The sequence below is a fragment of the Populus alba genome, chromosome 1 (assembly GCF_005239225.2).
Source record: "Populus alba chromosome 1, ASM523922v2, whole genome shotgun sequence".
Lineage (NCBI taxonomy): Eukaryota > Viridiplantae > Streptophyta > Magnoliopsida > Malpighiales > Salicaceae > Populus > Populus alba.
Window position 1 is genome coordinate 32,069,827 of NC_133284.1, and position 60,948 is coordinate 32,130,774.

The 60,948-nt window shown below is 34.6% G+C and overlaps 6 protein-coding genes across 32 annotated transcripts; 5 read left to right on the forward strand and 1 right to left on the reverse strand.

The window, feature by feature from the left end:
• Positions 1 to 2,229: 2,229 nt before the first annotated feature.
• LOC118055549 (uncharacterized) lies at positions 2,230 to 8,597 on the reverse strand. 20 transcript variants are annotated; one of them, XM_073406399.1, is made up of 5 exons: positions 6,106 to 8,597; positions 5,910 to 5,997; positions 3,987 to 5,779; positions 2,949 to 3,177; positions 2,230 to 2,491 (listed from the first exon to the last, which is right to left on the reverse strand). In XM_073406399.1, exon 1 carries the CDS (start codon positions 8,497 to 8,499, stop codon positions 6,280 to 6,282), a length of 2,220 nt encoding a protein of 739 aa, XP_073262500.1. In that variant the 5' UTR covers positions 8,500 to 8,597; the 3' UTR covers positions 2,230 to 2,491; positions 2,949 to 3,177; positions 3,987 to 5,779; positions 5,910 to 5,997; positions 6,106 to 6,279. The 20 variants fall into 20 exon arrangements, with proteins under 20 accessions (XP_073262500.1, XP_073262521.1, XP_034923384.1 ...); XM_073406420.1 differs by lacking the exon at positions 2,230 to 2,491 and having other exon boundaries at positions 2,881 to 3,177; positions 3,987 to 4,152; positions 5,748 to 5,779; positions 5,910 to 5,987; XM_035067493.2 differs by lacking the exon at positions 2,230 to 2,491 and having other exon boundaries at positions 2,881 to 3,177; positions 3,987 to 4,152; positions 5,738 to 5,779; positions 5,910 to 5,987.
• Positions 8,598 to 16,094: 7,497 nt separating this feature from the next.
• On the forward strand, positions 16,095 to 21,176 carry LOC118055593 (uncharacterized). Its single transcript, XM_035067552.1, has 7 exons — positions 16,095 to 16,197; positions 16,436 to 16,916; positions 17,034 to 18,252; positions 18,327 to 18,843; positions 18,922 to 19,742; positions 19,836 to 20,512; positions 20,627 to 21,176. Exons 1-7 carry the CDS (start codon positions 16,095 to 16,097, stop codon positions 21,174 to 21,176), a joined length of 4,368 nt encoding a protein of 1,455 aa, XP_034923443.1.
• Positions 21,177 to 29,049: 7,873 nt separating this feature from the next.
• Positions 29,050 to 31,018, forward strand: LOC140955209 (uncharacterized). The gene is made up of 3 exons (XM_073407182.1): positions 29,050 to 29,535; positions 29,831 to 30,039; positions 30,763 to 31,018. The coding sequence occupies exons 1-3, from the start codon at positions 29,050 to 29,052 to the stop codon at positions 31,016 to 31,018; spliced, it is 951 nt and encodes a 316-aa protein (XP_073263283.1).
• A 1,901-nt stretch (positions 31,019 to 32,919) lies between these two features.
• On the forward strand, positions 32,920 to 37,022 carry LOC118055550 (cold-responsive protein kinase 1). 4 transcript variants are annotated; one of them, XM_035067501.2, is made up of 8 exons: positions 32,920 to 33,722; positions 34,017 to 34,408; positions 34,714 to 34,839; positions 35,003 to 35,130; positions 35,434 to 35,647; positions 35,832 to 36,063; positions 36,189 to 36,339; positions 36,431 to 37,022. In XM_035067501.2, exons 1-8 carry the CDS (start codon positions 33,370 to 33,372, stop codon positions 36,746 to 36,748), a joined length of 1,914 nt encoding a protein of 637 aa, XP_034923392.1. In that variant the 5' UTR covers positions 32,920 to 33,369; the 3' UTR covers positions 36,749 to 37,022. The 4 variants fall into 4 exon arrangements, with proteins under 4 accessions (XP_034923392.1, XP_034923391.1, XP_034923393.1 ...); XM_035067500.2 differs by having other exon boundaries at positions 32,922 to 33,722; positions 35,000 to 35,130; XM_035067502.2 differs by lacking the exon at positions 34,714 to 34,839 and having other exon boundaries at positions 32,922 to 33,722; positions 35,000 to 35,130.
• Positions 37,023 to 38,595: 1,573 nt separating this feature from the next.
• LOC118055551 (signal peptide peptidase) lies at positions 38,596 to 44,382 on the forward strand. Its single transcript, XM_073406570.1, has 12 exons — positions 38,596 to 38,748; positions 39,136 to 39,265; positions 39,683 to 39,798; positions 39,902 to 40,053; positions 40,165 to 40,250; positions 40,951 to 41,078; positions 41,658 to 41,708; positions 42,837 to 42,923; positions 43,055 to 43,124; positions 43,645 to 43,781; positions 43,884 to 43,961; positions 44,109 to 44,382. Exons 2-12 carry the CDS (start codon positions 39,226 to 39,228, stop codon positions 44,187 to 44,189), a joined length of 1,026 nt encoding a protein of 341 aa, XP_073262671.1. The 5' UTR covers positions 38,596 to 38,748; positions 39,136 to 39,225; the 3' UTR covers positions 44,190 to 44,382.
• Positions 44,383 to 46,029: 1,647 nt separating this feature from the next.
• Positions 46,030 to 52,710, forward strand: LOC118055552 (uncharacterized). Of its 5 annotated transcripts, XR_004688670.2 has the most exons (9): positions 46,032 to 46,556; positions 47,851 to 47,958; positions 48,048 to 48,704; positions 49,289 to 49,368; positions 50,082 to 50,540; positions 50,638 to 50,724; positions 50,880 to 50,974; positions 51,414 to 51,512; positions 52,141 to 52,710. XR_004688670.2 is itself a non-coding variant. In XM_035067507.2 (8 exons), exons 1-7 carry the CDS (start codon positions 46,550 to 46,552, stop codon positions 50,976 to 50,978), a joined length of 1,497 nt encoding a protein of 498 aa, XP_034923398.1. In that variant the 5' UTR covers positions 46,035 to 46,549; the 3' UTR covers positions 52,141 to 52,710. The 5 variants fall into 5 exon arrangements, 3 of the variants coding, with proteins under 3 accessions (XP_073262604.1, XP_034923398.1, XP_034923397.1); XR_004688671.2 differs by lacking the exon at positions 51,414 to 51,512 and having other exon boundaries at positions 46,030 to 46,556; positions 50,638 to 50,783; positions 52,141 to 52,157; XM_035067507.2 differs by lacking the exon at positions 51,414 to 51,512 and having other exon boundaries at positions 46,035 to 46,556; positions 50,880 to 50,978.
• The last annotated feature ends 8,238 nt before the right edge of the window (positions 52,711 to 60,948 follow it).

A 60,948-nucleotide genomic window follows, 5' to 3' on the forward strand; every position in this document is an offset into this window, starting at 1 on the left:
CAATGGCACTACATAATTATATTAGAAGGAGATCGCAAGATGATGCAGTTTTTTCTGAGTATGATCGCAACCCCAATTTGATTCCAGATGACTTTTTGCCTGATACTGTTCAGGTTTCGGCCGTTCAAGGCTCACAGAGGCCTTCACGTATGGATTTTGTACGCGATGGAATTGCAAATAGTTTGATGGAACAATAAAAGAGTACATTAATGTATAACGATTTTTCATTTTGTTATGTAATCATAATTACAAAACACCTATGTTTTGGAATTATATACATGTGTCTATATATGTCCTTTTAATTAATTCCAATCAAATATTTAATTCCAATCAAATATAAAACACAAACCATAATAAGAAAATTAAGAATTTTTTTTTTTGAACCACAGTTTTTACCAAACACAAAAATGCTTTTTTTCCACCACAATTGTTGAACCACAGTTTTGTAACCAAACACCAAAAAGTGCTTTTTTTAAAACCACAACTTCAACCACAGTTTTAACCAAACACCAATTTTTTTTAAAATCAACCTCACAAAAAGTACTTTTTTTGAAACTGCTTTTTATTAACCGCAACCACAAAAGCTACCACAATACCAAACACGCCCTCAAACTTGATCAAAATTTCAGCTAATTAGCACGTGTTAAAGTGTCTTTCTAGGTTAATACTTGTGACTTCAGCAAAGATTTCAGTGAAATTGGAGGGAAACTGTCTCAAATTCTAAATGTGAAGGATCCAATTTTTTTATTTTTGTTTTGTTTTCTCTAAAAAACCACAGATTTCAATACAATTGAATCACGTAGTATGCAGCCACAAGTCAATAAGAATAAGAAAGGCAAAACTATACGTACCGCCTCACGTCTTGATAAATCATCTTTGGCCACGATCAAACTTGACCAAAACCTTAACCACTAATTAGCATTTACAACCTCTCTTATACTAATAATTTTGACTTTAGCAATATTTTTTTTTTAAAAAAATAGAAAACTAGTTAACTTTGTCTCAAGGCAAAAGGGCATGCACTCAATTGCATTTTTTAAAATCATACAACATAAAAACATGCTAACAAAACATAATAACCACTGAAACTTATATGGTCATTAAATTTATAAATCATAAAATTAGTTGAGGTGCACACAAACTGATATAAATATTCATATTAATAATAATAAATAAATAAATAAATAAAACAAAACATAACAAACAAGTCCATAACAATGATATAAGCAAAGTTGCACCTTCTCACGTTATCATCATCAGACAGTGTTTATCCTTGAAATATTTAGACGAGCTGGAATAGGATCAAGTGTGATTTTTATAATTGAAGGAAGAAATGGCCATCTCTATCGAACTTATTCTCAATTTGTATTTATTGTATCCAGCGGAAATATATAATAGAGACGTGGCTGATGTATCCCTCATGCTTCAATTCAAGGGGTTATTTATTTATTTTACACTAATCTAGTTTAAAAAAAATTAAAAGATGGTCCAATTCAATTCTTAAGAACTTTATCAGGTCTCTTTTTTCAATTTAATCGGGCCAATATCTATACGTTGAACAATTACAAGACAAAAACGAAAGTGATATCTTGGGTAGTGGTTTCTGACCCTCCTAATGATAGTATGATTTTCTTTGTAATATTTTTTAATGGTTTTGATATTTTAATGCTAAAATTTACAAAAAAAAACAGAAAATAAAATTATTTTAATATATTATCAATAAAAAAATTATTTTTAAAAAAGCATCATGATCATATATATATATATATATATATATATATAGGCCGTAAAGGCATGGCAGTATCATGAAGCAATGCCTTTACCTAAGCAATTTATTATTCGTCAGTAAATCATAATTTCCATTCATAGCAGTTCGTTTTTCCACGATGAAATTCAATATATGTAGGATAGGCATGGTAATTATGGAAATATCCCCCCTTTTTTTTACCTTTTAAATTCAGGATTTAATGCTAACATTAATTATAATTTATTAAATTTTATAAATTCACTAAGTCCATGTAATAAGTGGGTTCTTAAAATTATTTGGAAAAAACAATTAATATCAATTAACACACAAACTATCAAATGAAAACCTATATCTGAAAATACCCATGATGATCAGAAAGAATACAGAGGTTTTTTCTTTATTAAGGTCGCAAAGGAGCTCCGAGCAGCCCAGAAAAAAAATATGACACCGGTGGGACAGAAACTACAAGCATCAAACATCGATTTGTCCGAAGCAAATTGGATTCATTGATCTTAGACTTTTAGAGCACTACTGCGAGAACGGATTACGGCTAAAAACATGCTATAAAATGCACATCGAGAGATTCGTTGATCTTACATCTTAGACTTTTAGAGTATATATTGCGGCTAAAAAAACATGCTATAAGATGTACAATGAGTCTGGCTAATGATGATTTTGACATTTCTATGATACAATCCGACCATATCCACCCTTCATGATGCGAGGAGTCGTCTGTCGATAAAACTTCACGAAAAACAAAAGTGTTATTTCCACTTTATCATACTTTATAACATGCTTTTATTAATTAGATAGCCAAAAATACTCGTAATTATAAGTTTTATAAGTGATGATAATTATATTTTTTTTAAAAAAAAATAATGATATTTTAATGTGAGCATTACATTTATAATTAGAAATTTGGTATAGAGCCTTGTTTTGTAACTAGGGTATTTAGATTTCATCATTTTTTAATCGTTGTCTATCACCAAATTATTTTTTTTACAATAAAAAAATTGGTCATGCTAAATTTCTTTTCTTGTTAAAGGTTTTTTTTTTTTTTTTTTTGAGCTTCCTAATACCATCTACCAATAAATAAGATAATTCATAATAATATTAAAGATTAGAAGGCAATATAGTCTATGAATAAAAATAAATATGAAGTGAGAGTAACATCCAATAAAAAAAGGAAATGAGCTTTTACTCTTTTAGTCACCAAACTCCAAATGGCAGAGCACACGGGATTGAGCTCATTGGAATTCCTTTATTCCAAACGTGTGGAAAATGTAACCAGCGATTTACAAACGCTACTAGGCCTGCCTAATGGGTCACCCGCACTTGCCTCTTTTCCTCTGGCTTCAACCCTGTTGCGAGGCCTCGGATTCTGACCCTTTTCTCTTGGGCCTCTGAGCTTTCTGGGCTGCCCATGGAGACTGCATATCAATTCGAAATTCATATCTGGCAGAGCCCAAAAAAACAGAACTTCTGGCTAACAGGGAATCAGAAAATCTTCCACGAGCTCAAAAAGAGAGTATTTAGGAGTGTGGTAGTGATTGCTTTCCACGAGAGGATAAAGAAAAAGTGGAAAACAACAGTTTCATGAGACTCAAGTCATGGCGCATGAACACGAGACACCTCTTCAAGATGCAAACCTAATACAGGTCTATGAACAAAAGTGAATGTGGAGTGAGATTACTTCACATTTAGAAAAAGAAAAGGGAGGATTTGGCCAGATTTTGATTGGTTACAGCATATAAAGGGGAGGATGAGGCCAGATAGGCAGATCCCTGAGTAATTGAATCACGAATCCCATCTCTTTCGAGGAACTCGTCATGAAAGAGAAGATAAGCAAATGTAGACAAATGGTTCAACCACCTTTGCTAAACCCTTCATATCTCCTGGAGTGTAAGTAAAAGCAGACTCTTCCACTTCAGGCACACTTATTATTAGCATTACCTAGATCCTAGAACACAGACAGGGTTTTTGAGTATTTGCTACAGTACTGTGTGCTTTTTTTCATGGTCTCACAGCAAATCACTATACTGGAACGTGCACTTCGCCATGGGCCAATAGTGTTTTGAAAAAAGCAAGAACTCATACTCATGTCATTAACTTAACTTGACTATATTCAATATCAATTAATTTAATAATCTGATTTAAATTAAAGGCAACAATAAAAAAACAAACAGTAAGAAAACACTTGGCAATAATAAATATAAAAAATGAATCATCAATATCTTACTTATAAGGAGTAGAAGGAAAAGTCTATTAGAAACGCACCACCATCGTGGACATCGGCCACAACCCAAAGAGCTTGTTGAGTTGGTTCAAACTCTACTGCAAAAGAATACAAGACGACATCGAAAAAAGCTGCATAGTTCGCTAAAGCAATGTCCTGTAAAAGCAAACTTAACAAAACACAATAAAGTGAGTTATCTGTCTATATTCAATCATTCAAGAAAAAAAATTATTTTGAGAAAATATATAAAACAAAGCACAAAACAAAAAAAGAACCCAAATAACCTAACCAAATAAATAATAATAATAATAATAATAAAAGATGTAGAAAGCATATAAAATAAAACATAGAGTTTTAATCTCTAATAAACTAAATATCGAATGATAAAATTTGAAGAAAAAAAAAACATTAGGTGAAAAGAATGATTAAAAGAAAAAGCAACTCCTAGCAAACATCATGCAAGGTTAATTCTCCAAGCTAGAATCCAGGAAATCCCAAAATAAGATTAATCAAAAAGCTTAAATCCAAATCAACTTAATATTGAAAAATAAAATTAAATGTAAAAAATCACAAAGCAAAAAAAATTAGCAAGGCAAAAAAACATCAAAAGAATAATAAGAAAATTTGATAAGAAAAAAATGATTGACGATGAAATCATCAAAAAAATTACACTATAAAAATTATCTTAGATGATATAAATAGCAATTAAAAAAAAATAAGGTTGAAATTGAAAAAATTTCAATTTTCATGAGTTATTTCAAATAAAAAAATATGAACCAAAAGATAAGGGACTAAACCAAAAACAAAGCAAAGTAAAAAAATAAAAATTAAATGTGAATTAAATTGAAATTGAAACAAATTTTGATTTTCATAAGTTATTTGAAATAAAATAAATATCAACCAAAAAATCATGGATAAAATCAAAAACAAAGAAAAACTACAAGGCTGATTTGAAAAATTATACAGTAGAGCGCAAGAATCAAGAGAGAGAGAAGGAAAAAAGAAATGGTCCTTGAAGCTAAACCTGAGCTCCGTTTTCTACACGCGCCACTTCTACATAAAAGAGAAATTAAAATGAATCTAATGACACCACGAAATGGCATTTTTGCTTGCCTAAATCAGCTACACGTGATGTGTGATGTATGAAGACGAGGGAGCGGGCGACGCGATGACACGTGCCCAACACACAACAACGATTTTTTTAAATCCTTTTAATTTATTAAAAGACAAAACTAACCCTCACTTTACTCAATAACAACATAAAAATTAATAGTACAATAACCAAAATACCCTCGGATCCAAGGCAACAAAAAATTAAAACCCAAGGGCAGGGAGGTATTTTTATTGTGCAAATAAAAAAGATAGACGAAAACACCACTCCTAGCCAGCCAAAGTATTTTTGTATATAAGGTTAAATTGGTTATTTTACTGCACACTTTAGAAGTAAAAATACAAATCTACCCCTCAACAACATTAAAGCATTAATCTTAAGAATATTTAAGATAATTTACTATGCAATTTTAAAATAAATACCTATTGTGCCCTCGGTCAATTTAAAAATAATGCCAAAATGCCCCTATTGACAAGACAACCATGTCCTCAATCTCTAGCCAAAAGGGTTTTTTTAAGGGTAAAGTGGTGAGTTAATTGTTCTCATCATCAATTAAACGTGTCTAGATTCACCGCCCATTTTAGTTTTTTTAATGGAATTTATCAGCTATGCTCACACTTGATACCCAGAGTTAAGATAATACCATTGCTCACATTTGATAGACAAGGCTATGCGCTCTTTAAACCTGAAATAGAAAAATTGGCATACAAAGTATGGTAAGAAGTTAGCGACACAGTGGAGGGCAAGGAAGAAAACTACAGAACCATTCAAAATCAACTCAACATATTTTTCCATTCAAATCCACTCAACCTCACCTTCGTCAAGAACATCTATGATTGAACAAAAAAGGAGCACCTCACAAAAATGAAATCAACCTCTGCTTTTTAAACTCTCTGAGCACATCTACCAAGAACATGCAAATGAATAGATGGACTTCAGTGGCATAGGTTGTGATATAATATTGCAGAAAATAGAATGAAGAACATAAAGTTAGGAGTTAAGATATCCCACCTGGCAAAGAGACAGTTGAGTCCAGCAAGTACAAAGGCTGTAAGAACTGAATAACAAGGATTTATCTGCTGGAATGGATCTGCTTAGCAGCATTTTACCATGAAACTGAACTCTCAAGTTGTCCAGGGTTCATGGCCTTTATCAACAATAAGAGGCAGCAGTATGGTGATCAAATTAAAAAACATCATCAGGGACAAATCCTCTTTGAAGCATTTCATCATGGAATCGAAATGCCTCATTCAAGTTGTCCTGGGTGACGTGTCCATTTATCAAAGCTGTGTATGTGGACCTATCAGGATTTATCCCTTTCTCAATCATTTTCCGTAAGACCAGCTCAGCCTCTTGCATCCTACCATGCCTACAGAAGCCATTCATAACTACATTATACGTGATAATATCAGGTAACAGACCTTCTTTTTCCATCTTATTAATCCAAAGAAAAGCTTTGTTCATATTATCTTCTCTCACAAAACCATTAATAAGGGTGTTATACGAAATATGATCAGGAGCAACTCCTTTAGCAATCATCCTGCCCAAGAACTCATCAGCCTTCGATGAATCACCTGACCGGCAGTAGCCTTTTATAACAGTGTTACAAGTGACAAGGGTGGGTTTAATACCCTTTTCAATCATCACATCCCACAATCTAAAGGCCTCAGATACATGGCCTGCACTACAATACGCGTTTATTAATATGCCGTATGTAATGTGGTTGGGGAAAATCTTCCTAGAGATCATACCATCCCATAACTCACTGGCTTTCTCCATTTCACCCACCTTGCAAAACCCATCAATCAATGTATTGTATGCCACGATATCTGGTTTGATATTCCTTTGAGTCATCGTCCCAAACAAGCTTAGTGCTTTAATCATATTCCCATCCTGACAATGGCCATGAATAAGTGTAGTGAAAGTGTAAAAATCAGGGAGTACACCCCTTTCCACCATCTCATCGAACAGCTTATCTGCATCTGTGAGCATCTTTTCTTTGCACAACCCATTTAATATAGTATTGTATGCAACCACATCCAGGACACAACCCTGCTCCAGCATTTCATCCCGTGTCTTCAATGCCTCCAACATATTGCCATTTCTACAATAACCATGCATAAGAACAGTGTAAATCACATTATCTGGAACCAAACCAAATTTCTTCATATCTCTAAAGTACACCAATGCCTGATCAAGGTGTCTGTTCCTTGAAAAAACTGCAATAAGGGAACTAAAGCTAACTAAATCAGGAACAACACCCTGACGTAACATTTCACCAAAAATCTCTTCAGCTTCAGAAAAATTGTCTCTTCTGCAGCTCTCAACAAGCAATGTGTTATACGTAGTAGTATCAGGACTCAACCCAATGTTCAGCATCTCAATCAAAATTCCCTTTGCTCTTGCATATCTTCCCTTTTTACACAGACCATTTATAATAGCATTATATGTAAAAAGACTCGGTTTCAAACCTTTATCTGCCATAGAGCTCATTATCTCAAAAGCTTCTTCTAAAAGTCCTTCACGACAATATGCACCAATTAAAGTATTATAAGTCACGATATCTGCATAAACCCCGCTTCCCTCCATCTCACTTAAAAATGACTTGACATCATCAAATTTACCATCTTTACACAACGCATTGACCATAATGTTTAATGTATAAGCATTCAATTCAATCCCACTTCTAACAACTTCCCTATGCACTTCCCATGCCAATTCAACCCAGTCTATCTTCACTAACCCTCCAAGAAGACTATTACAAGCATTTATAGACACCAAATACCCTTTACTCCTCAAAATTCTAAACGCCTCAGTCCCTTCCCTTAACTTCCTAGCTTGCACATAAGTTCTTATCAACAAATCAAAAACCAAATTATTAGTCCCACAATTGCCACACATCGATGATACCAAAGCCTCAACAACCTCGACCCTCGAAACCCCACTTCTCCTAATCATTCTAAGAATCAAAGCTTGTGCATCTGATAATCTTCTACTACGAACAAAAACATGAACCATTGCACTCAATGAAATGGATGAATGCTTAAAGTTTGAACCATTTAACACTAACGAATCAATAAACTTTTGACCAAGTTGCAAATTACCATTACAACGACATAAAACATCAACAATGACTGATGGGTTCAAGCGAAGTTGATAGGAAAGCAGAGAATTTACATTACCATGCTTTAAATTGAAGATGATCTTCTCCACCAATAAAGAATGAGGCAGGGTTGTTGCTGAAGAAAATGGTTCTTTATATGGATTTTGAGAGGTTTCTATTGTTTGGAGACATCTAAAGCTAGATTTAGAGGCAGGGTTTAGAAGATAAGTGGTAAAGTTATATGTTTTGTGGGTTTTGAGGATTGTTAGAGTGTGTTTTTGATTAAGTAGGAAAAGATCCATTTTTGTGAAAGTACAGCTAGCTGTTTGCTCGAGGGTTATCGTCTCAGTCCGTCAGTTTGAAGATTCTGAAAGAAGAGGAAACTGTCGAGGTCGAGGAAATAAAGTTGCAAGAAAGTCGATTTTGAACCTCTCTTGTTGTCTATTTGTAGATGAACCCTCCACGCGTCGTACTTGTCTATTCTTGACCTTTTTTATTCTTTTATTGATTAATTTTGAGTTAATGGCAGCTTAATCATCATAGTTTGTTAAAATTACAAAATCTCAAAAAAACATGGCAAAAACATTATACATCCAGGACAAAAAAAAAAAAAGTATTCATTGCTATAATGATATTACTTTTTTGCTCTTTAAAAAAAAATATCTTAGTGTTGAGTTATTTTTTTTTTTCATGATTTATTAGTCATTAAAAATTAAATATTTTTGTTTTTTTTTTAATTTTTAAAGCAATAAAATAATTAAATTATTCTCTAATTCAATAAAATATTAACGATATTGATCAGATTATTTTAATTTTTTTCCTTTTAAAATATAATAAAAACTTTCTTATCTTTAAATTTGAAAAAAAAAAATAAGTTATGCGTTCAGGGCCATTATTTTCCTTTTACATTGATTTTCTTATTAAATTTATAATCATTTAAATTTTTTTTGAATTTTTACTTGATTAGTTAATATTTAATTTTAAAATATTATTGGCATGTGCATTACATGTAGCAACGGTACGGCATTCTTAATGGCTAAATCTAACACTCTATCATGTTGATTGAGGTGCTACCACATTCTTTTCCTCCTAAAACAATACATGTTGGCATGCATTGGGTAGCTTATTGCATAAAAGCTTTTATTTATTTATTTTCTCTCTCCTCTCAGAAAGAAATAAAGGTTGGTCATTTGTGTTTTTGGTGTTTCAATTTTCATCCTTATTTTTTTGTATTTTTTTGTATTTTTATCATTAATTCTTTTATAATATTTTTTATTTATTTTCAATTTAGTCCTTCAACTCAAATTTGTCTTATATTATTTTTTTTCAAATTGATTTTTATTTTTTTATTTCTATTTTTTCCCTAATTCTTTTTTAAAAATTTTATTGGTTTTTAATTTCATCTTTCAATTCAAGTTTTGTGTGTATTGTTTTATTCGATTTGAAATTCTTTTTTATTTTGTGAATTTTTTTCATTTTAACCCTCAATTCAAAACTTTTTTTTGTTGCCTTTTAGTTTATTTTTTATTTTTATTTTCACCCTCATTCTTTTCATTACCACCTTTTATTTTATATCTTTTTTTGTAATTTTATTCCAATTTAATTTATCCTTTAACGTTTCATTTGCTGAGAATTGGGCTTTGCGGTTTTCTTATGTATGGTGCTTTCAGTCTAATAATCCAAGTCATGAGTTTGAAATATTAACATGGATAAAAAAAAAAAAAATTGCTTGTCTTATTTTTAAATTTTATCATTCAACATTGTATTTTTTTTTTAAATTGACTTGGTTTTCTTCAAATTTTTTTGTATCGGGTTATTACAATCTCATGACTTGGGCCACGGGTTCTGCAAGTTAATCTTAGTTGACTCGCTCCTTGTTATCCAAATTACATGTCTATCACATTACCTTGTGTTGACTCAAGCTGATTCATTTCGTTCCTTTTTTTATTTAGTTTTGTACCTTTAAATGTTTTTTTTCCAAGTTATAGTGATTTCTTAAAAAAAAAAAAAAAACCTATATACTTTTATTATCATTATTTGCTTTTTCATCATCTAATTAAAATAAAACCAAAATGTTAAATCCAATCGATGCTATAACTCGAGTCATTTGCTTTTCTTATTTCTTTAGATCACACTTGCGGCACCTAGGCTATTGTTGCCTTTTTCTTATTGTTTTATTCTAATTTGGTTTTGATTTTAATTGATACCTTTTAATGTATTTTTTAAATAATTGTTTTCATTTATGCATTAATTAATATCCCTCCTATGTTATTTTTTTATTTTGCTTTTTTTAAAATAGTTTTTATTTTTAATTATTTTATGTATATTTAATTTTTCAAAATATTATTATGATTCATCCATGACTTGTTTTCTTGTGTTTTGTGTACATGAACTTTATTTTTAAAAATAAAAGTTACCTTTTTGTAAATAATATTTATAATACATGCAACCTTGCATAATTTTTTTTATATATTTTATTATACATAAAGCTAAAGGGTGTGGGGAATTCATTATTTACCCGCACCCATTACACAGTGGATTACAACAGTAATCCACAATGTATTCTCTCTTTTTTTTTTACTTTTTTTCACTCACAGTGTATTACTTTCCTCCCTCCCTAAAAATTTTTTTATCTTAGTCATTTTTTTTTTTTTATATTGAGTTGGTTAAAAATTTTGCTTTGTAGTTTTTTTTTTTAAATACTATGGATTTCTACGGTGTTTTTTCAAATGGTTTCTCTATTTTACTTTTTTATTTTCCAAAATTATATTTGTCGACATTTTTCTTTGTTAGAAAGTTGCACAATGGTTTATGTATTACATTAAAATCTTTGATGAACCTTTTGTAAAAACCAGCATGTCTTAAGAATGATCTATCTTTAATAGATTTTGGTGCTGGCAAGTTAGCAATTAACTCAATTTTAGATTTGTCAACCTTAATTCCTTTCGATGAAACAATGTAACCAAGTATAATGCCGTTTGTTACCATAAAATGATATTTTTTTCAATTCAGTACAAGATTCTTCTCTTCACACCTACTCAAAACATTTTCCAAGTTAGTCAAACAATCATTAAATGAATCGCAAAAAACAGAAAAGTCATCCATAAAAATTTCAAGAAAACGTTCAACCATATCACTGAATATGCTAAGCATGCATCTTTTAAACATAGATGGTGCATTACATAATCCAAAAGGCATCTTTCAATATGCAAAAGTACCAAATGAACATGTGAAAGTAGTATTCTCTTAATATTCCAATGCAATTTCAATTTGATTGTAACGTGAATAGCCATCTAGGAAACAATAAAATTTATAACCTGCAACTCTTTCTAGGATTTGATCCATGAAAGGTAAAGGGAAATGATCTTTTCTAGTCATTGAATTAAGTTTTCTATAGTTAATGCACATGCGCCAACCAGTAATAGTCTTAGTTTGAATTAACTCATTTTTCTCATTTGTTATTATAGTGACTCCAGACTTCTTGGGTATAACTTAGGTAGGACTTACCTATTTGCTGTCAGAATAGGATAAATGATTTCATTATCTAAAAGCTTAATGACTTTATTTTTCACCACTTCTTTCATATTAAGATTAAGCCTTCGTTGCATTTCTCTAAAAGGTTTAGCATTTTCCTCCAAATAAATCATGTATGTGCACATCAAAGGGCTAATTCCTTTTATATCAGTTATGGTCCATCATAATGTATTTTTATGCATTTTCAGAGTCTGTAATAACTTACCTTCTTGATGTGCATTAAGTTTGGAAGAGATTATTACTAGAAAGGTTTTATTTTCTCCTAAAAATGAGTATTTAAGACTGAATGGTAACGACTTCAAATCAGGTTTTGCTGGTTGAACACTTGAAGGTATGGACTCAATTGATCATGGTAGCAATTCTTCAATTTGTGATCTCTAATTCTTTGACTTTGATTCTTTCTAAAAATAGACCATTTGCAAATCGTTAGATTCATCAATCACAGCTTCACTGAAAGTGGTTTGAAATTGATCATGAACTAATTTTTCAATAAAGTCCACTTCCTGTAAATCATTATCATCTCCAGGTTGCTTGCAAATGTTAAAAATATTCATCTTCAATGTCATGTTTTCAAATGATAACTTCATCAGCCCATTCCTACTATTAATCATTGCATTAGAAGTTGCAAGAAATGGACGTCATAAAATAACATGAATTAAATTACATGCTTCAACAGGTTGTGTATCCAAAATAATAAAATCCATAGGATAAATGAATTTATTAACTCGTACTAACACATCTTCAACTATTCCTCTAGGCACTTTAACAGATCTATCAGCAACTAAAAGAGTTACATAAGTTGGTTTTAACTCTCCTAGATTAAGACTTTGAAAAACTGAATATGGAAGTAAATTCACACTAGCTCCAAGATCAAGTAAAGCTCTTTCAATTTTATGTTCTCCAATAAAGCAAGAAATTATAGGACAACCAGGTTCTTTATATTTCAAAGCATTATTGTTCTTAAGAATGACACTTACTTGTTCGGCTAAAAAGACTTTTTTTTTTTACATTCAGTTTTCTCTTAACTGTGCACAGATCTTTTAAAAATTTAGCATAAAAAAGTACCTGCTTAATAGCATCCAATAAAAGTATATTGATCCTTACCTGTTTGAAAGTTTTAAAGGTTTCAAAGTTGTGATTGACTTTTCTTTGTTTGGTCATTGTATGAGGAAATGAGAGTGCTGGCGGGGAATAAGTCTTTTCTTTACAATGTTCAGATTCAACCCCTTCCTTGCCCTCAGAGATCAACTCATCATCTTTCTCATAAGGTTTAAGAGTGGGGTTTTCAATAACCTTACCACTGTGAAAAGTGATGACTAATTTGACTTGATCCATGTGTTGGCTTCTGAAACTACTTGTATTTGCATTGTATTGTCGTTTTGGATTTTGTTGTGGTTGAGATGGAAACTTACCTTTCTCTTGAAAACTGAGAGCATATGTGAATTTTGCAAGAGCATCTTTAAAATTTGTCATGCTTTAAGCAAGTTGAGTGTTGATTGTCTCTTACTTTTCAATGAATGCATGCAATGTTTCCTCAAGATTTCTTCTAGGAGGTGGAGCATAAGGAGGTGCATATCCATGAGAATTTTGGAAATTATTGTGTGCTTAAAACGATGGCTGTGAAGTCTGTGCATTATTATTATCACTTTTCCAACTGAAATTTGAGTGATTTCTCCAACTAGGGTTGTATGTTTACAAGTATGGGTTATAATTGGGCCTTTGAAAATTGTTTAAACATGGGCTTGTTTATGGAGGTATTCTTTAAAAGAAGGCAAAGTTGGACAGTCATTGATTGCATGCTTATTCGTTTCATAGATTTGACACACAATGTCTTAAATAGATTTTAATTGACCACTCTTTTTAAATTCAAGTGCCTCGACTTTTCTAGCTAAAGATGCAAATTTAGCTTGGAGGTCATGATCTTTCCCAAGGTTGTACATACCTCCATTAAATGTATGAAGTTGAGTTTTACCTGGTGCCTTATAAATGCCTATAATGTCCCAATTTTGAGCATTTTCAACTAGTAAGTATAGTTACTCCATTGATTCATTAGGGTCTTTATTTTCAAAAGTTCCATTGCACATCAATTCCACCATTTGTTTATCTTTAGGTGTTAACCCTTCATAAAAATATGAAATCAATCTTCATGTTTCAAAACCATGATGATGGTAAGTATTAAGCAAGTCTTGATACTTATCCCAACATTGGTAAAATTTTCTCTTGGTTTTTGAGTGAAAGTGGTGATTTGTCTTTTGAAAGAGTTTGTTCTGTAAAATGGAAAAAACTTCTTTAAAAATTATTGTTGCATTTCATCCCAAACACGAATAGATCTTGACTTAAGATTTTGTAGCCATGTTTTAGCTTTATCTTTTAATGAAAATGGAAAAAGCTTTAATCTGATGGTATTCATGCTACAATTTAAGCCATTATAGGTGTTACAGATTTCTTCAAATTCTCTTAAATACAAGTATAGATTTTCTAGATCTAACTCATGAAAAGAAGGTAAAAGTTGAATAATGTCTGGCTTAAAATTAAAGTGAGATGCATCAGAAGGAAAAACTATACATGAGGGTGCACTTGTTCTTGTAGAATTCATGTGATCTTTAAGTGTTCTAACTCGGTTGTTCTTATTATTCTCATTATAAAGCGGTTGATTATCCTTTTCGGCTATATTTTCTGAAAATGATGAGGATACCCTATAAAGTCTACCACTTAATGTATATGACCAAACACTCATGCACGTGTAGAAAGAGAATAAAAGAAAAAAGAAAACAAAATAAAAAGAAACAAATCAAAAGAAATAAAAGTTAGATACAAGAAAAGTGAAAAGTGAAAAGATAAAATAAAATAACTATTATAATTTATACAAAAATTTACCTCCCCGGCAACGGTGCCAAAAACTTGACATGACCAAAAGATTAATGTCTTCTCCTAAGTGTAGGAATGTTAAAGTAATAAATAATCCAGCAAGACCGAGGTCAAACCACAAAGAGGTTAACTATATAAATTATAAATATAATAATAATAATAATAATAATAATAATAATAATAATAATAATAATAAGTTATAAGTTAAAAAAGGACTTTGAGATGTTTGATTAATGTGAGGATTAAGCAATGATAAAAATAAATGTCAGGGTTAGAGGATCCACTAATGATATTTCAAACAAGTATAATATACACTCTTTTTATTACTCAATTGGAAACCACACACAAAGAAGGTTTCAATCGGATGATTTGTCATTAATAGCTCATTATAAATTATTAACATAATCATATTAATTATCTTATTTAAGTAACACCAAACTTTTAAATATTGTCAGGAATTCATAATGCTAACTTATATTAACAACAAATTAAGTTCCTTTCATAGCACAGGTGTAGGTTATACTATACGGTTGGCTATGAAAATAACAAGCATTTGTTGTACCAAGTATTATACAACACAAATCTAGATTAACCATTTAACAAGTAAGGTATTAAGAATTAATAAGATAAAAATGATAAGACATGTTAATAGTAAGTTGTTTGGGATACAAACATTGAAGTCCATGTTAAGTTTATATTATACTTATTCTTACACCATTAATGTAACCTTTTCACATTGACACAATAAACTTAGCTAAACATAATGAAGAAGAGAAACATAAATAAACAAGATAAAAATATAAATAAGATATAAGTTAACTAAGTAAAGGAAAGGAAATGAAAAGCATAAACAAGATATTAATGAAAGCAAAACTTAAGCATTACAAAAATATAAAGAGAGAGAGCAAGAGCAAGATCTTGATCTGAACAATAAAGATGCCTAAATGCATGGTAAATGCCTCCTTTTATAAGCTAAAATTTGAAATTATTGATTTGATGCCTAATGGTTGAGTGGGTGGCCACATCTTGACTTGGTGACAATCCTTACTTCTTGTTTGAACAAAACGTCATTGATAACGTCCGAATTTGAACCAACTTTACCATGAAAGCTCTAGGAAATTGTAAAACGATGATATAAAACCTTGATAAAAATACACTTTTAAGTACTAATCAATATCCATGAGAATTTTAGAAATTATGGTGTGCTTGAAATGGTGGTTATGAAGTTTGTGCATTATTATTACCACTTTTCCAACTGAAATTTAGGTGATTTCTCTAATTAGGATTGTATGTTTACGAGTATGGATCATGATTTGGCCATTGGAAACTATTTAAAGCACTAACTTGTTCAAGGAGATATTCCTTGAAAGAAGGCAAATTTAGACAATCATTGATTGAATGTTCATTAGTTTCACAGATTTGACACACAATGTTTTGAACATATTTTAATTGACTATTTTTTTCAATTGTAGTGCCTCGACTTTTCTAGCTAAAGATGCGAACTTGGCTTCAGTCAGTCAAGTCAAGGAGAGAGAATTTAGAGAGAGATGCTCTCCTCTCCCGTGGAGAGGATTCCCTCCTATTACTGGCGATTATGGGTAGCTTTCTTCGGTTCCATAGATTAATTACACATCCCTTCTCCGTTCCTCCACTGCACCGATACTGATTTCTCCCCCTCTCTGTTCCCCCCCATTTCCTTTTGCCCCCCCATTTCCTTTCCCCCCCTTTTTCATCATTTCCCGTGCCCATTCTTGCAAATGGCGAAGAACAAGAGAAAAGTCATCGTAGCCCGCAGATAGGATCCTGCTCACTTTGTTGACCCCAACGCTCATGAAGTTGATAGGGACGGTCATGTTGCCCCTGCTTTTGAAACTGAAGGCGTTTCTTATCCCCTTGGTCCAGCTCCTTCCACCATGCGTGACAGTGATGGGGACGGTTCAGTGGTCCAGGTGGCTACTGATTTTGAAGCTGTCGGTGTCCCTAGCCCCCTTGGTACACCCCCTTCTACCATGCGTGTCCAGCTTTGTGATGGAGACGGTTCAGTGGCCCAAGGCCCCCATGCTGTTACTGCTTCTTCCACCCATGTAGTGGGTCCTCCCCAAGCAACGGAGGTTGCTACTGGTTACAAACAATTGGAAGTGGTCCCGGTGGAAGACTGCACAGCCGGTTCTGATGAGGAGATTTTGGGCGAGGACCAGCTGGACTTAAACTTTTCAGATGACGATTGTGACTCCCCTCAAGGGACTGAAATGCTCCCTGCTCCAATCTTGTCCCCCCCCGGGGTTTACTTCAAAGACAGTTCACTCCTTGCAACAGCGTGAGATGCCTCCGGCTTCAAACACTAGAAGACAAGTGCCTGCTCCCCCCCTGGTTCAGGTAACCCTATCCCTGGCCCCAGTACTAGCAAATGGCGTGACATTCTCTTTTCCAATAGAGTTACTACTTCCTGCACCAAGCTTCAAAATTATGCACTTAATCACTTATCTAAATCGTGTGCTATTTCCCACGATGATATCATGTCTAAGTTTGAAGTTTGGAATTATTGTGCTGTGGGTTATATTTCTAGTAAAAGTACTGGGTTTAAAGCTCTCAATAGTATTATTGCTAATGTCTGGAAAACTGAAGCCACTCTCACCATACATGAGACGGGCTGGCTGATTTATCGTTTCAAGTCTGAGGAGGACAAGCTTGCTGTGCTTCGGGGAGGTCCCTATCTTGTGTATGGTCGGCCCCTTGTTCTCAGGCCTATGACAAAGTTTTTTGATTTCTCTTGCGAAGAGATGTCACGGGTGCCAGTCTGGGTAAAATTTCCTAGTCTTCCACTATGTTGCTGGTCCCCTATCTGTCTCTCCAAGATCGCCAGCGTTATTGGCAAGCCGATTCAGAGTGACCAGCTTACCTCAAACCTCTCTCGCATGTCTTACGCTAGAGTGTTGGTGGAAATTGACCTGCTGGAGGAGCTGCGTCACACAGTGGAGATAACTCTACCAAATGGTCCTACATTGCATCAAAAAGTGGTCTACGAGACTCTCCCCAAGTACTGCAATTTTTTCCACGTTCTTGGTCACTCCCGCCTTCTCTGTTCCAAGGCTGCGGCCTCAACCACCAAGGTTCCTTGCTCCCAACCTCAGACTCAGGATGATGTTGATAGGGAGAATGTCTTTAACAGATTGGGCCCTCAGCCTCCACTAGTGTCCTCTCCCCCAACTATGCATGGCCAGCCCCACGACAATATTAATCAACAGGCTGCTGAGGAAATAGTCACGCCAGAAGTTGTACTTGATAATTCAGCTGGTTGGGTTACGGTGGATTCTCGCAAGGCTAGCAAGCTGCACAAGGGAAAGGAAGTTGCTGGTTCTGGCCGGGTGCCTCATTCTCCACCCACCCCTCCTGTCTCCATGGGTACAGGTCAGCACCCTCCTCTTTCTCCTAGACCAAATTTATTGATTTCAATCCCTTGTGATGGAAATGCACAGGACCGCCCCCCTACTACTCCATTGTTAATTCCTTGTGAAGGGGTGGATCACAACACAGCACCTGCCACGGGGACTATTATAGGGGTTGGGAATTTGGTGAATGTTCCTCCAGTTGAAGTGGCTGATCAGTGTGGGGTCAGGACTCGTAACCAAAAGCAGCGTAGTCGTAGCGGAAGGGTATTCCCTTCCACTGCTCACCCATGATAATCTATAGCTGGAATGTCAGGGGACTGAACAATCCCCTGAAGCAGCATGAGGTAGTTAGCCTCATGAAGAAGAACAAGCTTGATGTTTGTGGGTTACTGGAAACCAAAATGCTCCCGGCCAGGATTGCTTCCATGCATGCACGTAGGCTGAAGCATTGGCAGTATCTCTCCAATGCAGAATTAGCCCACACGGCTAGGATTGTTCTTTTTTGGAATCCGGATACAGTGCATGTCACTTTGCTTGCCTCCTCTGCGCAAGCCATACACATTTCAATCACTTGTTTAATCTCCCATGTTAGCTTTAAGGCTACATTTGTATATGGCTTTAATTCCATCACAGCTAGGCGTCCTCTTTGGGAGGAGCTAAGGAGCTGGAATTCCAACCATCCTTGGCTGATTCTAGGAGACTTCAACTCTCTTCTTTCCCCCTTTGACAAGCACAATGGTGGCGCAATCTCCTCTTATGAAGTTTCAGATTTTAGTGGCTGTTGTCTTGATATTGGCCTTCGGGATGTTAACTATACAGGCTGCCACTACACTTGGTCAAACGATACTGTTTGGAGTAAGCTGGATAGAGTTTGAATTAATGCCTTCTGGCCCTCTTTGCATCGTTCTACTCACGTGCACTTTGAAACTCCAGAGGCATTTTCAGATCACTCTCCTGCTGTAGTGAGGCTGGATCCTTATGTGCAGGGTAGGCGAAGCTTCAAATTTTTCAATATGTGGGCTGCCCATGATCAGTTTCTGGGAGTGGTTTCTTCTTGTTGGTCTTCCTCGATTTATGGCACCCCGATGTATATTCTTTGTCGCAAGCTCAAGCTCCTGAAGGGCCCCTTGAAAGAGCTCAACCGGCTTCATTTTAGCCATATTTCTGAGAGGGTTTCTCGGCTTGAGTCCCAGCTCGATCAGCTCCAAACTACTTTCCAGCAAGACAGGGATAACCCGTTATTGTTAGAGCAGGACAAGCTTCTTCGCCATAAACTTTCTTCCCTGAAGTTTGCGGAGAACCAGTTCTTTAGGCAGAAAATTAAATGCCAGTTCCTTAAGGACAGTGACAGAGGGTCCAAGTTCTTCCATGCACTAATGGGGCACAACCACCGGAGGAACTTCATTCCTTCCATCACATGCAGCAATGGTTGGACTACTACCTCTCTCAAGGAAGTTGGGGATGCATTTGTGTCTTACTATCAGCAGCTGCTGGGCACCCCGAAGCCTACCATCCCCCTTGACAGAGACATAATTCAGCGGGGTCCATGCCTCTCATCCCACCTTCAGGGTGCTCTTCTATCCCCGGTTTCACAGGATGATATTCAGCAAGTTGTCTTCAGTATTGCTAATGAAAAAGCCCCTGGCCCAGACAGGTATTCCTCCTTCTTCTTCAAGCAAGCCTGGCCTATAGTTGGTGGAGACTTCTGCGCTGCCATCCAAGACTTCTTTCATACTAGCTGGCTGCTCAAACAGGTGAGCCACTCCATCATTGCCTTGGTTTCCAAATCCGGGAATGTATCCTCCCCCTCTGATTTCAGACCTATCTCCTGTTGTAATGTAATTTAGAAAGTGCTGTCCAAGATCTTAGCTAGCCGGTTTGCTCAAGTACTTCATGAAATGGTCAGCCCTATGCAGAATGCTTTCTTGGGTGGGAGATATATGAGTGACAATATAAATCTGGTTCAGGAACTTCTTCGCCAATATTGCAGGAAGCGTTCTTCTCCCCGTTGTTTGCTGAAAGTGGACTTCAAGAAGGCCTTTGATTCAGTGCAATGGGATTTCTTGGAAAGCCTTCTCTGCCACATTGGCTTCCCTGCTCACTTTGTTGTGCTTGTTATGCAGTGTATTTCCTCGGCATCTTACTCGGTAGCTGTAAATGGAGATATTCATGGGTTTTTTTCGGGACAGTGTGGGGTACGTCAAGGAGATCCCTTGTCTCCGTATATTTTCATATGTTGTATGGAATATTTTTCAAGGATGCTCTCTCTAGCTTCTCAGCAGGAGGGGTTTCGGTATCATCCTAAATGTGCAGTTCAGGGCATCACCCACCTGGCCTTTGCAGATGATGTCCTTCTTCTTGCTCGGGGGGACCTCTCATTAGTCACTTGTATTATGCAGCAACTTACTATCTTTGGCCGGACCTCAGGTTTGCACATTAATCCCCAGAAATCGTTCATTTTCTTTGGGGGAGTTAGTTCTGTGCAGAACCTTGCTATTCTTTCAGCCTCCGGCTTCAGGGAAGGGTAGTTTCCTTTTACATACCTTGGAGTCCCACTTAGCCCGCACAGGCTGCTTGCTAGCCAATTCACCCCGCTTCTGCAAGACCTGCACTCGTCAATCCAAGGCTGGATGGGTAGATATCTTACTTATGCAGGGAGATTGAAGCTCCTCCGATTGGTTTTATTTGGGAAGGTCCAGTTCTGGTCAAATATCTTCCCTGTCCCTACTATTGTGCTGAAGCAAATTATCAGTATTTGCAGGAATTTCCTCTGGACTGGAGATGCCTATCGGGGTTCCTCCGCTATTGTCGCCTGGAAGACTGTCTGTTTCCCTAAAAATAAGGGTGGTCTGGGTTTGTTTGATCTCCAAGCCCGCAACCGTAGTTTTCTCAGCAAGCAGCTATGGAATATTCATCTTAAATCGGACTCGGTTTGGATTCGTTGGATTCACCACTTTTATTTGAGCAGTGGCTCCATCTGGTCGACCCAGGCGCAACACTTTTTGTCCCCTTTGTGGAAAGCCATCATCACGGTTCGGGATGTTATCTCTCAACATTGTGGGGGCTCAGAGGTGGAGAGTGTCTCTATGATGAGAAACTGGGCTAATTCTGCATGTCCTTTTCTTGCCCATGCATATGATTTCTTCAGGCCGGCTGGTCCAACAGTCCCATGGGGACGGGTTGTCTGAGAGCAGTGGTCACTTCCAAAATACAGCTTTATATTATGGCTGGCGGCCATGGGTAAGCTTAAAACTCGAGACAGGTTGTGGTTCATCCCGACTGATCCCTCTTGTGCCTTCTATCGGTGTGAAGCTGAGTCCCATGCTCATTTGTTCTTCGCATGTAACTGGACAGGCAGGTTGTGGGACAGGATAAAAGATTGGCTTCATATTAGCAGGAGGATGTCGTCCATCTCTAATGCACTTCGGGGGCTATATCCCAAGAAGTCCAATCTTGTCTCACGGATGCATAGAGTGTCCTTGGGTATCACTGTATATCTTATCTGGGAAGAAAGAAACAAAAGGATTTTTTATGCTAAATCCAGAGAAGTTGAAGCCATGTTCAGGAGGTTCCAAATTCTGTTTTATACCGTGTTTTATTTTCATGAAAAGGACCACTTCCAATTGATTCCGATTCATTAGCTCCATGCGGGGTTGTTGGGTTCTGCTGCATGAATAGGTTGAAGTAGTCCACTGTGATCAATATGAAGAGGCTGAATTATTTTAGCTCCTTTTCACGTGGCTGGATTGGGAATAAGCTACTGCATGGGCAATGCATGGGTGGGTCCAAGTGAGTTTTTCCTTGGCAAATCCTTGAAGCGGGTTCGTCTCATGAGTGCATGGTTCATGCAAGCATGGATTTTAATTTAATCTGAATGGGTGGGAGAACTTGATTGGCTTCCTCTGTTATGATGAAGGCCTTTGCTTTCTTCGTTGTGATGATGAAACTTCCCTGTTTGTGATGATGAAGCATGGTCGGCTGGCTAAAGAATTAATTTGTTAGGCCTGTTTTTTTTGTTGGTGTCTGCTCCTGTTCGTCAAGTTGCATCCGCGGGGTCCCTGCAAGGATTAGCCGGTTGCTTGGCAAAAATTCATTTCATTTCAAGGCTGGCTGCGTTATTTGGCTGCATCCCGTAGCCGGTTTGGCCTATGGTGTGTGGCTGTCTTGGATTGGTTGGGTTGCATCCGTGTGGCCCCTTCATTTCTTTATACATGTATGCCATGCGGCTGGTTTGGCTGGGTTGGCTGAAGCTTTTCTCATCCCTGCTGGTGGTTGGGTTCTTCATTTCGATAGGCTGGTTCCTTCATGTCCCGCATGCTATTGGCTGGGTATGAGCGCCTCTCTTGTTAGCTGTCCAGGTCTGATCGGCTTGCTTAATTGCTTGATTTGGGAGGTTATAAACTGCTGATCGGCTGTGTATTTTTGTTCAAGGGAGCCTGTTCCCTTTTCTGGTTTTTAGCTGGTTTTCTCAGTTTCTTGCTTATGTACATACTCTGTGCACTGCTGGTTTCCAGCTTGTAATGCAAGCTCGCCTTGCTCTTTTTGATCAATATATTTCTTACATTTGACCAAAAAAAAAGATGCGAACTTGGCTTGGTGGTCATGATCCTCCCTAAGGTTGTACATTCCTCCACTAGATATATGAGGTTGAGTATTACATAGTGCCTTATAAATGCCTATAATGTCCCAATTTTAAGCATTTTTAGCTAGCAAGTCTAGGTAATCCATTGCTTTATTAGGGCCTTTATCTTTAATAGTTCTATTGCACATCAATTCCACCATTTGTCTATCTTTAGGTGTTCATCATTTATAAAAATGTAAAATCAATCTCCATGTTTCAAAACCATGATGAAGGCAAGTATTAAGCAAGTCTCGATACCTATCCAAATATTGGTAAAATGTTTCTCCTGGTTTTTGAGTGAAAGTGGTGATTTGTATTTTGAAAGAGCTTGTTTTGTGAGATGGAAAAAACTTCTTTAAAAATTATTGTTGCATTTCATCCCAAGTACGAATGGATCCTGGTCTCAAATTTTGTAGCCATGTTTTAGCTTTATCTTTTAAAGAAAAAGGAAAAAGCTTTAGTCTGATTATGTTCATGCTACAATTTGAGTCATTATAAGTGTTACAAACTTCTTCAAATTCTCTTAAATGCAAGTATGAATTTTCTAGATCTAAGCCATGAAAAAAAGATAAAAGTTAAATAATGTCTGGCTTAAAATTAAAATGAGATGCACCAAGAGGAAAAAATATACATGATCGCGCAATTGTTCTTGTTTAATTCATATAGTCTCTAAGTGTTCTAACCCAATTATTTTCATGATTCTCATTATAATGCGACTGATTATCTATTCATCCATTGTTTTCAAAGAAGATAAGGATACCCTACAAAGTCTTTCATTTAATGTACGTGACCAAACTCTCATGCACGTGTAGGAAGAAAAGAAAAAGAAAAGGAGACAAAACAAATATAACAAAATTTATAATTTGTACATAAATTTACCTTCCCGGCAATGGCGCCCAAAATTTGACATGATCAAAAGATTGATATCTTATCCCAAGTGCAGAAGTGTTGAAGTAATAAATAACCCGGCAAGATCAAGGTCGAACCACATGGAGGTTAACTATTAAATTATAAATAATAATAATAATAATAATAATAATAATAATAACACCAACACCACCACCACCACCACCACCATGAACAACAACAATGATGATGATGATGGTGTTGATGATGATGAGTTAAAGAATACTTTGAGATGTAAGATTAATGTGAAGATTAAATAATGATAAAAACAGTTGTCAAGGTTAGAGGATCCACTAATTGTATTATAAATAAATATAGTATAAACTCTTTTTATTACTCAACTGGAAACCACACACAAAGGAGGTTCCAATCTGATGATTTACCTTAATAGATCATTATAAATTTTTAACATGATCATATTAATTTTCTTTTTTAGTAACACCATTTTTTAAATATTGTCAGGAATTCATGATGCTAACTTATGTTAACAACAAATCAAGTTCCTTTCATAGAACAAGTGTAAGTTATACCATATGGTTAGCTATGAAAGTACCAATCATTTGTTGTATCAAGTGTTATACAACACAAATCTAGATTAAGCATTTAACAAGCAAGGTATTAAGAATTAATAAGAAAAAAAAATAAGACATGTTGATAACAAACTTTCTTGGATATAAACATTAAAGCCTATGTTAAGTTTATATCATACATATTCTAACACCATTAGTGAAACCTTTTCACATTGACATAATAAACTTAGTTAAACATAATGAAGAAGAGAAACATAAATAAACAACATAAGAACATAAGTATAGTAAAGGAAATAAAAAGCATAAACAAGAGATTAAGGAAAACATAATATGAAATAAAACTTAAACATTACAAAAATATAAAGAAAAAAATAAAGAGCATAATCTTGATTTGAAAACCAAGATGCCTAAATGCATGGCAAATGCTTTCTTTTATAGGCTAAAATTTGAAACTATTGATTTGATAACTAATTTTTGAGTGGGTGGCCACATCTTGACTTAGTGACAATCCTTATCTTCTTATCTGAATGAAACATCATTGATAACATCAGAATTTGAATAGACTTAACGTATGAAAGTTCTAGGAAATTGTCTCTTCTTTTCAGGAAAAAAAATTGAGGTCATTTGGATTCTAAAACTCGAGATATGAGCTGAACTTTGAACAGTGTTTGGGCTGTAGAACATATTCGGACTTCTCTGTTGTTGCTACAATTTGAACTTGAAAATGGCCTTTTTAAATCTTGGACTCCCATGAAAGTTTTAGGCCTATGTCTTAGCTTTCCATCCATATATAGCATACCTAAATCCAAGATCTACAACTCCATATATGACCCAATGACCGAACAGTGTTCTAGTTTGGACTAAACCAACATCTCTTTTCTAAGTTTGGCCCTCTCTTTGTCTTTTAAATTTCAGTAATTAAACTCATCAATCAATCCTTTGATTTATGTGATAGGCCTGCATTTAAGATGAATATTTACCATAAATTAACGGTATCTTATATTATTAGATATGTTATTATAAAACATGCTCTAACTAAGGAGTTATTGATACTTCAAGTGCAAAATGATGATATAAAACCTTGATAAAATGCACTTTTAATTACTAATCAACCATATTTTCCTTTTCAGGAACATTATAATTGATACAAAAAACATCCCTCTTTTCCCCAAAATTGCCATCCTCTATTAAAACCATATTATCTAGGGGATCAGTAGCTTTAGACTCATCTAAGACTCGTTGGATTGGAGTTGGATATGATTCATTGGTAACCATATCATCATTATGGGGATATAATGTAATTCTTTGTTCTCTATGAATTTCCACACTAAGAGTGGCTTGACATGCTACTTTGAACAAAAGAAAGATCAATCGGGGTGACATTTACAACCATAGCTGTTGTTTTTTCATGAGACTTGTTAACACTCCTCAGTTGATATCTGTTTTTTGAGCCCATTCATGTATTAATCATCCCTCTCATAAGGGGCCTATCAACACTACTTCTAGAATATGACAATTTGTTGTTTTCCCGGGCCCTAAACCCATAATTCCCCTATCTTTTAGAGTCCGGCCTTTTGAGTAGGCCATGATAAGTATTTTTTTTTTGCCCTATTATCTAAGTTAGGAACCAGCTTCTTACCTTTATTAGACACCATTCTAGCACCATGGATTTCCTTAGTAGTAACGGTCAAGTTTCTTCCAATAATACTTTCTACAAAACTGTTTTTTAAAGATGCAAACCTTAAAGCTCTAAGTTGGCTAGTATCTGTAACTATAGGGTATGAGTTAATATCTTGAATCACAGGGTAACGTCTCCCTTCATCAAGTTTCTTTGTCACCTCCGTAACTACTCTTTTTTTATTTTGACGTCGTCTTTTCCGCTGGGCTATCATCCAGTCACCATAATTCTCTATGATTTCCAGTCTTGTGGCTGGATCGACATCAGTCATTGGGCACTTTGTTCTTAGGCATTGTTTCGTATTTTTGCCTGAAAGAGTGTCAGCATCTCTATCATCATAAGTCATATCTTTGAGTATGTACATGTCTCCTACTTGTGTCTATATTGACCATATTGGAAACATATTAGATGGAGCCCCTCATATATGATTCGTCTAACTCTCCTTCGAAGTTTGAATTTAGCTAGAAGAGGTTTAGTAAGATCTACTTCCACACATATTCTTGCGTAATTCCCCCTCATGCCAATTGAAGTGGCTTTGTTAACCTTCAATGTTTTTCCAATTTTATTTCCTATAGTCCATAAAACCGAGTTATCATAGTACTCCATCGCTAAATCTGGTAATCTAACCCATACAACAACTTTGTCAATCTTTGCCTCGTAGGGATCAAAATTTGGATGCCATGTTCTAACTGTTAGATAATGGTCAGCAATCATCTAAGGACCATTATACAATGCATATTCTTTGTCAACCTCATTAGCGAACTTAACGAGGAAAAAATCATTTCCCAAGTCGACTAATTCCAGATTTGTTTGTATTTTCCATAAGGTCTTTAGTTGCTTAATCAAGTACATATACCCCCACCATTCTTCCCATAACCTTAACCATCTAGTAGGTAGTCTAGTGGTAAGAGCTCAGGACTAAGGGGTTTGCTCCTCTTATGGTTTTAGGTTTGAGCCCTGTGGTTGCTAATATGATGGCCACTGAAAGCTTACATGGTCGTTAACTTCAAGGCCCGTGGGATTAGTCGAGGTGCATGCAAGCTGGCCCAGACACCCACATTAATAATAATAAAAAAAAAATCAAGGTTTGTCTCTACCTAATTCTCTTCCTTTGCTCCATTGAGAGTTTAATCATTAATTAATTGTAAACTTGACTAATTAATTGACTAATAAAGAAATGGCTGCCTTGAAATCAAAGTTGTCAATTCTATTCCGTTTCGGCCGAAATGGCCAAAACATCTCATACTAGTTCAAAAAACAAAACAAAACAGAACAATTTTCACCTCGCTTAAAATCTCAGTCTAATTCGAATTATCCGGTAAATTTTGGTTGGAACATTCTGGTTGAATTCCATGTGTTTCCTTTCAGGTTAAAGTCACCGAGTCAAAGTTAAAGACTCAAAATTGAACCCGGTTCAATTTCATTAACTACACAGTACACCCATGTATAAATGCTCTTTTTCTCTAGAGTCTAAACTAAAAACCAAATCCCCAATTTCTCTTCCCCGCAGACTCAAGTTCCCAACCAAAACAATTACAATCGGCATCTTTTATTTCATGAACTCCCCCTCCAATCTTCCCTCTTCTTTGTTGTTGTCTTGCTCTTGCATACTACACTACTGCTCCTATAACCTAACTTCCCGACCGAAGTGGCTCGATCGATAAAAAAGAGAAAGAGCCCCCCTGGAACCTGGAAAAAAATTATCAATGAATTTAAGAGAATTCTCAACCTCCCCATAAAGATTATATCACATAGAACCAAAAGACTCATATCGGACTCCAAGACATCTAATCTCGCTTTGTGTCGCTCTCTTCTAGAATAATTGTCTCTGCGGAGCTAAGGTGCAATCTTTTCTCTCTCTTTAAGTTCAAATTGAAATGGAAAAACACATGAACTCAGTTCTATTACATTGCTAGAACGTTATACCAAATACCTTTATCATAACTTTTATATTTAATTTGGTCTATCTTTGTATCTAATTTAATATATGAAATGGAAAACACATGCAATCTTTTTCTTTGTATATAATCTTACTGTTGGGTTTGTAACTTTGTATTGTATTTATCATTTTATTGCTTCACCAGTCTTTGCTAGCTAGTTTGAACTTTGAAGCTTTATCTGAAATTGAATGCTACTTTGATGTTTGATCCGTGCACAAGCCTATACAAATCAAGTCAGAGCTCTTTAAGTAAATTAAATTGATAAAATAGAGTTTATGATCTATTTTATTTATACCGCAATCTACATACAATAAGATTAAAGTTAAACAGAGTTAAGCCTAGATAAGAATATTGCATTTAAAGGAATAAATTATACTGCATGCGTCAAGATTAGAATTCAAGAAACAAAGAACAAAATAACCAGATTAATTGCTAGGTTGCTAGGTCTGGTAGTTAATAATATAACTTGACCATAGCCAGATTAATTATAAGGAAGGATACATAATTATTATATGACACCGAATGTATTTATATATGTTTACTGTTATGTTGTATTAATTTCTATGTAATTATTATATGTATATGTATAAAATATAAGTAACTTGACCATAACTAGATTATATAGTTTTTTGAGAATTATATTATCCAACCATAACTTCTAATTATGAAACCAAATGTACCAAACCATAATCATTATATGAAACCGAATGTATCAAATAATAAATTTAAAGTGTGAAGCCAACAAATAATATTTGTAAATCAACATGGTATCTTGAGAAATGTCATTCTTTTCATTTTAAGTTATTGGCATTATTACCGTCCATTTTACTTTAAAATCACATTGATGTAAATTGTAATGGTTGAAATTAATTATGTTTTATTTTTTTCAGATCAAATTACATGGCTGAAAACTCATCAAATGGTGCTTCTTCTATGGCTTCAGCTCCAACAAGATCAGATGATCCAGCATGGGCTCATAGGCAAGTGGTTATTGGTGTAAAGAACTCAAGTATATGTGTTCATTGTAGCGAAAGGATCAATGGTGGTGGTATTACTCGTCTGAAGTATCACCTTGCTGGTATTAAGGGCCAAGTTAAAGCTTGTAAAAAAGTCCCTCCAGATGTGAAATCCAAATGAAGTAGTTGATAGAGGACTTGACAATGGAGAAAGAGAAAAGAAAGAGACTTAGAATTGACATTGGAAATTCTCAATCACTTTCCAATGATGAAGTCAAAAAGGGTGATAATGCAAATCCTACTTTAAGTGATATCGGTTCACAAGTAAATAAGAGATTGATAATGCAAGGCACAAGTACAAATAAAAAAAAATATGACTTTATTCGTTCCATAAAATACCCTAAATTCATAACCTAGCATTAAAAGTGCAATGGCTTCTAAAGAGAAGGAACATAATGCAAGGAAGGTCATAGCAAGATGGTGGTATGATGTTAATGTACCATTTAATAGTGCTAGATCATACTATTATCAACCAATGATAGACGCCATAACATCAATGGGACCTGGTTTTAAAGGACCATCATATCATGATTTAAAAGGACCATTTTTGAAAGGTGTAGTTCATGATATCCATAAATACCTTTTTAAAATCAAGGCTGATTGGAAACTTTATGGATGCTCCATTATAGCAGATGGGTGGTCAAATAGAAGGAATGTACCAATTGTGAATTTTCTTGCTTATTCTCCAAGAGGTACCATATTCTTGAAGTCAGTTGACACTTCAGGTCTTCGAAAAGATAAAGAGACATTGCTTGAAATGTGTGATGAAGTTGCCAAAGAAATGGGGCAAGAAAATATTGTCCAATTTGTTAGTGATAATGAGTCTGCATTCAAAACTGCTGGCTTTACAACAAAGGTATGACACTTTTTTTGGTCTCCTTGTGCTGCCCATTGCATTGATTTGATGTTAAAAAATATTTCTAATCCAAGATACTTTCCAATGATTGATGAAACCATTAAGAAGGCAAGAAACATAACCAAATTTATATATAATCATGCATAGGTTTTAGCTTTGTTGAGGAAAGACTTTACTAATAAAAATGATCTATGTCATCCTGGCATTACAGGGTTTGTTATCAATTTTTTAAGCATCCAATTTTTACTTAAGTTTAAGAAAGAGCTTCAACAAATGTTTACTTGCATGAAAATAGGTAGAATCAAGTCATGGTAAAAGTAAAGTTGGAAAGGAAATAACTGCCATAATTTTACAAGATAAAGACTTTTGGCCTCGACGTGAACATATAGTCAAAGTTAGCGAGCCTTTAATGCGAGTTCTTCGATTAGCAGATAATGAAGAAAAACCAGCAATAGGTTATTTATATGAGGCAATGGATAAAGCAAAAGAAGCCATCAAAACAAGGTTGAAAAATAGAGTATCTTAATATGGACCATATATTCGGGTAATTAATTCTAGATGGGATAAGCAACTTCATAGTCCATTACATGTAGCAGGTTGTTTTCTTAATCCTGGAATCTATTTTAGGCCTTCTTTTTTAAAACAAAAGGAGGTTACTTGAGGTTTGCTTAGCACAATTACTAGATTGGTTCCTGATCGTGACACTCAAGATGTAATTAGTAGCCAACTTGAGGAGTATAAGAAAGCAATTAGTGATTTTGGCATGCTCTTAGCTATTCGTCAAAGAGAAAAGTTAAATCCAAGTAATAACATTTTGTTTTTTTAAATATAATATTGTTTTGTATTTATAATATCTAATTTATTAAACTTTTGTCTTATCTAGTAGCATGGTGGGAGCAATTTGGCAATGATACTTAACAACTTCAAAAGTTTGCAATTCAAATTCTTAGTCAATGTTGTAGTGCAACTGGGTGTGAAATAAATTGGAGTATATTTGAATTCATTCATTTTAAAAGGCGCAATAAGCTAGAGCACAAGAGATTGAGTGATCTAGTATTTGTTCATTATAATTTAAGGATTCATCAGAGGTAAAATATTGATATTATCATATTAATAATAATATTGAAAATGATTATTACTATTTTTATTAACATTGATATTACTTTTTTAAAATTAAATTTATCACTACAATATATGCTGTTTATATTCATGTTGTTTTTTTTATAGGAATTTGAGCAAAACAAGGGATGCTTTAGATCTCATTAGCCTTGATAACATTGACTTATTGAATGAATGGATTTGTGAAGAACCTAGCCTTCTTAATGGAGATGATATAAGTTGGGAAACTATAGAAGCACCTTTGTCGACTTTGACTTTAGAGGATGAAGAGACATGTTTTGATGAAGAGAATGAGCTTGGTGGAAATGATCAACTATTGGAATGTCTAGTTGATGAATTTCCCTACATACCACCACAAGATTAATATCCTTATTTCTATGTTAATGATGGAGATAATATTTGATTTATGTTTCTTTTGTGTTAAAAAATTTTACTTTCATAATATTTTGGTATTTTATTTAAGTTGAATTACTTTAAGACTTTAAGTTAAAGTTCTATTTAATCTTGACTATTTAGGAATATTTAAAATTTAAAAATTATGTTTGCTTAACATTGCGTTTGTACTTTGTAATACATAATTTATAATTAATTTATCTTGAATTTGAATTATGTTTGTTATATATATATATATATATATATATATATATATATAGATGAACAATAAAACTTCAAAACGACAGGTTGAAATGCTCCGAAATCAAAACATTTTATTCAAATTAAAAAAACAAAATATTTATTAAAACAGAATTGACAACTTTACTTATGCCCCGTTTGTTTGCTGGAAAGTAGTTTCCTTTTGGAAAGTAAATTCCGAGAAAGTGAATTCTAGAAAAGTGAATTATTTTATGATGTTTGGTAGTGTAATGAAAAATAAGTTGGAAAACACTTTCCAGTGTTAGGTTATGTCATGGAAAATGAGCTGGAAAATAACTTATTAATGTTTTATTTTTTTCAAGTTTATTAAAATAATAAGAAACAAATCTTACAAATTAAAAAGTTGAGTGAGAATGAAATTAAAATATATATATAATTTCATAAATTATCTCAAATAAAATAAATAATAATCAAAATAATAGAGATCAAATCTGAAAATAAAAATAAAAGATGAAGAAATTTAAATAATAATAATTAACATTTTATAAATTATTTCAAATAAAATAAGTAACAATCAAAGGAATGAAAACCAAATTTGATAAATAAAAATTTTCAATAAAAAATAATAATAAAAAAAGCAAATAACAATTATAAAAATAAGGACCAAAGTTAATATAAAAATTAAAATTTAAAAGATAAAATTAAAAAATAAATATTCGATATATATATAACAATCATACGTTTAAGGATCAAATTTAATATAATCAGCAAATAATATGACATTTCAAAATTTTTTATAATTTTCAAAAAGTGTTTTCCATTCAAATTTTCTAGAAAACACTTTTCTAGAAACTAAGTTAATTTTTTTTAACTAGAAAATATTTTTTATTAATCAATTTTTTTAATAATAAATAAATATAAAAAAATTAAAAAATAATTTTTTAAAAAATAATAAATTAAAAAAATTAAAAAATAATTTTTAAAAAATTACTTTTCAAGCAAACATGTGCTTTAAATTAATTGATTGGAGAGCGTAGCAATAATTTATTCTCGGGTGTTTTAATTCTCCGCTGAGATCATGCCCCCACAGGTCCTTTAGTAGCGTAGCTGGCCAGCACCTACTTTGTCCTTGGACTTTTAATCCGAGGTTGATGTTTCGTTCAAGAAAAAATTACGAATACAAATTTGATTGCCGTGTTGTAAAAAAGACAAATGTGGTAAAGTAAATAAAAAAATAAATATTTTTTTATTAAATGTTTTTATCCAGTTTGACTACATGATCATATTTTATTATTTTTATTTCTATTCTACCTTCCCCAAATCCATTTTCCAAGTAATTGCATGTCAAAATCAAACATTTAAAGAATTCCTTTCAATCTCTTTATTTTTTCATGTCATTGGCTATTAGATAAAGACAATTTTTATTTAATATAAGTAAAAGGGCTGTGGTGTAAATTTTTATTTTATTAAAATTAATTTTTTAAAATATTTTAATATATTGATATTAATTTTTTTTAAAAAATATCATTTTAATATATTTTTAAATTAAAAAATATTTTAAAAAACAAGATCAAATCTACCCACCACCGTCAAATAAATCATCCTTTGCATTGCTGCACCAGATGTTTCTAAAATTCCTCCAGGGTAACTTATCCTGTAGGGTGTGGTTGATAGCTAATATTAAATTCATTGGTAACTTTGTCAAACCATTCCATAGTACATCATTTACAAAGTTATTAATCTATGCATAAGAAAACAGGCAAACGCAGGTGTGCGATTTTTTCCACACTCTTATTTAACAAATCAAAGGAAATTTCAATTTGCTCTTTATAAGAAGTCAGATGCTATCATGCCTTCTGTTCTTTATAAGAAGGTCAAATGTTGTTGGATGCAACTCTGTGTGCTGAGGTTGTGCATGGTCCAGAAGATTTTCAAGAAACCAGTGTTTTGTTTTAGGTTTGGTCAGTAAAGTGATATTCATGCATCTGTATTATCTGGCGCCAGGATGATAATATTTTAACAAGCTAGTGATTTTACTCTATATTGATTTGCTTGGCATCGAATTTCTCCTTCAATCACTGGGGGATGGAGATAGAGTAAGAGACACAGTCCAAAATCTATATGTTGTTTATAGCGGTGTGGTGGATGGTGGCGATCATGGGGGCTTTTTCGGACCCACAAGCCAATCTGCTAAGTGCAGGTTGCAGTCAGTACAAGGTTGACGATGTTCCGGAGTTCACAAATAACCTCAATGCTACACTGTTGGATCTTGGAGCACAGCTGAACAGCAGTAGGTATTTTGCAACTGCAGAGCGAGCAAGGGGTACAGCACCGGTCTTCGCCATGGTTCAGTGCAGGAAATACTTGTCAACGGCAGATTGTGTCGCGTGCTTTGCTATTGCCGCTAAACAAATCCGCAACTGCTCTGCCGGCATCAATGGCGCTCGAGTTATCTATGATGGCTGCTTCCTCAGGTACTGACTCGATCGTGCTTTAATTTTTCACAAATTTTTGAGGTCGTGTTTATACTTTTGCAACTGAGAATTGTAATTGACCAAGTTAGGAATGGATTTATGAACTTAGTATTTAGACTTTGCCTTTCTAATAACGTACAGGCGCAAAACAAATACGAGAAATCAAGTATCAACTCAAACAAAAATTGACACTTCACCTATTAACAAGCATAAAATAGGTGGATATGTATCCCCGTAACAGAGATAATTAGTTAATTACTTAGTCTTATGTTCTTTGCCTTCGTTGTCGTTGAGGTATGAGAGCACGAGTTTCTACGATCAAAGCACTCAGGATGGTCACTACGGGGCTTGTGGGAATCAAACTGCATCTCCTGCTTATCAAGCAAGTGTGGAAAGCCTGTTATCAGATCTTAAAATTGCCTCGCCGAAGATACCAGGTTTCTTTGCAACAAGTAAGAAGGAAGTGGTTGGTGCGAATTCAGTGGTTTATGGAGTGACACAATGTGTTGAAACCATCAGTAAGGCTGGTTGCCAAGATTGCTTAACAGTGGCTTCTGCTGACTTGCAGACATGTTTCCCTGATGCTGATGGCAGGTCCATCAATGTTGGGTGTTTCTTGAGGTATTCAGACACGCCTTTCTTTGCAGATAACCAACTAACGGATCTCAAGCCCTTCTTGAGAAATGGTAAGCTTTCTATTTCCAGACTTCTGGTGTTTTACTAGTTTCTAGCCTTTCCGCCCTTTGATCGTAGATGCCTGTCTTTGTATGGAAGGACTCTTTATGCCAGTTCTTTCAATTAATTAACCTTCTAGGTAGACTAGTACATGTAGGTTTTTTAGGTTCATTGTTTTGTGGACAAATCTAGAACATTTCTCAGGTTGCTGTCTTTTATAAGAATTCGAGGGCAAATCTTATTTCGAATGTTATAACTCCCTGCATTACAGACTATAGGAAGTTTAAGCCTCATATTTGATCCCATATTCTGGCAGGGAGTTCAAGCAAAAAGAAAGTCCTTATTGCAGGGCTTGTTGGAGGCATAGGTCTTCTGTTACTTGCTACTGCAATACTGTTTCTGTGGTTTAAATTATATAGAAAACCAAAGGCAGTTCCAAGAGGTAAAGCACTGTGAAGAACTGTGGTGAATAATTTTTCTTTAACTAGCTATCTGCTATATGTCGAAATGATTCCTCTTTTTAACCATGTTAGAGAATTCCACACTTTTGGGTCACTAATGCTTACACATTATAAAGAAATTCTGCTTGATTTTTTCTGTAGAAGGTGACATTTTAGGGGCGACTGAATTACGAGGTCCAGTGAATTACAGCTTCAAGGATTTGAAATCAGCAACAAAAAATTTCAGTGAGGAATACAAACTCGGAGAAGGAGGTTTTGGTGAAGTGTACAAGGTGGAGTAGAGAGAAATTACAGATTTCAAGAAATAATAATACATAAAAAAAAAAAAAACCATTAGCATAACAGTCCTGTTCTACGGAGGTTAGACTGTTACGGATTCAAGATTTTACATCGTTTAAGATAAAATGGCTGAGAAATTACTGGTTGTGAAGTGTGAAAAAAGAAAAGAAGAAAACTCTAGTCTTCTCCTCCTTTATTTGTCATGGAAAATTAATAAATTACGAGATCCAGATATGATTTTCAGCTGAATCATTGACCTGTCATGGCTGATATTTAGTTATTGTGTCATTAAACAGGGTGTTTTAAAGAATGAGAGAGTAGTTGCTGTCAAGAAACTAGCTATAAGCCAGTCTCACAGGGCAAAGGAGGAGTTTGAAAAGGAGGTTAAGATCATCAGTAATGTTCATCACAGGAATCTCATCCGACTTCTTGGATGCTGCAGCAATGGACCAGAACTACTTCTCGTGTACGAATACATGGCAAACAGCAGCCTTGATAACTTCTTATATGGTAATTTAAATTTTGTCCGTACAAGTTGCTCCTAGCAAAACAAGACAAAAACAAAAATGGCTGCCTGTAAATTTGACGAGATCACATGTTAGGAGTTAGGACTTAGAAGTTGCTTGCACCAAGTACCATATCTGATAAGAATTATCTTGAGAAAATTAGGGTTTTGTTTTACTCTGGAAAACAGGTGACAAAAAAGGCTCTCTCAGCTGGAAGCAACGATTTGATATAATTCTTGGGACAGCAAGGGGACTTTCCTATTTACACGAGGATTTCCATTTGTGCATCATTCATCGAGATATTAAAGCCAGCAATATTCTCTTGGATGATGATTTCCAACCCAAAATAGCAGACTTTGGGCTGGCCAGGCTTCTTCCGGAGTCTCAGAGTCACCTTACCACCAGATTTGCCGGTACACTGTAAGTTATGATAAGCAATATCAATTTCAATTTCTCTGTTCAGTCTCCATGTTTTGATCCTTCTCAGAAACTGCCAATAGCATGATAAAATAACCTGATTCTCCGTTGCTTTCTTATTGCATCAGGGGATACACAGCACCTGAATATGCAATTTATGGACAATTATCTGAGAAAGTGGATATCTATAGCTATGGGGTTGTCGTCCTCGAAATCATGAGTGGCCAAAAATGCAGTCAAGCAAATCAAGATCCTGACTCGGACTTCCTCCTCAAACGGGTGAATTTATAGCTAACCAATGCACTATCCATTTTGGTTCCTTTCCCATGGTTTTTGTCTCGTTTACGTGTGTTATCTCGTGGTTTGACAGGCATGGAGACTGTATGAGGCTGGCATGCATCTGGAATTGGTGGATGGAAGCATGAGCCCAGATGAACATGAAACAGAGGAAATGAAGAAAATCATAGAGATTGCTTTGATGTGCACTCAGTCAACAGCTTCCTTGAGGCCTACAATGTCCGAAGTAGTTGTTTTATTGAAAAGCAAGGGTTCTCCGGCGCAAAAACCACCACCAGTAAGCCCTGCCCTCATCGAGTCCTTTCAGAAACTCCGCGCAGACACCTCCACGGCCACCGGTTCCCCCATGTCTAATGCTACCGCCTCCGTCTCCCAAGTATCGGCACGCTGACTCGCCACGAAACAAAATCAACAGCACGGCATTCCATTACATATACCGCAAATTTATATGCACTCCTTAATTCCTGCATACAACGCAGTTCTGGTTAAAGCAGTAATTTCCCCCTAGACATTAAAATGATATGTAGTTTACTGTTTCCTAACTTTTTTTCCCACTTTATAGACTTAAAGAGACGCAAATTATTATGAATATTTAAAAATATTAACTTATGAAGAACACTTATCAATTTATATAATCAATATAATTGATATTAATTTAAATGCTTGATGTTTATTCATTTTATAATATAATCTAATAACAAATAATATCCCAAGAACATTCGTAGCTTTTTGTCTTAATTTGTATGTGCTTGATAACCATAGGATAAAAAGTGTTGGTCAAATAACTTAATAGAATACCGAGGTTTTTAATATATATATTTCATTAAATTTATTTTGTACACACATTCAGCTTTTAACTTAAGTTTCTCATGGGAGTGTCACAACTTACACTTTCGAATGCTTTTTAAAAAATATATTTATTTTTAAAATATTAAATTGATATTGTTTTAGTATTTTTCAATGATTTAATGTAATAATGTTAAAAATAAAAAAAATAAAAAAAAACCTATATTAATGTATTTCAAATAAATAATATTTTAAAAAGTAATCTACATTATAGTTTTGAAACCCAAATCCTGGATGTTAAGAATAAAAAAAAAATAAGGCCTTTTTCCTTACTTGATTTTTTATTATTATTAAATGTTCGTAGAATTTTATCTATATCTACATCTTTAACTATTAAAAAATAAATAAAGAAAAAAATTTTTAAAAAAAAATACCAAGTCATCAACAAAACCGGGAAGAGAGGGATTCGAACCCTCGGTACGAATAACACGTATAACGGATTAGCAATCCAACACTTTAGTTCACTGGAATCGGGTTGGGTTGAAAAAAAAAAGAGGAAGGAAAAACCTGGCGTGATTCGACGAGTTAACCCGGCAAAACCCAACCGTAAACCCATTGATTTTTTTTTTCTTACCAAAATAACATCGTTTTGATTCTTTAAAAAAAAATTGACTTAACCAACCCAGTCAAAACTCGAAACCCGAGTCTTGGACCGGGCCGACCAGCGAGTTGGGTCTTAAAACTATGGTCTACATCATAACACCAAATACGCACTTAAAAAGTTTATCCTACCCTAAGTTTATAAATGAAACATAAATATAAATTTATGATATTCTATCAATTTAGAAAGATAAAGAGAATATTTAGAAATGTGTTTAAAAAATAATTAAATTTGTTTTTATTTAAAATCGTTATATATATGAATTATTTTGATATTCTATTAATAAAAATAAATTAAAAAAATAATATTTTAATATATTTTTAAATAAAAAATATTTGATAAAATAACTATTCCTAAGATACCAAACACTTCCAAAACAAGCTTAAGAGGAAAGATTATGGTCTTTTCATGCAACAAATCCGAAACTTTTATCACAATATCTCAAAACAAGGAGAGAGATATTTTTGGCTGCTGAGATGGCCGAATCTTATTGGATAGAAAACCTCACCATACGTGGCCCTCTAGAGATCCCAATATAGCAGTAAACTGCTTTATGACCGGGGCGGTTTATCTTGTTTGTAAAAGTATAAAGTACGGAATTAATTACTGAGAGTGTATCCTTGACAGCCCGTCTCTTATCACACCACGACAATCTAGTAATAGCAAGCCACGTATCCAGTATCTGTGCCCTTTCCACTGAAATTTCTAATTTCACTGGCTTCCAATTAAAATTTCTGTGACAGGCCTGTACGACTTTAATGCCAGTAAATTCTTACCAAATATTTTTAACCTGCCTCTTTTGGTAAAACCCTATCTCTGTCTCTCTCTTTCTGCAAATATAAACAAAATTTCTGTTTTATCTCTCTCTCTCTAAAAAAACCCCTCTCTCTCTAGGCATCTCCGATCTGTATCTCTAGTAACCGTTAAAAAGAGAGCCTCTTCAGGTACATCTCTTTCTATAAAATTTACATACCTGTGTGGTTGAATTTAGGGTTACGATTCTTGATTTTTGTTTGGTTGCTGAGAAAATTTGAGGAATAGAAAGAAATATATTTTTTCAATGGAGAAAATGGAATTGGAGTCATAAGTCTTGTGATTTACGTCGTTATTTTATTTCTTGTTTATCGTGAAAATCAAGCATAACTGTTGAACCGGGATCAGTATAGCATTGTCTTTAAATATCTGTAAATTTCCCAGTAACTGAAATAGGGTGTAATTATTGATCCCTATTTATTAGAGAGAAAATTAGGTCTTCTGTTGCTTTTTATGTAAATTTTATCGGCCTGTTAATGATTTGTTTTCTGATATTATTTTCTTGACTCGAATTGCAGGTTTTTTTTATGGTAAAGAGGCAATAGGTTTTTTTCAATTGATCGCTGAAGTGTAGTAATTAGCTTAATATTCTGTCTCAGAATACAAACATGAAGAATTGCGAAAGAATTTCCAATTTTGCTTTAGCAGGTATTATATATATATATATATATATTATTTTTTCCTTTACTTTGACGAGCTTGACTTTGTGCTAGTACTGTGCTGCTCCTTGTAGATTCCCCTTTTTAGTTAACGCCCCTCTTTCATATGCCCGTGTGCTTATCTTATTGTCCTGGGTATTTTTCATAACTTTTTGAGTTTGGATGTCGGAAAATACCTTAGTATGGGAGATGTAAGGTTGAATCTCGTGTGCAGCGAGCGGTTTAAAGGAGAAGAGGGCTACTTTCTCTAGAGTAGCCCAGCCATTGGAGTAAGAAAAAGAGAAGGGGATTTTGAACATGATAGCTCTTTGTTTCATGAAACTGATGTGTGGGAGCACCATTTGTTTGTTCCATGGCTTGGGAACGTGATGCGATTTTGATACCATGTGTGTGATTTTCAATGCAGGTTTAACATTGGCACCACTATTTGTGAAGGTAGATCCAAACTTAAATGTGATCTTGACTGCATGCCTGGCAGTTTATGTCGGTTGCTATCGATCTGTCAAGCCTACGCCACCTTCAGTTAGTATAACAAGCATTACCATTTATTCTTTCCCCCCTTATTTTTCCTGTTCTGGTGATCTAGATTGTGCTTGACTGAAATTTGCTGTGTTTAATCTTGCAGGAGACCATGTCTAATGAACATGCAATGCGCTTTCCCTTTGTCGGAAGTGCTATGCTGTTATCATTATTCTTACTCTTCAAGTTTCTTTCAAAAGATTTGGTTAATGCTGTTCTGACCTGTTACTTTTTTGTGCTTGGAATTGTCGCGCTTTCGTATGTTCTTTCCACATGAACTTAATGATTATATTTATAAAATAATTGAAAGTGTTATTTTCTTTTTAATGTTTTTATTATTCTCATTTTTTCCTGTTTGCATTTTTTCAGGGCAACACTATTACCAGCTATAAAACGTTATTTGCCTAAGCATTGGAATGATGATGTCATTTCTTGGAAGTTTCCATATTTCCATTGTACGTGTTCTTATGAATCCTTTAGACATATTTCAAGTCCCCTTAAATGATTCTGAAAATTCAGCTGGTTTCCATCCTTAGTTTATAATCATGGTTATTGAATGCAATACTGCTAGGTTGCTTATTTGTGGATGCTTGGAATTTCAACGGCAAATAAATGCTTCCTGATTCGTTACTTAATTCGAGCTATTTGTTGTTGCGTGCTGGTTTTTGTTTTTTTTTTTTTAACATGCTGCTCTATTTTATATTTATTTACTGATTTTCGGTTCGAAGGGAAGGAAATGTTCTTGTATCTTTATGGATAAGTAAAACCACACAAATTAAATGGTCATCTTTCTGTTTCTGTTACATCTTTTCTGCTCATAATGGGTGACATAGTTTTGAATCCCTGTTCCCATTTCTTAAAACCTGGATTTTGACATGTTAGATGCTTGTACATGCATGGTTATCTGGCCGCAAATATAACACTCTTGGTGTCCTGGAGCTGTGCTTCCTATTCATACTTTAGATATATAAACGACAAGTTCCTTTGGATATTTTTGGCTGGTTTTTACAGTGGTGCTTTGGACATTGTAAATACTTGGTTATCTGCATGTTCAAGCATTAATGACCTTATGTTTCTTGGATTTTTCTTTGATTCAGTGGATGTCTTGATTGTATCATGCTGACTGATGTTTTTCCTTATACCTTTCTTGCACAGCTTTGGATATTGATTTCACAAGATCTCAAATTATTGCGGCTATTCCTGGAACATTCTTTTGTGCTTGGTATGCTTCCCAAAAGCATTGGCTGGCTAACAATATTTTGGGCTTGGCTTTCTGTATCCAGGTCTGGCGTCATTCAGTCAACAGATTACAAGCTAATTGCTTTGAGTTATTTATCTTCTGTAGAATACCCTCTTGGAAATTTCATGCTTTTGCATTTTATCAACTCTCACTTTTTTCACATTAACCAAGCTGTACACTGAAAAATGTTATTAATTACAAGCTAGCATGCCTTATTTACTTTTGATGGTTTCAATTTTTAAATATATATATATATTCTAGTCGCCTTCTTGTAGCTGCTTACATCTTTGGGTATGCCTTTTTGTTCAACATTTTCCCCTGGATACTCTATATAATCTGAGGCATTTCATCAAATGTCAGAATGCAAGCTGAGTTATCTAAATAGTGGGTGGATCTTTTAATAGCTTCCATTTCTATACTTTTTTACATGTTCAGCACTTACCAAGGACTTTTGTATGCACTGCAAAATTCCAATGTTCAATAGAAATGGGATTTTCTTGAGATAAATATTTTTTCCCCTTATAAATTACGAGATATTTTTCACTAAAAGTACCTGTGATTGATATAGTTACTAAATTTGGATGGTTTTTAAATGATCTGATTTTGTGTTGCTTTTTCGTAGGGGATTGAAATGCTTTCCCTTGGTTCTTTTAAGACTGGTGCCATCCTCTTGGTAAGTAGTCTAATTGTGGAGTTCTTTTGTGTCTTTTCTGGATAACTATTGATTATACAATTGCAGATGTGGTTAGTTTGTTACATTAGTTAACTTATGTCTATATGCAGATTAAGTTACGGAATGCTGATATTCATGTTTCTTGAATATCATGTCCTTAAGAATCTATTTCCTCAGAATAAAGTTGCTTGTGTTTTTTTCATATGTGCTTAGCCTATGTTGTGTTTGATGGCAGCCAGATTATTTGGAAAGTACATTTGTGGATAATATTATTGTTTCGTGCTGAATTTACATGACTGGGGCCGCCCTTAATGGGAAACTTCATGTAATCTTAAGGAAAAGGGCAGCCCCACTCTCAACATTGATCAGTGTTTCTCTAGTCCATTAAGAGAGCGTACCTTGGACTCTTTATCTCATGGACCTTCTGTGGTACAAAAGGATAAGTTAGTGTACTATTGGATTAAGCAGTAGAGGGTAAAAAACATAGCTTCTCTCTCTTGTTATGGAATTTAACATATGATTTAAGGTAAGAAAACAACATTACTAAGCTTGAAGATCTATCCATGTCTTTAGGATTTGAAAGCTTGTGCTTGATTTTTCTGTTATTCTGCAAAGGGACATTAAAGAGAGATAAGGGAAGTTTTCTATCCTTTTTTTTCTGTTATCCTACAGCTTGGCCTTTTTTACAGCATAAGGCTCTGATTAGTAGAATTGTGCCTCTAAATGGGTTAAAGAAACACTATGTGAGTTGAGGGAAGTGCCCTTTTCCTTTAGATTACACCATTCACAATGCAGGACTCTTCCTGTTAAATGTTGCCAATAGTCATGTACCTTTCCTTGTCCTTTCTTCTTTCTTTTAAGAAGTCAAATATAGCAATGAACAAAATGTTCAGAACAGTTAAATGCATAAAATTCCAAAAGGTAGAAATTTAACATTTCTTGGTCCTTGACTCCTAGTCATGAGTTTCAAAACAGCAGTTTATTTTATCATTTTCTTCCATATTATATGCTACTGTTCTTTATTTTGATGACACTAAGGGGGGTTTCTTGATATAGCCCTGGTCACTTTTTTCCTGGCAATTAGTAATTCTTCTGATATTTGATCTTTTTATCCTTAATTTATTGCAGGCTGGACTTTTTGTATATGACATTTTCTGGGTTTTCTTCACTCCTGTGATGGTTAGCGTGGCAAAATCTTTTGATGCACCTATTAAGGTTAGTTTTTGAGCTTATTCATCTTCAATGATATCATATCTGCATGTAAAAATGAATTTTGTTATTGAGGCTTTTGATATGATTTGTTGCAGCAGTCTAATTATTGGCATGCCTATTCTATTCTTCTGTAGCTTTTGTTCCCCACAGCTGATACTGCGAGACCATTTTCCATGCTCGGACTTGGTGACATTGTGATTCCCGGTAAAGTGTCTAGTTAGATCTGCACCTGCGTGATATTTCCTATGATGATAGACAGCTGCATTTGGTCTCTATGAGTAGTTGTCGACAATATTGAATGAAACTTTGTGACATTAGCATGGCTCAGTGTTCCATTCCATAGCTTATCTTCTATCTAGCTCAAAAATATTTTCATTGAATCTGCTTTTCAGTTAAATAATATAAAATTAGTGAAACATATGGTTGATATTCAATTGGGTGATTCCTTTGAAAGAAACCGAATAGTCTTTGAAAGAAACTCCGTATCTGAAAAGATCCCTGCACATTAGCTGGAGAGAGAGAGCTTTACATAGTCTTTCTATATCAGATGCATGTATATAAAGGCAGTCAATATTTCTGGTTTTAGCATCAGAAAGTTGAAGATGCAGGGTCAAATAGGTTGATTTGGTTACAGGAATAGCTGTTGATAGTAAAGCACACTATAGAGTGGTCATCTACTCCTAGGTTCTTACATTGGTTGTTATATATATTTTTGCCCTTTCAGGTATTTTTGTAGCTCTGGCATTGCGATTTGATGTGTCCAGGGGAAAAGACAGCCAGTACTTTAAGAGTGCTTTTCTTGGATATGCAGCTGGTTTGGTCCTTACAATTATTGTAATGAACTGGTTCCAAGCTGCTCAGGTGACTTGTCTCGATCATTTTGCTTGTTTTTCTTCTCTATTTTGTATGTCAGGATTATTATCCCCTGTATTGATCGCTGTGCTTTCTTATCATTACTTTCAGCCTGCGCTTTTGTATATTGTACCAGCTGTTATAGGATTCTTAGCCGCGCACGTCTTATGGAATGGTGAAGTCAAGCCAGTATGTCCTGTTATGATCTTATTTCTGTTGCTTACAGTGACCACCTTTCTACTATAATTTTTTTTAAAATTTCTTCTCCTTCGAAGTCATCTTAATCATACTCGGTTGTCTGATATAGTATTTTTTTTATTTGGGCGTCATATGCAGTTAATGGAGTTTGATGAGTCAAAGACTGCTGTGTCATCTCAAGAAGATAGTGGAACCAGCTCTAGCAAAAAGGTGGAATGATCGGAAAAAGAAAATCTCAGATACTGAGACTGTAGTGTCAGGGAAGAAATATGTTTATTTTCATTGAGGACACAGAATGCTACAACTCTCAACCTTTTTGCCAACTTATGCAACTTGCACACCAGTGCAACAGGTTTTGGAAATTTAGCCAAAAAAAAAAAAAAAAGTTGTCTCTCACAGCAGGACCATTTTAGACCGCCAGTTTTATTAATTCTTAAGCCTACATGATTTTACTTGAGAAGTCTTCTTGCGAGGAAAGGCTTGTGTGATGATCAAATAAACCCCTCTGGAATGAGCCATTTAAGATCATCTTGGTAGTGGGGACCAAATGGTTTCACCGCTAGCTCATCAAGTGAATTGGGAATGTGATTAATTTTTCTAGCCCTGTCTTCAGTTGTTTTTTATTTATAAATATATAATTTTTTTTATGTTTTAAAAATTTATTTTTTTATATCAATACATTAAAAAAATTTAAAAATATATAATTTTTTTTTTAAATATCAAATTTTTATAAAAGATTGTTTGGAACATGATTCAAAACTGCAGTTTCAGTCCAGCGAGAATTTAATCTGGGCCCAGCCCATGCACTTTCCGTGGTTGCTTGTTTTGCTGGTGATATTTTAATCTTGCCCGCTCCCCTGTTAAGAAGGTGAGATGGATTAGTTTGGACTTTGGACTTTGGAGGGATGAAAGAGATGTTCGACTTGTTTGGTAGAGGAGATGGATTCATCCTTCTTATAGCTAGAATATCTCTCAACTGTTCTATCAGAAGATACGATATTGATAAAATTCCATACCAACAAGGAACCACTAATTATATCAAAAATGAAAATAAAAATAAAAATGGGAGTTCCTTGATTACTCAATAGTAATACCATAGAGATTCCAGCTTGGTGTAACATCTACTTGAATTGAGATCCACTACGGAATATTTTTGTTTTGTTTTTTTACTTGTTATAGTATAAATAGTATGTTTTGATTCTATTAAATAATTAGTAGTGTTGGTTGATTTGGTTGAAATATGTTTTATTTAAAATTAATTTTTTTATATATTTTTATAGCGTTATAATATGCTGATGTTAAAAATATTTTTTTGATATATTTTTAAGCGAAAATCATCATTTAAAACCTGTTTGTTTTTACGTTAGAAAGTTTTATGAAAAAATAATTTTCTTACTTTAAATTAATTTTTTTTATATCTTTTATATTTTTATGGGCTCTGAAATTAATAACTATATAAATTTAGAATGATCTTAAGATTTATAAAACTTAAACCCGTGATTTTTAAATAATAAATTTAGAATTTGAGTTATATCTATAACATTAAAAGGCTTGGGTATCTTAGAGTATGTAGGAGTAGTTCATTCCTGTTTTCTTATCACAAGCGTTTTTTTAATTTGAATTTCTCTGAACTGATGATAAATTGAAGAGGTGGTGTCGAGAGAGATAGAGTCAGCAATTTTAGCCCTCCTATAACCGGCCCCTGGTTAAAAATCACCAGTATTTGATTTTCTGGGAAATAAAATATTGAGATTTAATAATCACAGGAAAATACCCACGTGTCAATGAATATATCTAGATTCATCAACCGTTTTTTTTATTTTAAAAAAATAGATGAAATTGAAGTAAGTTACAAAATGGAATTCGAATGAGTTACTCATGATTCCAATCTGAAATCAGTCGGATGGAATAGAAAATTATTTTTGAAAAAAGTAGGAAGACAATCCTCTCCAATTTGTGCTTACATGTAATGTGTGCATCAATTCCCTGTGAACTTTCATGGAAGATAAATACTGCATCTTTACTCATATAATGCGAGAATATTTCATAATGTGATTTCTTTTGTTTTTCCTGTTTAATTTGGGAATATTTTTTATTTATAATTGAACAGCTCATTAATATAAATAATATCCAAATACCAAGCTCAAGAATAAAATTAAGAACAATCCACTTTCCAAATTGAATTTCATTGAATTGAAAAAACCCCACTGTAATTTTTTATTTTTAAAAAGAAGAAGAAGAAGAAGAAGAAGAAGTTAAATTGCTGGATTTGAACAGAGAATTGAAACAAATGCAAACCCAACAATACAATAAATTAGAGAAGAAAGAGAGAAGTCTTGTGAATTCAATTCCCTCTCTCTCTCTCTCTTAACTCTGCCCTCCAGTCTCCTTCCAAAAAAACGCCCCTCTCTTTCTCTCCCTCCTAACACATCAGGGAAGAAAGCTGAGTTCCACGCAATCAAATCTTAAGAAACGAAACCCATCTTGCATTTTCTATTTGAGTAGTTTTATTGGTCTAATGGGGTTCTATTTGTGAGCCAATCAAAGCCATAGAAAAGAGAGAATCCCTTGGTGATCACATGGAAGGTAACACATACCCCCTCTTCCCCCTCTTTCTGGTTTCAATCTTATGATCATTTATACACTCTTTTGAATTTTATTTTTCGTTTGGTGGGTTGCTAGAAATCTTTTGCATGGACAATAAGGGTTATTTTGGGATCAGCAAGATAAGTAACTGTTAGAATTTCCTTTGGGGATTTTTTGGTTTTTTGAGGAAACTGGAATTCTGTGTGAAATGGGGTTTTGATTCTGGCCCAAATTATGGAAATCCTGGCTATATGTTGCTGAACCTTTCGTTTCGTTAATGTTGTCATTTTGTCTTGCAACCAAAACATGTCGGCAATTTTTTCAGGTGAAGCAAGATCATTTTCATTGTTAATCATCACACATCTGAATTTTGTCATTCTAGCAGTTTTTTTTTTTGAATCTCAAGGTTGTATGCCTGTAATAATGTTTGTTTTGTGTTCCAAATGCTCTTGAGGTTTCAGATGGAATGTAAGTTTATATGAAAGATATTGTGAAGTATTTAACCTTAACGCTTAAAACTTCGAGTGAACATTGGGTGCTGATTGAGAATTCCTTGAATAATGTTTGTGGAATTGGAATACTTCATATATAAGCCAATGGGTTACACTGAGCATGAATTACGATTGGTCCGAGTGTAATGCGAGAAAGTTATTTTGAATCACAGTTGTTCTGAAAGTAAACATGGTTTTGGCTATCTAGTTATGGCTTACATCCATGAAATAAGGTGCATGCTTTCCCCTACGAACTTTTCTCGGGCTTGACTTCAAAACAATCAAAGGCATTATAAATATCTTTCAAAGCACTCTGGATGTTCGTGTGAAAACAGCGGCATTTTACCTGTTATGCTTGCTTTGTCCACCAATTCTTTTAAAGCTACATGCCGCCCACTCCCTTTGCTTGGCCAAATTTACTCTAGTCAAATTGGGATTCATTATTGACCATGATCAATCTCATTTACATGCTCTTCTTCAAAACATGGTGCATTTAATATCCTTTGTGATGAATTATTGTGAACGTGGATTTCTACACCTTCCCTGATTAACTAACTTAGTTTTCTTGAGTTAAATTGGTGGTCACTTCCTCACTTTATACACAATAGCACGATTCTACAGTTTTTTATTCTGCTTTTGTACCCAACATGCTTCTATGCTTACATCACTGTTTTCAACTCAATGGCTTGATTTTCTTGTACACGGTAGCAGAATAGGGAAACTTATAAGTTCTGTTTGGTGTCTTTGCTCTTCTCTTACCCATGTTCTTTTTCACTTTGTCTTATAAAAAAATCAATGTTCAGAATCAAGTGAAGTGCATTCTGAAGAGAATAGAGTTTCTCTAGAGAAGAATTTAAAAAGGACAGTCAAGACGCCAGCCCAGGTTATTGCTTTGGAGAGCTTTTATAATGGTACTATTTCATCTCTCACATATTTTATTCAACGCACACACGGCTGTTAGTCTCTATGTTCTTGAGGTGATGTCTTTACTTTTTCACAGAGCACAAATATCCTACGGAGGAAATGAAATCAGAACTTGCAGACCGAATTGGATTGACAGAAAAGCAAATATCTAGCTGGTTTTGCCACAGAAGGTTAAAAGACAAAAGATTGAAGGATGAAGGATACACTAATGGACGACAAGATCGGTCTAGCAGTATTCTTCATGATCGTGGTAGTGGATTGAGGCAAGATTCATGTGGCAGTACTAAACAAGGTGATTATAGGAATATTGATCCAAGGGAAGTTGAAAGCCAGAGACTTTATGGTCAAGATTTTCATACTGCTGATGTCACCTATGACCGTACAAGTCACTATACAGGGAATGTTAGCGGCATTGATGATATATCTTCAGGAAGTAGCTCATCGTTGCAAGATAAGTTTGCTTCTCAAAGAGAGGATCCTTATGATACAGAAACCTCAAAGTACCTAGCACAGAATGGAGCTTCCATGCCATTAATTCCCAAGGGTGCTGAGAGTTTTGGGTATAAACCATCAGGATATTTGAAAGTGAAGGGTGAAATTGAGAATGCTGCTATTACTGCTGTCAAGATGCAATTGGGCAGGCATTATAAGGAGGATGGTCCACCTCTTGGTGTTGACTTCCAGTCACTCCCTCCTAGTGCATTTGCATCCCCAAGTAGAGATCCAGTCAATGGTAAGTTCTAATGATCTCCTAACGAATTCCATGCAAATTTTGCTGGCAGGAGTTTCCCAATAAATTTTGCTTTTCTAGTTTTATATTCTTTTTGAGTTTTCTCTGATTCCTACTTGGAGGAAGAGCATTAGGATGAGAATGCAGGGATGCATATATTTCCATTTGTATGATTTGATGGCTTCAGTTGCATTCCAAATAAGTTATGTCTTACTTTATTGAACGCAGCAATACTTACTTCAGTAGCATCTGCATTAAACTTAAATGTTTGATGCATGCTTGGCAATAAATAGCCCATTTGTTTCTCTGCCTACTTAGACTTGCAAATTAACATATAAATTCTTCAATTGAAATGGGTTACCATGACGTTTGCATTTGATGCTGGGAGCCAGAATTTATTTTTTTTGGTTTCCTCTTGATGCCATTTTCCTGCTACAGCTGGCAAAAGCATTGAGTCCTCACTCCACTCATTGTTGACATATATTTCACTATAATTTGATAACTATACTCCTTGTTCTTGGTTACAACTATGTACACTCCACTTTTGTTTGCTTTGATATGCTGTTTATGGCGAATCATCTTTGCAGGACCAATCTATGTAGGAGATCTTGTTCGGATGCGTTCTCCTGATGTTCCTGGAGTTCGAAAGCAACCCAGTCTCAGTGGTGTGAGTAGATCTTATGATACATTTTCTTGGCCTTATAGTCAGTGACATCTTGATATCATGTTATACATGTTCATTTATCACATTAATCAATATAGAAACAAGGGTTAAATTTTGTGCCTGCTGCGTTGTCCAAATGTAATGGGATTGAGAATATTGATTCTTAGGTGAGTTGAGTTTATCTTGTGCAAACAAAATGGTTGTCATTCACTTTGGACAGATAATTTAATGGTGTCAGAACTATGACCATTATAATATAATGGTAAACAAATTAGTTTGAGGCTCAAGTTCTGCAGGCCCATGCTGGAAACCTCTATGTTGTCCACCTCTCCATTATTCCCAAAGAGGTTGCCATCCCATGTTCAACACCATTGTGGCTTTCACTTTACTTTTGCTGCCATTTTGCCACCAACCATGCACCACCGGCAAGTACGCTTGCAACATATTTCCTTCCTCATTTTGGTATGTTCCATAGAAAAGGTTCAGTTAGGCATTGAAATGTCAGGGGACTAGTTTGTTTTTATTTTTTATGGCCAAATGACTTCTTGGACTCCGTTTTGCCATCGCCTAGATCATGCTTGGTGTCAGTAGTTGAAGTGATAATAGTTGTTTTTTGAAGTTCTGATGAGAGCTCATAGTCACACCTTCATGGAAACTCATACGAATTGGAATGCCATTTTAAGTATAATTATTATATTTGTTTTATACCCTTGCAGAGATATGAAGTATATAGCACCAAGATGAGTTCTCATGATTCATATACAGAGGGAGCAAATTGTAATCCCGACCATGGATCCGATTCTCATGAGAGAAAATCCCGCCACCATCTAGAACAGAAGTCTACCTATAATGGTTCCAATTCTAATGCAGGTGGGAACTCTATTATGGATATGCCTGATGATCTTGCTGGTGAAACGTCAGTCTATAGAAGCAAAAGAAATTATAGGACAAGCTCTAAGCATGATTTTGAAGGGAGAAGATCAGATTCTTTTGCAACCCATCATGCCCCTCGTGGTAGGAGAGAAAAGACAGAAGCTTGGTTGCATGATTGTGATAATGACAAACCTAAGATAGCTCGAAGGAACGACTACATGTCTAAGCCTTCACACTCGATTCTTGGACCTGGAAAATCTCTTGTTACAGAGGAGAGAGCACCATTTACAAAGACGGAAAAGGTTCTCTTATTTGTTTACGTCCTTCTGCTTGTATTCTTGAACTGTTCCATGCTAAAATATTTAGCATAATATCAAGTTATACATTGGGTATGTGTAGGAGGAAAAGCTTTATGGAGAAATGAAGAGAATGAAAGGCTCGCATGATTCAGTTAGAGTAAAGAGGCATCCGAGAGATGAAACAGCTGTGAGTTTATAATGTGGTCAGCTTATGGGAATATTTTGAGTATATACTGCGTGTTGCATGTACTTTCATCCTCAATAGACTTGTAATTCACACATTTACTTTTTATAAATGTACATTGATTCTGACACCTCCACATTTTGGGTTAATATTTGAAGGTTGCAAAGAGATTCAGAGCTGACTTTCCACAGCGAGAACATGTGACAAAAGCATCAGTTTCTGGTATGCACCAAAGAACAAATCTGACTGAAGGGTAGGTAAAAATTTCTATATGTAATGATTATTTTCTTTTCTTCTTTATTTTATCAATTTAGTGTGTATATGTTGTGCATGTTTTGTCAATTTTGATGGACTTAAAATGGTTGTTAGTCTTTAATGAATCCGAAAATTCCCATGAAGAGAATTACAGTACAGTATCCATGTCTCATGATGCATTTAGCCGAACAAATTTTAGTTTCTGAAGTAAGTTGCTTTATTTAGATGGAAATAAATGGTTACTGTGGTGTGGTTTACACCACCACTTGTACTCTGATGCAGTTGTGGTAGTTTGCATTGTTAAGCATGGGTACCCTGTTTGTTGTGTTATCGATTTTTTTGTTTCACCTTTCAGGTGAACTGACATTAGTACCTCCCTCTGTCATGATGGCTAACACGAATAGGAAACTTGCTACTGCTATCTAAAACTATTGCAGGATTCATAACCCCATAAAGCCTTCCTTTTGAAGAGCTGGGTGAAAAGAGAGGAGGGATAATTGTCAAGCAGATTTCTCTTTAATCAATACATCAATGAGGTACCAATTATCTATGGAACACGTAGAAGTGCATTAGAATCTAGAGAGCATGACCTTGGGCTTTGCTTTCATTGAAGCTGTAGGCATTGTGTGACATGGGATGTGCCAACCGACATTGGGAGGTTATATGTGTCTGAAACAGACCGATTCTCACAGACTTGTCGTGAATACTTATTTGAATCATCTATAGTGATTAACACTGGTAAAGCTTGTTTTCATGTATAAATTGGCTGATTGTGAAATAAGTCATATTAATTCCTCTTGTAAGGTGCAGAGTATTAACTCTTTGATCACCAGACTTCACATTGTTCACCTGTCATGTCAAGACCGATTGGGTTCATATGTTTGAAGTGAGGTTCAAAGCTCAAGAAATGCTAGGTGTTGGTGTTTGTATCTGAGGATGCCAGATGCCAGATGCCTGGTTTGGTCGAGACGCTGACTTGTTAGTTAATCACTATTTTCAGTTTTGACAGATATTTGTTTCTAAACATGTAACTCTGTCCCACTTAGATGATTAATTGTCAGAATATTTTCATACTGCCTGCAATGCAAACCTGATCATTTCTTTCCCTTTTTCTGAATAGGCAACAGAGCTTATAGCATTCTTCATACTTTGTGTATTCTGCAGGTCTGTCATGGAGAGGCCATCTAGTTTCAGCGAGGATGAAACTGCAGAAACCAGTTCTTCAGCAGAATGAGGATCTGACAATTGATGGATTTGGATGGTATATGGGTTTGTGAGATCACCTCTCAGAAAGACAGCGATTCCCATTTACCTGATGAAGATGGCACGAAGTTGTGCAGTTGAGAGAATGTATTTCATCTGTTGGTGATCTTCCCATTCTACGAGGAAAGAAATTTTAGCTCGTTATGGCAACCAATTGGTTTAGCCAGTGATGTCATCAAGTATATACTTCGTAGTTTGTACAAATTTTGTCCTGAATACTAAAATTCTTTCCGGAGATATTCTGATTGTAAATCTGATTAGGCAAGACGCCTTCGATGTTGATGACCGCGTGCCACTGCACAGCATGCTCGTAGTGCTTTTTCGTGAAGGCAAATGATAGCAAGACTACTCTAGAAAGCTGTTTTCAGGGGATGATTGAAGTATTTTCTAGTTTCTATAACTAATGCATGTCATGACTTTTTCTTTTTCTCCCCTGTGAAATATGAAAGCACGGATTAATATTTTATTTTCTCCTTGGTTTGCAAGGTGATTGTTTGTTTATTGGAAATTCTATGATGATTAACTTGAGGGGTAGCTTTGATGGTTAAGTAGATGTATTCTCTTCTAATGAAACTGGAAATAAAATAACAAAATTCTCATGATTTTCTAGTTTTGACATGGATAATCAGAAAAGGATACTTAATATGGATCCATGGCAAAATCTTAATTTATAAGAGAATCCATCAATCCAGATAACCCAAGGTGATTAAATATCATGGAACACAAATTTAGTAAGCTTTTCAAAGAATTTAATTATGATTAGTAACCTCCACCCGAAAGAAATCCCAGCATAGCCAAAAAACAAGACATTTACTTGCGCATATGATAATCCTTTATATATATATATATATATATATTACCTGATACAACATTAATGTATCATAATTTATAGATGATTGAATTTGGAAATGAAGCATCATTCCAATGAGTAATTGGTATGATATCAAATTAAATTCTGTAATATTTAAGTGACGAATGTTTCGTTATACGAGGCATTTATTGCATGCGCAAGGCATATGTTATGTTGAAATCTGTATCGCTTTTAACGCATGACTTTGAAAAATTCACCTCTGTAAAACAATTTCAGTTGAATCCAGCATTATGATATATTCTACGTGAAAGATTGGTTACTAATGACTTAGTTACGTGACTCGTGTTTTGTTATTTGTTAGATAATTTTTTTTTTAACATGAAAATATAAATATGCAAGCTTTTTTTAATATGTTTTTTTGACATTATAAATTAAAAAGTTTATATATGTATTTGATTAAATAAATCAAGAGTTATTTGTGCAAATAAAAAAAATTATTTACTATAACTACATATTAAACTGAATAATTAAGAGATAGATATAAATAAAAAAAAATTGATCTTGTAACATGAATTTTGTACTCGGTGATGTTTAATAACTTTATCTATTTAAATTAATGTTTTATTTAATAAAATAATAATAACAAAAAACATGCTTAAAAAACCACTAGGAGCCCATCATTTATGTGAGAGAAATCCTTGTTGGAATACTTTATAAAATTAAGGAAAAATTTTTTTAGCATTCACAGAAAAAAAAAATCTTTTAACATCATAAAAAAAACATTGAAATCTTATATGTAAACTAAGTAAAAATTCAATTGTGTTACAATTAAAAAAATCATAAAAAATAAAATAAAAACAATTAATCTATAGTATTATATAATGAAATTGATAAAAAAAAAAAAAAACCAAAGAAGTAAAAAAAGGTCTATGCAAACTGGCCTTTAGCCCAACCCCGAGTGCTTGAATTATCTTATTTTTTTAAAATTTTTTAAGGAGTGATCTAAAAAAAATATAAATAGGTGACATGTCATCTGTCTTTCCCCATATTCATCATTGTGGTGGCTAAAACATTAAAGGTTGTGACCTTTTTTTTTTAATATCTAAACACCTATTTTTCAACTCATTTTTTTACCCAAAAATTGACCTAATATGTAACACCCTTCAAAATGTCATGCACTTTAAACTCTATTTCCTATAAATAATTACTACTTTTAGGGTGATTTTTTCTATATATAATAACCTAGCTTTACAGGAGTTTATCAAAATTTTAGCAAAATTTTTTTTATACCAGGAGATCTAAAGTTATTAACAAGTATTTGTAATGCTTCAATATACCAATCATACAAAGCCCAATTATTATCCAACCATCCTAGACTCATCATTTCACAACACAACTTATCATAATTATTATAATTCATTTTAATGTTACATCTTGCATTAAATTATAACATTCAAGATTCAAATTAAGATTTATAACCATAAATTATATTATACTATTAGTATAAGCTACAATAAAAAATAACATAAGTATAATATCATGGACTAGCATAATTAAGTTGAATTTACAATTACACAATTTAAGAGAAATTAACATTTAGTTACAAAAAGATAATTATTACAATTCTTTATAAAATTAACAAAGATCTCTAAATATCTATTATGCAGCTCGAAGCTGAGATGTATCTATAATTACTACACAAGAAACAATTAAATACGTAACAATAATTTACTTAAATAATTAAAATAAATACAGTAACATGTTTGAACACAATTCATCTTAAAAACTTATACCAATATCATTCACACAATTAATCTTTAATTTATATGGTTTATTTTCTATGTCAATATTTTTTATTTATCATTATTTCAAATACACATTCTCTTTTCTAAAATGTAATCTCCATATTAAGCTCTTTTCAACTAATATCTAACACTAGATAATTTTTTATTCGCCTAAGTCTAAACATTATTTTCACTTACAAACAATTTAAATTCTTTATCCTTGACCATATAAAACTCCTTCATCCAAGAATCCAATTTCCATTTCTCATTAATCCCATTATCATAAATATTAATTCTTTATATTCATTAGTGGATTTTATTCTCATCACTAGAATTAATTTCTTCTGTCTTATACCGGGCATTAATCCCATCACCAAAATTAATTTCACTACCCCTTACCGGGCATGAATCTCATCATTAGAATTAATTTCATTGTTCCTTATTGGACATTAATCCCATCATTTCTTCCACTATATGTTTTACAAATTAAATATAAAATAACATAATATATTCAAAATATTATAATGACAATCTTACAAAAGAAAATGTTAAGGTATTGAACACAATTCATTTCAAAATGCCTCCCTGCTGTAGCACAGCTCTCAAAACCGCTCTTTTATCAACAAGCATATTAAATTTTCTTCTTATATTTGTATGGAATAAATTCTTTTTTCCAAATATTTATTTAACAATTTAAACTAGCCAATTTCAATCGGTTTGATTTATTCAATTAAAACTATCATCTTTCATTTAGTTCATTTCAAATTCCACATTTTCTCAATTCTTTTAACAAAGGAAATCCCATATAACATAACACATGTAACCATTTCTTACACTCATTTTTCATTCTCATTACTTCAAAAAATTTCAGAATTGAGAGAGTGTGGTTGATAAATATCCATAAGCTTTGGCACCGTCAAGACGAAACGGAGGAAACGAAATGCGTGGTGGATCTTGTCCAAAAAAACATGACTCAAACTCACATCTTGAAACCTAGTGAAAATGATGCATTGATTTATGGGAGCATGAAAGTCAAGGCTCAGGATGTCTTCATGATCTTTCCTCTTCATTGACATGCAGTATGCAAGTGTTTCTTGATACACTAACGTGGTTCAAAACTTCAAGCCAAGAACCGTTATCGATTAATTCCTGTCGTCCTTACCAATGGTGCTACGATTATATTAGCAATCAATGCAGGGCTTGCTTACAGAGTTCAGTCATGTTAAAATGGGAGTGACTAAATGATTATAGTGTCAACTCACCGAAAATGGTGTCCTAATTGTGACTTTAATTTCTTTCCCGGATAGTCTATGGAGGTTTGGAAAGGATTACACCAACTTCAAGTCAAGAAATGGAAATTCTAGCATCACAATTCTATGCTGCGTCCAACTTTTAATGCTGAGGTTTCCATTTTATTGATACCATGCTGGTTTTACACGGGAAACTTCTCTCTCTTTTCCAGTTAGGCACGTTGATTGAGACTGATTCTCTAGTCCTCGCATGATCATGTCATTATTAGTTAACACATGATAAAATGTTGGAGGTGGTTTGCCTGACTAATGGTAGAATCCCTCTAAAAGGTAAATCCTTGCAGTGGGGTTTAATTCCAGTTGGCCTAACACATAAACCTAATCAATGAAAGCTTACCACACGGTTCCTTGTAAAGATTTTGCATCTTGCGTGTGGCCGCCTCTCTGGACCTGTTTGGCATGTACATTCAATAATTTTGAATGATTCATTCTAGTTCACAGAAGAAAGCCGTAAGGGCCAGGCAATGTGTACACATAAAGTGAAAAATATGGATTTTAACTCGGAGAAGTAGGGCTGTCTCTCTAAAATTGACGTTATACGTTGACACATTAGCTTTTAAAAGTTGGCTTGAGTTTGGATATGTAAATGAAGTCATATGAAGGGTACCCCTCGATTTGAGGTTTGACAGGCACTATTCGGAACAATGAAAGAGGCTAGGGCCTTTGCCTTTTGGAGTTCTTATGTGGCAATCATTGTTGGGCTTGTGCTTATAAGCACATCACTTCCCACTAAGGTAGGACCACCATGGGGAAGAAGAGAAAAAAGCAGCCCAGAATCTCTGAATTGTGTGGCTATTGCTCCTTTTCTCAAAAGCGCACCAACTGGCTGAAGTTGTATTGGTCCCGATTAGTAGAGTTTTCAAAGAGAAACGGTGATAGAGATCTAAGCGCAAGGACGCGTCAATGAATGCACATTACCTAGAATTTAATAGCGATAGACAGTGGCAGCCTTGCATAAGCAACGATGAATTTGACAAGCAGCGTGCAATAATTTGTGCAAGTTATTGAGCTCTTGATTTAGCATGGGCGTGAGGCTTAGATCATGAACCTTCTAAGCTAGCAACATACACAATAAAAACTGACAGTTGGGACTGTCAAGTGGACATGTAGATCGTTGGTTAGTTGTGGCAGTTATGGACATCCAAATCTTGGGAACATGGGAGCAGAATGTGGGGTAGAATTGAGTTGTTCTACAAGCTACTAAGATCATGGGATAATGGGGGGGGGGAATTGCCAACAACTTGCTAGAAAATAGGCAACTAAGTTCATGGAGAACATGGGGGAGAAAATGCCCCACTATGTTCGAAAAAATAGGGATCATGGTTGTGCCTTGTAACTCATATATCTTTGTCTATAAATAGGCTACAAAGCCTTTGTTGTGTAGCATGTAATCATTGTACATAGCGCACACACTTATACTGTGTAATCCTTTATTGACGAGATTAATAAAGGTTGAGAGATCTTCTTGTATTCTCGGTGTGCTTTGAGTTCATTTACTTGTGTATATTATTTGTTTACGATAAGGCAATTATAGGAACCTCTTTGGATGAACAAAACAAATAGTTGTATGCAAACGCGAGTGAAAATGAGAGGCAAGCTTAGTCTAGTTGAGACTAGACTGCCGTATAGGGCTGAATTTTGGGATAAAAAATTTAAACCTATAACAATTGGAATTGTTGTTACTCATTTTTTTGAGACATGCGTGCTAATGGAGATGGTGTATATCCTCTTTAAATTGAAGGCAGGAGTTTAGTTCAAGGTTGCTGGGAGATTGACAAAAACAAAGGAGAAGGAAATGTTTTTCGGACCATGTTTCAGCTAGCATCTGCTCTCTTTATCCTTCCCCTTTGCTGTCGAAATTGTCAGGATTCTTAGGCTAATTATGAGTCTTTAAAATGCTAAATTTTTTCCTTTGCTATCTGGTCTCTAAGGTTTGATAAATCCCTCAGAAGCTGCACTAAAAAAAACTGGCTTTGCTGTTGTCGTAATTTTTTGTTCCAACTTAGGCTTTGATTCTAATCTGGTTCCGTGCAATATCCGCCCATCCCAGCTATATTTTGTCACTCATGACATGTTAAAAAATTGACCTACACTTTTATTGGGTCCTAGGGCTTGCTATTTTTATAGCAGACTCTCAGTCAAAGTAGGATGCTTGGCACCATCAGTTTCCTGATTTAGATCAGGAGATCCTTTTTGACCAACCAGGTTGCAGCCAATTTCTGTACTTCAAAATGAATTTATCTCATTTCTAATCCCTTATGAAAGTTATAGTCCTATACGTGTATATGAATTTTGGTTTTTGAATCGCCTGATTTTGATATCAGAAGCTCAAGATATCCCCGTTTGAATATCTCAAAGTGAGAGTAAAGAACTTTGCGGCAAGCAAGATTTTTTACCCGAATTTCGCACTAAATGATTTGCTTCCATCACGATTGTGTTGGTCTTTATTCTTAGGTTATACTCTCAGTCATATCAGGATGCTCAACATATATCAATTTTTTTAATCAGATTAGGAGACCATTTTTACCAACCAGATTGCGGATCGATTCTATTCTGTAAAATGATTTTTATCTCACCTCGAATCCTCATGAAAGTTGTATTCCTACATGTGTATATGAATTTGGGTTTTGAATCGCTTGATTTCAACATCAGAAGCTCAAGATATTCACGTTTGAATATCTAATGAGGAAGCGAAAATTCTGCCACAAATTTTTTTTCTACCACGGGAAGGATTTTGCCCCCTAGTTTGTAGGACTGAATTGAAAAAAAAATCTAAAATAAGGGATTTAATGGCAGATATAAATGGAAAAGAAACTTGGCAGGGTTTTGGATAAATGAAAAAAAAGGGATAAGATCCGGAAATGAAAATTCTACCACGAGGGGTTGCATTTCTGCTATAACAAAAAAACAAAATGACACTGTCTGTCTCTCTTCTTCATTAATTCTCTATAGCTAAACGGTGTTGTATGAGAACAAACCCTTTGCTGAAAATTTAAATAGCATGCCACTGTACCCCCGTCTGCCTTGTCGTCCCTCCTCTGCAACCATTCCCTACTAATTTTTTAAAAACTGCCATCCTTCCCTCTGCAACTAGGCATGTACAGGACAACCCCCCCTTTTCACATCTGTGCAGCTGCAACTCAGAGCTTCAGCCTAAAGGAAACGGTTTTTTGCACCTCCTCTGTGCCAGCTATGGAAGAAGACACAGGGGGAGCCTCACACCATCTAATGGCTGGGATTTCATCCCTAATACAGACAGCTGGGATAAGGAGGCATGAGGCTGGTCTCCAAGTTTGGCTTGACTATATAAACAAGCTGTGAAGAGAAAGCAAAAAAAGGAGGAAAAGAGGGGGACATGAGGAAAGAGTGAAGAAAAACATAGAGAGAATGAGTATAAGGCTGAGGAGGGAAATAGAAAAACAAGGAGAACGAGAGAGGATCATCTTAGTTTATCCTACATTTCCAAGTAGGAGTTCATAAAATCTAAGGGTTTTTATTACTCCTAATGGAAAAAAGAGGAAGCCTTTCTTTAGTCTTCAGAGGCAGCAAAGCAAAGGCTTTTCCATCCTTCTATACTTCCTCATCTGCAAGCTATATCGGCAGGTATAAGTTTAGGCCTTTTGGCTTCCTGTTATTTTCAAAACAGGCATCTGTTTTGTGTGTTCTGTTCCAATTTTGTTTCTCCCTTTGCTTTGGATATTCGTTCTTTATGCTGACAGCAGGTTAGATGCTGGACCATTGTCTCTCCCATGACTTTGAGTTTAGATGTTTGTCTATGTTAGAGTTATATGTTTCTTCCTTTTTCTCCTTCGTGAGGAACCGTGACCCTAAAAGGCTCCCCCCACCCCCTTTTCTCTTTTATTCGAGTGTCTCTCTGCCTTAGGATGTTGTATAAGAGGAGCTTAGCTCCTAAATAAAATTCTGTCCAGAAAAAGGAAAAAAAAAAACAAAAGAAGGCCCTTTTCAGTTGAGGTGATATTTCGGCTAGTTCTGGAGTGTGCTTTTCCTTCCTATGTGCTTTGAAAGAGAGATAGTTGGCCATTTGATTTGTTGTTTCTGTTTTAGTGTCTTTGATATACATAATATAAAAGGGTGGGCGTGAGCAACAAGTCCTGTTATAGGTTTGGGTTTCAAATGCTTAGCTTTCATGTGTATATGACTTAATCCCTCCTGTCAAAGATGATGGGTCATGCAATATTTAGGCTTTGAGTTGATAAGCTATGTTTAGTTTTCTTGTTCTATTGCTGTGAGAAACCGTAGGTTTTAAAGGTTTTCATCATCCCTGCTTTCCTTTGCTTCGAGCCTCTCTTTGCAAATGGAACATTACATAGGAATAAGTGGCTTATAGGTGAAGAAGAAAGAGTGAAAAACGTGAGGGAGGGGTTTTTTAATTAAGGGACTTTGCTTCTTTTTTTTTTCTTTTTTTTTTTCGGCAGGTTTTGGTTTCATGCTTTCCTTACTTGTTTTTGTGAAAATGAAATAGCATACACATTGTTTTTTAGTCGCAACATTTAATATGTGTTCTTTCCCGCCGTGTGAAACGAGCATGGTATTTGTTTCAAGATAAAAAGGATGGTGGTGGGTCACGGTAGGATTTGGGTTTCAAAGCTTTGATTTTCATGTGTATACGGACTTACTATTTTCTGTTAAAAATAGCGGGTCATGCTATTTTTGGTTTCTGAGTTTGAGAGGATGGACCAAAATATGTTGAATAAGATTTGGCTTTGAAAAGTTTTTTCCCTCACCGGTTTCCTCCTGCTTTGTTTACACGCACTGTTTGAGTCTTACAGTGTTTGCAGTGTTA

Bases quoted from the DNA above. Each gene is read 5' to 3' on its own strand.
- LOC118055550 (XM_035067500.2), top strand. From the start codon at position 33,370: ATGTTGTTTATAGCGGTGTGGTGGATGGTGGCGATCATGGGGGCTTTT. The intron at 35,648-35,831 runs GTAATTTAAATT...TCTGGAAAACAG, and splicing joins CCTTGATAACTTCTTATATG to GTGACAAAAAAGGCTCTCTC. The intron at 36,340-36,430 runs GTGAATTTATAG...GTGGTTTGACAG, and splicing joins CGGACTTCCTCCTCAAACGG to GCATGGAGACTGTATGAGGC.
- LOC118055593 (XM_035067552.1), top strand. From the start codon at position 16,095: ATGCGAACTTGGCTTCAGTCAGTCAAGTCAAGGAGAGAGAATTTAGAG. The intron at 16,198-16,435 runs GTAGCTTTCTTC...ACGCTCATGAAG, and splicing joins CCTATTACTGGCGATTATGG to TTGATAGGGACGGTCATGTT. The intron at 19,743-19,835 runs GTGAGCCACTCC...AATGTAATTTAG, and splicing joins CTAGCTGGCTGCTCAAACAG to AAAGTGCTGTCCAAGATCTT.
- LOC118055549 (XM_073406399.1), bottom strand. From the start codon at position 8,499: ATGGATCTTTTCCTACTTAATCAAAAACACACTCTAACAATCCTCAAA.
- LOC140955209 (XM_073407182.1), top strand. From the start codon at position 29,050: ATGGCTTCTAAAGAGAAGGAACATAATGCAAGGAAGGTCATAGCAAGA. The intron at 29,536-29,830 runs GTATGACACTTT...GCATGAAAATAG, and splicing joins CTGCTGGCTTTACAACAAAG to GTAGAATCAAGTCATGGTAA. The intron at 30,040-30,762 runs GTTGAAAAATAG...TTTTTTTTATAG, and splicing joins AAAGAAGCCATCAAAACAAG to GAATTTGAGCAAAACAAGGG.
- LOC118055551 (XM_073406570.1), top strand. From the start codon at position 39,226: ATGAAGAATTGCGAAAGAATTTCCAATTTTGCTTTAGCAG. The intron at 39,799-39,901 runs GTTAGTATAACA...TTAATCTTGCAG, and splicing joins TCAAGCCTACGCCACCTTCA to GAGACCATGTCTAATGAACA. The intron at 43,962-44,108 runs GTATGTCCTGTT...CGTCATATGCAG, and splicing joins GGAATGGTGAAGTCAAGCCA to TTAATGGAGTTTGATGAGTC.
- LOC118055552 (XM_035067506.2), top strand. The intron at 47,959-48,047 runs GTACTATTTCAT...ACTTTTTCACAG, and splicing joins TTTGGAGAGCTTTTATAATG to AGCACAAATATCCTACGGAG. The intron at 50,725-50,879 runs GTGAGTTTATAA...TAATATTTGAAG, and splicing joins ATCCGAGAGATGAAACAGCT to GTTGCAAAGAGATTCAGAGC.